Source organism: Scyliorhinus canicula, unplaced genomic scaffold (genome assembly GCF_902713615.1).
Source record: "Scyliorhinus canicula unplaced genomic scaffold, sScyCan1.1, whole genome shotgun sequence".
In the NCBI taxonomy this organism is placed as follows: domain Eukaryota; kingdom Metazoa; phylum Chordata; class Chondrichthyes; order Carcharhiniformes; family Scyliorhinidae; genus Scyliorhinus; species Scyliorhinus canicula.
In genome coordinates this window covers 3,827,406-3,898,252 of record NW_024055654.1, presented here as the reverse complement: position 1 = coordinate 3,898,252, position 70,847 = coordinate 3,827,406, and the positions used below count along the sequence as shown (strand labels likewise).

Sequence of the window (70,847 nt, the reverse complement as noted above, 5' to 3'; positions counted from 1 at the left end):
CCCTGGGCATGATTGACGGCGGTTCCCGACCAATAGAAAGTGGGGGCGGGACTGCAGGACCGAGTCGGAGAGGCTGCTCCTCCAACCAATCGGAGTGAATGAGAGGCGGGGCTGGAGAACCATGTGGGACAGGCCGGTCCTCCAGCCAATCGGAGACAATGAGGGGCGGGGCTGAGCTGTCTCGGGGCCGCGGTCGGTTCCGGGGGAGTTGGCGGTGCTCCGGGAGGACAGATCTGCCAGGTTGGTGGAGAGGCATCAAAACATCCTTTTCATGCTGAAACTATGAAAAATAACTTCCCAGTCCCAATATTTAAGCGGAAAAGAGCCACAACTTCTCGTGGTGGGCCTTGTTTGACGCCATCTTTCTGGTGGGGTGGAGATGCCGCCTCTGGGCTGGGGTGAGCACAGGGAGAAGTCTCACAAAACCAGGGTAAAGCCCAACAGGTTTATTGGAAATCACAAGCTTTCGGAGCGCTGCTCCTTCCTCAGGTGAAGTGGAGGCAGTTTCATAAACATAGTATATATAGGCAGAGACACAATTGCCATATAATTAAACAGGGCTGGTTTAACACACCGGGCTAAATCGCTGGCTTTTAAAGCAGACCAAGGCAGGCCAGCAGCACGGGTTCAATTCCCGTACCAGCCTCACTGAGTAGGCTCCGGAATGTGGCGACTAGGGGCTTTTCACAGTAACTTCATTGAAGCCTACTCGTGACAATAAGTGATTTTAATTCACTCATTACAGACTGGAATGACAGTCTCTATAGGAACAAACAGAGTGAGTGGAGTGAGGGATAATCACAGTAATCGAGGTGTGAATTGTCTCAAGCCAGGACAGTGAGTAGGATTCTGTAAACCCGGGCAGTATGGTCGGGGTTACATGTAATGTGATATGAACCCGAGATCCCGGTTCAGGCCAGGCTCATGCGAGCAGAGTTTGACGACCAGTTTCTGCTCGGCAATTTTGGGTTGCCTCTGTGTCTTTTTAAAAATAAATTTAGAGTATCCAATTTTTTTTTCCCAATTAAGGGGCAATTTAGCCTGGCCAATCCACCTAACCTGCACATCTTTGGGTTGTGGGCTGAAACCCACGTAAACACGGGGAGAATGTGCAAACTCCAGAAGGATAGTGACCCAGGGGCAGGATTTGAACCTGGGTCCTCAGCCCTGCAGTCCCAGTGCTAACCGCTTGTCATGCTGCCCTTGTTGTCCTGTGTCTTGAAGGTCGCCTTGGAGAATGTTTAGCCGACGACTGGAGCCTCAATCTTTCTGGTGGGCAAGATGCAGCAAGGCGCATGTCCGGCCGCCATCTGTGTAAGGGCAACATTTTGAATGACTGGGAGGAGGTTGTTCCCCATTGTTCAGAATGGAGAAAACCTGTCCATCAAACTGCATTAGTCTTTGATCTGGGGAATTTGACCGTCCATTTCCCTGATTTGCAGGGACCCAGATGATAAGTAGAGAAGTCAAGGAAAAGAAGTGAATTCTGCTCTCTGGATCTCTCTCTCCCTCCTGGGACATTGTGCCCCACGCCTCCAAAGATTTGTGGGTCTGTTATTTACTCTGGGCCTGAATCCATCTCCATCTGCTTTACCCCTGCTCTCCCGAATCACCTTCCACCATTGTTCTCTGTCTCCAGTAATGAATGAGTTTTAACATATTTTAAATATATTTAGCAAGGTTCCATTGATCAGAAACTGAACTGAACTAGCCACATTCACAATGTGGCTGCCAGGTCAAAGGCCAGAAATCCTGCGGCGAGTAATTCACCACCTGACTCCCCTCAAAGCCTGTCCATCATCTGTAAGGCACAAGTCAGGACTGTAATGGAATACTCTCCACTTGCCTGCATGAGTGCAGTTCTAACAACACTAAAGAAGCTCGACACCATCCAGGACAAAGCAGCCCGCTTGATTGCCCCCCTTCCACAAACATTGAAACCCTCCACCACCGACTAACAGTGGCAGCCGTGTGTACCATCTACAAGATGCACTGCAGTAACTCAACAAGGTTCCTTAGACAACACATTCCAAACCCACGGCCACTACCATCTAGAAGGACAAGAGCAGCAGATATCTGGGGACCCCACCACCTGGAGGCTTCCCTCGAAGTCACTCACCACCCTGAGCTGGGAATATATCGCCGTTCCTCCTGTCGCTGGGGCAACATCCCGGAACTCCCTCCCTCACAGCACAGTGCATGTACCTACACGCCCAGGACTGCAGCGGTTCAAGAAGGCAACTCAGCACCACCTTCTGAAGGGCATCTAAGGATGGAGAATAAATGCTGGCCTAACCAGCATCCTGTACATTAATTTTTTTAAATGTTATTGTACTTCCACCGACCATGTCTAAATGAGGTTTCCATCACTGCTCATCCCCCGACCATCTCACTGCACCTTTCAGAGTCAGGAATTGCTTTTCCTGTGGCATAATGCATTTCTCTTCAACTTCTGAGCTTATATTGACCATTTTTATTCCCTGCAGTTCATTCTGCACAAAGTGAAAATGTGAAATCTGTTTCCCTCCCCACAGATCCTGCTGAGTGTTTCCAGCATTTCCTCTTTTTATTTCAGCTTTCCAGCAACTGTAGTATTTTGATTTTTTTATTGCAAGCGTCGCTCATGGAAACACAGACAGACCAATTAAGAGCCAGTTTGTAGCAGGGTGGGTCCGGAGGTAGAATCTGGTCCATCGCCTCCAGTGTAAGTCTTTTTTCATTGAATCATTGAGTGATTACAATACAGACAGGGGCCGGGACCATTCAGCCTGTCTTGCCTGTGCTAGCTCTCTGAAAGAGCAAATTAGCTTCTTCCACTTTCCTGCCCTTTCACTAACAAGAGAAAGACGAGCAGGGGGGAGATAAGAGAGAGAGAGAGTGAGTCAAGGGCAGAGAGAAGATTACACAGCGAGAGAGAGACGAGCACTGAGGTGGAAATAAACGGTCTTGGTTATGATGTGGTTGGAAACCCATATTTAGGTGACACTGAGGTTGTGAACCGTCTGATTCAGACAGTTCCCAGGGAGAGGGATGGAGCCACTGGTGAGGGAGTGGAGTTTATAGCTGGGACTGAAGACAAGGCTTCAGTCTTGTCAATAATTAAATTGAGAGAGGAAATTTCTGCTTATCCAGTACTGGATATCTGATTAGTCAGGACGGTATGTTACTTGGAGGGGAAACACAAGATGACGATGTTCAATATGGAAGATTATTATTATTAATATATACTTGCTATCCCAGTCCTTTTGGGTGGTTCATGTTGATGGTTGGCAGACTTTTGTCGAGTTGTAGCTGTATAAACTTCATCCCCTTCAACCCTGCTGCTCCACGTCGCTCTCTCTCTTTGGGTTTATGTGGGGTCTCTTTCACTCCCTTTTTTCTGTTTTAAATCAGTTTCACAGGACATTGGAAAAGTCGCCAATTTATCATCACCTGAATATCATCAGATTTTGAACATGGAAGAGAAAAGCACCGTTCACAGTGAGGAGAAACCGTTCACGTGTTCTGTGTGTGGACGAGGATTCAGACAATCATCTGACCTGTTAAAACATCAGCGCAGTCACACTGGGGAGAGACCGTTCACCTGCTCTCAGTGTGGGAAAGGATTCATTCAGTCATCCAACCTGCTGAGACACCAGCGGATTCACACTGATGAGAGACCGTTCCAATGCCCAGAGTGCGGGAAGTGCTATAAAAGTTCTGGGGATCTCAAGTCCCATCAACGTGTTCACACTGACGAGAAACCGTTCAGATGCTCTCACTGCGAGACTGGGTTCAGGCGATCATTTAACCTCACTCAACACCAGCGAGTTCACACCGGGGAGAGACCATTCACCTGCTCTAACTGTATGAAAGGATTTATTACCCCATCCCAACTGCGGACACACCAATGCATTCACACTGGGGAGAAGCCATTCACTTGCTCCAAGTGTGGGAAGGGGTTCACTTGTGCATCAGCTATGCTGGTTCACCAGCGAATTCACACCAGAGAGAAGCCATTCACCTGCCCTCATTGTGGGAAAGGATTCACTCAGTCATCCAACCTGCTGAGACACCAGCGGATTCACACTGATGAGAGACCGTTAAATGCCTGGACTGTGAGAAGTACTGTCGAAGCTCCTGGGAACTGAAGTCCCATCAACGTATTCACACTGATGAATGACCATTCAGCTGCTCTCCCATTGGGACTGGTTTCAAACGATCATCTGACCTCACTGTACATCAGGGCACTCACACTGAGAGAGGCCGTTCACCTGCTCTGAGTGTGGGAAGGGATTCACTTGTTCATCACACTTACTGACACACCAGAAGGTTCACACTGATGAGACCTTTTAAATGTCCAGATTGCGGGAATTTTTAAATAATCCTTATTGTCACAAGTGGGCTTACATTAAAACTGCAATGAAGTTACTGTGAAAAGCCCGTAGTCGCTACATTCCAGCGCCTGTTTGGGTATAATGAGGGAGAATTCAGACTGTCCAAAGTACCTAATGGGACTTGTGGGAGGAAAGCGGAGCACCCGGAGGAAACCCACGCAGACATGGGGAGAACGTGCAGACTCCGCACAGACAGTGACCCAAGCTGGGAATCGAACCTGGGATCCTGGTGCTGTGAAGCCATAGTGGTAGCCATTATGCTACCGTGCTGCCCACTGGAGCCCTGATATCCCACCAACTTGTTCACACTGCTGAGAGATGGTTCAAGTGCTCTCACTGTGACAGTAGGTTTAGGCGTTCATCTGACCCCCACTGTACATCACAGTCACACTGCCGAGAGTCCATTCACCTGCTCTTAATGTGGGAAAGGATTCAGTATCGCATCCTGCCTTCAGACACCAGAGAATTCAGACTGGGCAGAGGCCATTCACCTGCTCTGAATGTGGGAAAGGATTCAGTATCGCATCCTGCCTTCAGACACCAGAGAATTCAGACTGGGCAGAGGCCATTCACCTGCTCTGAATGTGGGAAAGGATTCAGTATCGCATCCTGCCTTCAGACACCAGAGAATTCAGACTGGGCAGAGGCCATTCACCTGCTCTGAATGTGGGAACAGATTTAGTCAGTCATCCCAACTGCGGATACATCGGTGCATTCACACTGGGGAGAGGCCGTTCTCTTGCCCGGAGTGTGGGAAGGGATTTATTCAGTCGTTCCAACTGTGGATACACCAGCGAGTTCACACTGGGGAGAAACCAGGCAGTTGTTCTGTGTGAGGAAAACAATTCACTGGTTCATCCTACCTGCTGATCCACTAGCGACTTCACACTGGGGAGAGGCCATTCGCCTGTTCCAAGTGTAGGATGGGATTTGCTCACTTGTCCAACCTAGTGAGACATCAGGCAGTTCACACTGATGAGTGACCTATTAAATGCCCAGATTGCGGGAAGTGCTGTAAACTTTCCGAGGAACTTTATCTCCCATTGACGTGTTCCCCGATGTGAGTGAGTTCAGGTGCTCTCACTGTGGGACTGGATTCAGGCAAACATCTCGCATCACAGTTCACCATTGCACTCACACTGGGAAGAGGCCATCCCATGTTCCGAGTGTGGGAGGAGAGTCAATTAGACATACACCCTTCTGAGACAGCAGTGTATTCATACTGGGGAGAGGCGAACCATCTGCTCTATGTGTCTGTGTGTGTAGGGATTATCACAGTCACACAGTCTGCTGTTGGACAGTCATTCACTTGCCGTGTGTGTGTGTGTGTGTGTGCAGGGATTCACTGTCACAGTCTGCTGTTGGACAGTCATTCGCTTGCTGTGTGTATAGGGATTCACTCAGTCACACAGTCTGCTGTTGGACAGTCATTCACTTGCCCTGTGTGTGTGTGTGTCGGGATTCACTGTCACACAGTCTGCTGTTGGACAGTCATTCACTTGCCCTGTGTGTGTGTGTAGGGATTCACAGTCACACAGTCTGCTGTTCGACAGTCATTCACTTGCCCTGTGTGTGTGTGTAGGGATTCACACAGTCACACAGTCTGCTGTTCGACAGTCATTCACTTGCCCTGTGTGTGTGTGTAGGGATTCACACAGTCACACAGTTTGCTGTTGGACAGTCATTCACTTTCTCCATGTGTGGAAATGTTTCAACTGACCTGATGAAAGTTCACACTGGGCTGAGACTGTTCACTGCTCTGAGTGGGAAGGGATTCACTCAGTTATTTAAACCTTTGACTCCACTGTGAGTTCACACTGCACAGAGGGTGTCGGTGTGTGTGCTGTCTGGAAACACAGTTTCTGATAATGGAATTCATATTGATCAGAGATCCAGGATTTCATTTCAAATTGTTACAGTGTTGCTCCCTAAAAACTAAATATACCATGTGTTTTTACCGAATTATCCATAACACTTAATACGAGCTCGGAAAATAAGAAACAATGAGATATTTGTTCAATGTTTTTATTTCTATCACATAACCCATTCCAGACAGAGACCGTGAGATTACTGGATACTGACGGGAGGTCCCATCAGAAAGATCAGTGAGCATGTTATTCTAATCTGATCAATCTGCTCAAAGGTAGATCTGGTCAGGAACACCGAGTGTTTATATCGATCCTTTTGACTTTAGTAACGTGTTCTTAACTTGTCAACACACTCTGGTTATTTATTTATCAAAGTGGAACACATGAACCCATTAATTCACCTGGTAAATGATGTCATGCTCTTTAGTCAGTCTGTGTGATATTACCACTACTTTTCTCATGGTTTAGAACTGAATATCTCCTCTCTTAAAAACTTAAGAATGTCTTTGTATTTAGTCCATCTCCTGACCCTCAGGCTCAGTGTCGAGAATATACATTGTCTGTCCTTTCGGATTATTTATCTCTTCATGTCCAATCTTATCCTCAGTCTGACCTCTGAGAATCTGTTTCTATTGTAGGTCCTTTGTTTTAATGTGTGTAAGTGACATTACTGTTGAATAATGTTTATTAAAGTTATTCAGATATTCTCTGCGTTGCCTCCCTCTGTCTACATTCCCCATCACGAGAATCAATAAGGTTCTTACTTTTGTAGCCTTAGAGTTTTCTCTTGCTCAGTGCAAACATTTCTATTATATTCTTTCTCCTTGCAACTTGTTTCCTTGAATTTCTGTAACATTGTGGCCTTTACACACACTTCCCCGAGGGGAACTCCGGGATTTTCTATATGTAAACTGTGGTTGCCGAAACCCGAGTGCAGCTCGCCCTCAACCTGTGCTCCGACATGGCGCTGCTCATTAAATCTTCCCGCACCTACGTGAAAGAGGCAGGAGACACGGACGCGGCTGAGCAGTTCGAGCTGAAATCTTTCCTCGCCCGGCTCCAGAGGGAATGAAGGGGCCCGTGCTCCTCTTTTCCCTCCAAGCACTCAATAGATGGCAGTGCAGGTGGCAATTTACTGCTGACATGGAGGTGACTACAGCCAACCTCAACATTAACGGCAGCTGGGACACGCTCCATAGGTTCCAGAACTTCTCGGTCCTCTGTGACAGGAAGTATGCGGCGTACTTCCTGCAGGAAACCAACACCGCTCTGGGAGACAAAGCCACGTGGCTCCTGGAGAGGGGCGGGGCGGTCTACATGAGTCACCTATCCTCACGTTTAGGTGGGTTGGCTATCTTGTTGGTCCCACATTTTCAGACGGAGATCTTGAGGGTCAAGGAGCCAGTGCCAGGTCGGTCGCTGCACCTGACGGTCTGCGAGGGGGGTGAGGTACCTCACCTTGTGAATGTCTATGCCCCCTAGGCTGGCCAGCAGCAGGCGGCTTTCTTCGAGCAAGTATCCACTCTCCATGGCATCATCGCTGCAGGCAAGTGTATCATTCCGGCGGGGGGAGGGGTTTAATTTCAATTGCACATTCGGGACAAAGGACCGCCTCGGTACCCTGTGCAGCTCTCGTGTGGTGGTGAAGTTAAGGAACCTGGTTGGGTTCTTTGACTGGTGGATGTCTGGCAGACTCTCCATCCTGACTCCAGCGTCTTCACTTTTTTGAGGCCTGGGCTCGTAGTGTGCAGAATTGGCCGCCTCTACATTTCAAGGTCACAGCTGCCGCGTTTCCATTATTTTTCTTTTTTTTAATTTAGAGCATCCAATTCATTTTCTCCAATTAAGTGACAATTTAGCGTGGCCAATCCATCTACGCTGCACATCTTTTGGGTTGTGGGGGTGAAACCCATGCAAATACGGGGAGAATGTGCAAACTCCACACGGACAGTGACCCAGAGCCGGGTTCGAACCTGGGACCTCGGTGCCGTGAGGCAGCCGTGCTAACGACTTGTGCCACCGTGCTACCCTGCCCCATTTCCTGATGGCCTCTGTGCAGCAGGTGCCGTGATTGCACCACTGTCTGGTCTGGGTGGGTCTCACCCTCAGACGTGGTCTGCGTACTGGCACTTCAACAACCTGCTGCTGGAGGACGAGCGGTTCCTTTGGCTCGTTCATCGGATCTGGACCGGCTGGAGAAGGAAGCGGAGAGGCTTCCCCTCCCTGAGGTTATGATGGGACAAGACTCCCATGCCTACCTTCTGTCAGGTGTATGTGATGGGGTCGACAAGAAGTCCAAGGTTGAGGAGTTGGAAAAGGAGGTACGTGACCTGGAGTCATGTCTCAGTCAGCCCGATGAGGATCCGGCCCTGTGGCTGGTGTACTCGGAGAAGAAGTGCGCACTGCGGGATCTGCAACTTGTCAGGTCCCGTGGCATGTATCTGAGGTCATAGATCCAGATCGTCGTGGACCCCAGCTTTCCTACTTCAGGCAAAAATGCGCAGGGTCGGTCAGCAGTTCCTTACACTGCTGGCTGGCTGACGACAGGTCCCTCATCTCGGGTCAGGGCCCAAATTCAAAACATTTAGTGCCCATTTCTCCTGGATCTGTCCATCGAGTTTTGTGGTAGGACCTGCTGTAGATCAGCCCAGAAGGCGCTGGGAGATTTGATAACCCTCTCAGCCTGGGGGATCTGACCTGTGCCCACGCCAGCCTGTCCAGGGGCAAAACCCCCGGGCTGACCGTGCAGACTTTGAGTTTTCTGGAACTTCCTGGGGAACGACGATGCAGGGGTCCTGGCGGAAAGTCTGGCAACTGGGGAGATGCCACCATTCCCCTGCTGCCAGGGGGGGGGGGGGGGGGGGGGGGTATCTCCCCCACCTTAAAAACTGGTGACTGGTCTCCCTCCTCAGCACAGATTACAAAATCTTCGCCAACATTTATTACCCATCCCTAATTGTCCTTGAGAAGGTGGTGAGCTGCTTTCCTGAACTGCTGCAGTCGGTGTGGTGTTGGGACACCCACTGTGCGTTCCTGAGGGAATTCCAGGAGTTTGACCCAGCGACAGTAAAGAGTCAGTCGAAGGGGAAGCACGGGAGCACAGTGGTTAGCACTGTTGCCTCGCAGTGCCAGACCCAGGTTCGATTCCAGCCTTGGGTGACTCTCATCCTTTGCAGCCTCCTTAAATCTACTTCACATATTACTTCCCTACCTGTATGAGTCATTCATTCAATCCCATCATCCAACACTTTCATACAGATTGTAAATGGTTGGGAGCCCAGCACTGATCCTGGTGACATTCTACTTGTCACATCTTACCCACCCAGAAATGGCCCATTTATACCGACTGGCTGCTTCCTGTTAGCTAACCAATCCTCTATCCATGCTGATATGTTGCTCCTACACCATGAGCTCTTATTTTGTGGAATAACCTTTGATGTGGCACCTTGGGAAATACCTTCTGGAAATCTACATAAAGCACATCTACAGGTTTTCCTTTATTGACATCCCTTGTTACCTCCTCAAAGTACCTTGATAAATTAGTCACGATTGAGTCCCTGAACCTCATTTTCAAACTATATATCAAAAGAAAAATCAAATCTTCTCTACCCCAGGAAAGTCGAACAAATTAATGTATTTTCTGGTTGAAAGTTTATTGACGAAACTGAACATGGTTAAAAAAATCGAACAGAGAATTACTTGAGGATCAAAGACAACCCGAGTAAAAGGATGTTCACAATGTTCTGGTACCCCGTTCCTGTGACTCCCCGCTTTGGACACAGGGGCACCGAACCCTGGGGTCGCATCACCATCAGCCACTATCATCCTTGATTAGTTGGAGATCCATTTCTCAAGTCAGGCCTCCAGCACCTTCCCCTCTCTTTTGTGTACAGGCTCCTTTACTCTCTGCTAAATTCAGCCCTCAGCTCCATCACCTGGCTGTCATTGACACGAGCAGTACAGACAGAAAGGTGCACAAGGGAAGTCAGAATTTGTGGATTAGAACCTCCATAAAGGTCAGCAACTTCTTTAAAAAAAATTGAATTCCCAGTCAACAAATTGAAGAATCACACAACGGGACTTCACGTTTTATCACTTTTAATGCAACAAACAAACTAGATGCTACTGTAACCTACCCACAGAACTTTGGTATTTTAAAATAATAATAATCATTATTATTGTCACAAATAGGCCGACATTAACACTGCAATGAAATTACTGTGAAAATCTCCTAGTCGCCACAGTCCGGTGCCTGTTCGGGTGCCCACAGGGAGGATTCAGGATGCCAAATTCATCTAACAAGCACACCTTTTGGAACTTGTGGGAGGAAACCGGAGCATCTGGAGGAAACCCACGCAGACACGGGGAGAACGTGTAGACTCTGTACAACAGTGACCCAAGTGGGAGTTGAACCTGGGACTCTGGTGGTGAAGCACCAGTGCTAACCACTGTGCTACCGTACCAAAGTTACGCAATCTAAATTTGAACTGCACGATTATAGTTACTCTGCCCTGCAAGTAGAAACTGAATCTCAGAACCAGTCCAAAGTGATGATTCATTCCCCAGGATTTACTTCCGTTCTTTTCTTTTCAAGTCAGGCAGCCTTTAATCCCAGAATTGTCTTTCACAGTGAAAGATTAGCCAGCTGCCAGAAAACCGAGAGTAGGCACAAATAGGCCATTTTCTGGCTGGCAAGATGTAATGAGTGGTGTGTCACAGGGGTCAGTGCTGGAGCCTCAACGTTTTACAATGACTTTGATGATGGGACCAAAGGTATGCTCACTTAGTTTGCTGATGATGCAGGCAAAAAGGAAAAGGAGGTGGTGTTGCTCGGATAATAAGGGACGGCATCAGAATATTAGTAAGGGTGGATCTCAGATCAGGAATACAAAACGTGGAATATGTTTGGGTGGAGCCAAGAAACAGCATGGGGCAGGAAACATTGGTGAGAGGTGTTATAGGCCACCAAACAGTAGGGGTAGTGTGGGACATAGTATTAATCGGAGATTAGAGAATAGGTAAAACATTATAGCATGGGTAAAATATTAAGGAGTGACTTCAATCTGCATATAGACTGGGTTAACCTAATGGACACTGATGCTGTGGAGGGCAAGTTTCTGGAGTGTGTTCGGGACAGTTATCTACAGCAGTAAGTTGAGGAACCGACTACAGAACAGGTGCTTGTAGATCTAATATTATGCATTAAAAAAGGGCTAATCGATAATCGTGCTGAAAAATAACCTTTCAGGATGAGTGACCAGAATATTGAATATGAGGTATTCTAATCTGAAGCCAAGGTATTAAGTTTGAAGGAAATTATGACGGTAGAAGGGACAAATTAGCAGAGGTGGATTGGAACAGAAAGCATCTGACGTGCAGGCTTTTGACGGGGCTTGCAACCTGTACCAGGTGTTTATGAAATCTGGGCTCCCTCCCCACACCACCTTCCGGCTCCATTCCTCTCTCCGCCCCAGCGACCCTCACCTGCCGAAAAAAGCCTCTCCCGTACTCGCAGGACTCGGAGCAAAGTGAAACTGCGCATGCTCTAGATACAACATTGCGCCTGCGTACTGGGCTCCTGGGGAGTGATCAGGGCAGATTCACAAACGCTGGGTATGTTGGGTAATAACAGCACCATTGAAACTCCAAATAGGCAGTAGAAGATGTATTTTGTTACATCGTTGAGATAAAACACAAATTCGTGTAAATGGGTGTTGTGTTATGCTCTATATCCCAAAGTGATTTAAATGGCTGTTCTAAACAAAAGCAAATTGCTGTGGATGCTGGAATCTGAAACAAAGAGAAAATGTTGGAAAAGTTCAAAAGGTCTGGCAGCATTTGTAAGGAGAAAAAAGAGCCCAGATGCTATTGTGCTTTCTTGGCGATAGCATCGCCGTGAGTGGACCAGGACAGATTTTTGGTGATTTGCACCCCTAGGAATTTGAAACTGCTAACCATCTCCACCTCGGCCCAGTTGATGCTGACAGGGGGCACTTTGCTTCCTGAAGTCAATGACCAGCTCTTTACGTTTGCCGGCATTGTGGGAGAGATTGTTGTTGTTACACCACTCCACTAGGTTCTCTATCTCCCTCCTGTATTCCGACTCGTCGTTATTCGAGATCCAGCCCACTATGGTCGTATCGTCAGCGAACTTGTAGAAGGAGTTGGAACCAAGTTTTACTACACAGTCGTGTGTGTACAGGGAGTAGAATAGGGGGCTAAGTACGCAGCCTTGCGGGGCACCGGTATTGAGGACTATTGTGGAGGAGGTGTTGGTGTTCATTCTTACTGACTGTGGTCTGTTGGTCAGAAAGTCAAGGATCCAGTTGCAGAATGGAGAGCCAAGTCCTAGGTTTTGGAGCTTTGATATGAGCTTGACTGGGATTATGGTGTTGAAGGCGGAGCTGTCGTCAATAAATAGGAGTCTGATGTAGGAGTCCTTGTTTTCGAGATGTTCTAGGGATGAGTGCAGGGCCAGGGAAATGGCATCTGATGTGGACCCGTTGCAGCGGTATGCGAACTGAAGTGGATCAAGGTGTTCGGGGCGTATGGAGGTGATGCGCTTCATGATCAGCCTCTCGAAGCACTTAATTACGACTGAAGTCAGGGCCACCTGGCGGTAGTCATTCAGGCACTTTGCCTGGTTCTTCTTTGGTACCGGTCTTCTTGAAGCAGGTGGGGACCTCGGAGTGGAGTAGGGACAGGTTAAAGATGTCTGTGAATACCTCTGCCAGCTGGTATGCGCAGGCTCAGAGTGCACGACCAGGGATCCCATCCGGGCCCGTCACCTTCCATGGTTTCACTTTCAGGAAGGCCGATTGGACTTCGAAAGCTGTGATGGTGGGTATGGATGAATTATGGGCTGCTGGAACACTCTACAGCAGAATGTTGGTTACATGCTTGAACCGAGCATAAAATGCATTAAGTTCATCGGGGAGGGGTGCGCTGCTGCCAGAGATACTGCTTGGCTTCACTTTGTAGCCCGTTATGTTGTTTAGTCCTTGCCACAAACACTGAGAGTCTGTCTGTGACTCTAGCTTAGTTTGATATTCTCTCTTGGCATCTCAGATGGGTTTGCGGAGGTCGTACCTGGATTTCTTGTATAGGTCAGGGTCGTCTGCCTTGAACGCCTCAGATCTGTCCTTCAGTAGGGAGTCAATCTCGTGGTTGAGCCATGGTTTCTGGTTGGGGAACGTACGTACTGCCTTCTTTGGCACGCAGTCGTCCACACATTTGCCGATGAAGTCTGTGACGGTGGTGGCATACTCTTTAAGTCGCTGAGTTCTTAAATATGGACCAGTCCACTGTCTCTAAGCAGTCACGTAAGAGCTCTTCTGTCTCCTCGGACCAGCACTGCCAACCTTCTTAGCTGGATTCTCCCACTTGAGTTTCTGCTTGTAAGCCGGGAGAAGGAGCACTGTCTTATGGTCTGATTTCCCAAAGTGCGGTCGGGGGATGGGACGGTAGGCGTCCTTGATTTTTGAGTAGCAGTGGTCAAGAGTGCTGTCGCCCCTGGTGGGACAGGAGATGTGCTGGTGGAATTTTGGCAGTACGCTCTTGGGTTGGCTTTGTTGAAGTCTCCGGCCACGATGAACAATGCTTCCGGGTGTTCTGTTTCGTCATTGTTTACAACTGTGTATGGTTCATCCAGCGTCTTCCTCACTTCTGCCTGGGGTGGGATGTAGACCGCTGAGATAATGGCTGAAGTGAACTCACATGGAAGATAGTATGAGCGGCACTTCACGGTCAGGTATTCCAGGTCTGGGGAGCAGTAGGTCACCAGGGTCACCACATCCAAGCACCAGGAGGAGTTGATGAGGAGGCAAACCCCTCCACCCTTCGCTTTGCCTGAAGATGCCAAGCCGTCCGCCTGGTGAATAGAGAAGCCTTCAGGTTGTATGGCGCAGTCCAGTGAGGCGGGGGTGAGCCATGTCTCTGTGAAACAGAGCACACAGCAGTCTCTTACTTCCCTCTGAGATTCACCTGAGGAAGGAGCTGCGCTCCGAAAGCTCGTGTTTGAATCAAACCTGTTGGACTTTAACCTGGTGTTGTAAGACTTCTTACTGTGCTCACCCCAGTCCAAAGCCGGCATCTCCACATCATGGCTTCCCTCTGAGAGGTAAGTCTGGCGTTAAGTTCATCCAGCTTGTTTTCAATCGCTTCGACGTTTGCCAGGAGTATGCTGGGGAGAGGGGTCTTGAAACCGCGTTGCTTCAGTCTAACCTGCAGACCACCGCGTTTCCCTCGCTTCCTCGGTCAAGTTGTTGAGCAATAGAACGAGTTCAGCCAGGCAGACTAGAGCGGTGGTGAATGGGAATTGTCCAGGCCTCTTTTATTCAAGTATTGTATAATTTTTTGTTTAAGTATTTATTTCAAGTATTCCATATTTTTTTTAACCACCCTGTAAACCTGTCCACCAATGGACATGCACTTCCTCGGGTCCTACCATTGATGATTTATTCCCTTGCCTTGTTTGTAGATTCTTTACCCAGCGTGAAACCACAGGCTGACCGTGTGCTGTGTAAAACCTGACATTCCACAGGCCCCATTTTCCTGGAACAAAATGAAGAAGCTGCTGCTTTCCAGATCCTTTCATTTCCTCTCATCTGTTTAAAGCCACAAACAGAAAGGTCCAGTTTTCTCCTGGAGTTTGAGACAAATCAGCTTCAAAATGATGCAGAGTTTCAGCCAATGAGGTCCGGGCTCAGCTCCACCCCTCATTCACTCTGATTGGTTGGAGGATCAGCTGCTCCCGCTAGTCCACCAGTCCCGCCCCCTTTGTCTATTGGTCCGGAGCTGCTGTCAATCACTCCCCGGGGCATGGTGAGCAGGAGCATGCGCAGTATTGAGAGTAACTCCGGTTCAGGCGATCGTTTGGAAATTCTCAGTCGATCTGATACCGCCGGGTAAGCCGGGAGGGAGTCGGCGGGTGGGTCGGACGGCTTCATGAACACACCGTGCAGGCCGTAAGCCCCGAATGCTCGGATACGACATTTGACGGCAAAAATTGCGCGGGCTTTTATCCCAGACAGGCCCAAATTAACCGTCCACTGAAGCTCTTTCCCGCCTCCCATTCACTCTGATTGGCTGGAGGACTACCTGCTCTCGTTCGGTCCTCCAGCCGTGCCACCTTTTCTATTGGTCCGAACCCGCCGTCAATCAGTCCCCGGGCATTGTGAGCTGGAGCAAACTCGTCACAATCATTGTCAGCTCCCTGGTTTGTCGTCCCAGGTTAACGGGCACCATCCTTCTTCCCACACTGGAGGGTGGTTCACAACACAGGGTGGGGGTGGGGGTGGGGGTGGGGGGATAATAAATAAGAGTTCAGACTTTGCACTCAAATCAATGACGACACTGATCTCTGGCAAGGAAGGAAACCCTGTCAGGTGGGCGGGGAGGATTCACCAACATCCGCTGAAGGCCCCAAACCAATTGATTTTATTGTCAGTCTGCAAACAGGAGCTGAAGAACTGAACCCAGACAGAGGGGAGGCAGGGAGGAAAGAGATGGGTTTGGATTTCAGCCCAGGGAGGAGGGAGAGTGTGTGGGACGGGGATTTACAGTTTTGGGGGAACAAGAGAGAAAAAAATGTTCCAGAGAAACTAGAATTGCCTGTTCAGAATTTCTATCCTGGACTGATAGTGGTGGCTTTTGTAAACTCCTTTTCCAGGGAGTTAGAAGTAGGGAATTTACACAAAAAACTAAACCCAACAGAAAGATTTGTCTCTTTGCAAATTCTATCCTGCATTTACTTTTGTAAAATGAGAGATTACAGTGATCAGGAAATATTATATGGAGTGGGGCATTATGGAGTGGAGTGGGAGAGGGGCTGGTTTAGCTCACTGGGCTAAATCGCTGGCTTTTAAAGCAGGCCAGCAGTACGGTTCGATTCCCGTACCAGCCTCCCCGGACAGGCGCCTGAATGTGGTGAATAGCGGCTTTTCACAGTAACTTAATTGAAGCCTACTCGTGACAATAAGCGATTTTCATTTCATCCATTTCATTTTTCTCTATTGAAAACAAGGAAGTAAGCAGTGACCTGATAGAAATCTTGTAAATTATCAGTAGTTTGGAGAGGGGTGATGGGAGAGAGTCTAAAACCGGGTACGATCAATAAACGACGAGTCATAAATCCAAGATAGTTACAAATAAATCAAAGGGGGCAATACGGACAAATTTATTTACTTACAGGTTTAGAATGTGCAACTCATTACCATGGAAAGATGAGATAGGTGGGACAGTAGGAAATTTGTGCCAAGTATGGACAGCAGCAGAATCTGTGACAGAATGGCCTGTTTGTGTCTTAATATATTCACAGTAATTCAATGCAATGACCTTTTGCAGAATATTTGCAGATGCAAACATCATGTCAAGATCTCACAGAGACCCTTGATTCATCAGGACCGGCCTTTCGACATGGAAGGAGAAATGTTTGTTTTGTCTTTGGGGAAAAATGATAAAAATCACTTTGATTGGAAAAGCACCAAGACACATACATCTCAGTAATTTTCCACAGTTAGCTGGAACTGAGCTTTAACCAATCACACAGCATGAAATGAAATTGCAGCATTTACATCAGAGAGACACCGTACTCAGACTTCAACTGATGATGCAAGTTGGAGAGACATAAGGACATTCGCACGACAGCAATCAAGAAGCAGCAATTGGACATTCAGCCCCGTGAGCCTGTTCCACCATTTAATAACATCACTGCTGATCTGATAGTGACCTCAAATCTGCATCCCACCTACACCTGATAACTTGTCGATAACCATGGAGAAACCATGGAAATGTGGGGACTGTGGAAAAGGATTCAAATCCCCGTCTGAATTGGAAACTCATCGACGTATTCACACTGGGGAAAGGCCGTTCACCTGCTCCGTTTGTGGGAAGGGATCCACTACATTATCCAACCTCATCACACACCAGCATGTTCATACTGACCAGAGACCGTTTAAATGTGCTGACTGTGAGAAGAGCTTTAAAAGCAGAAAGGATTTATTGTTCCACCAACGCAGTCACACTGGGGAGAGGCCGTTCACCTGCTCCATGTGTGGGAGGGGATTCACTCAGACATCGAACCTCCGGACACACCAACGTGTTCACACTGACAAGAGATCTTTTAAATGTTCTGACTGTGAGAAGAGCTTTAAAAGTAAAAAATGTTTAATGATACATCAACGCACTCACACTGGGGAGAGGCCGTTCACCTGCTCTGTGTGTGGGAAGGGATTCACTTGTTCATCCCAGCTTCTGACTCATCAATCTGTTCACACTGATCAGAGACCTTTTAATTGTTCTGACTGTGAGAAAACATTTAAAAGCAAAAGGGATCTTCTGAAACACCAACGCGTTCACACTGGGGAGAGGCCATTCACCTGCTCCAAATGTGGGAAGGGATTCACTCGGTCAGCCCACCTTCTGAGACACAATCGAGTTCACACTGGGGAGAGACCGTTCAGCTGCCCTATGTGTCGGCAGGAATTCAATGATTCATCCAACCTGCTGCAACACCAGCGAGTCCACACTGGACAGAGACCGTACTCTTGCCCCGTGTGTGACAAGAAATTCACTCAGTCATCCCACCTGACTACACACCAACTTGTTCACACTGATCAGAAACCTTTTAAATGTTGTGAGTGTGAAAAGACATTTAAAAGTAAACCGAATCTGCTGAAACACCAGCGACTTCACACTGAAACAGAATAATAGAATTTGCAATGCAGAAGGAGCCACTCGGTCCATTGAGTCTGCACCGGCCCTTGGAAAGTGCACCCTACTTGAGCCCACACCTCCACCATAACTCCGTAACCCCACCTAACATTTTTGGACACTAAGGGCAATTTAGCCTGGAAAATCCACCTAACCTGCACATCTTTTGACTGGGAGGAAACCAGACCACCCGATGGAAACCCACGCAGGCACAGGGAGAACGTGCAGACAGTGACCAAAGCCGGGAACTGAACCTGGGACCTTGGAGCTGTGAAGCAACAGTGCTATCCATTGAGCTACCATGCTGCCCACACATGGAAACGTTACTGGGGAGTCACTGGTAGAGGCTGTTCAACTGCTCCGCGTGTGGAAGGAGATTCACTCAGTCAAACAACCTGCTCAGACATCAGCAAGTTCACAGGCAACAGCAGTGTTTGGATTCAGCTGTTGTTGCTGCTGTTAGTCACATCCAGGACTGAATGATGCCTGGACGTCTGTTTCCGGTGGGGCTCCACAGTTTTCTGGTATATATCAATGATTTAGACTGAAATGAATGCACCAGGATTATACAAAAGTTGCTGATGTGTTTTAGACAATAAAGGAGAAAGCCATGGACTGGGTCAGATGGAGATAAAAGTGGGAAATGGAAATTTAGATAATGAGAGGTTAATAATGTTAATAATTAAATAAATAAAGACAGGGCAGGACATCCCAGCCCAGCGGATTACACATCCAGTTCCGTTTGGGAAAACCAGGGCACTTCCATTGCGCTGGAAATGTCATCAGCTGGAGCAGCAGGAAGCAAAGGTGATTGGTTCAGAGGTATTTTTGTGATCGAAAGACTTTCCAGCGGAGTTCTGGATTGTTCAGGACAAGATTCCAAGTTTTGTGTGGTATATATGAATGATTTAGACTTTCACAAAGGGACATGGTTGAGACATTTGCAGTGTGTGATTGACAGTGAGGAATAAAGTTGGAGACTACAGGAAGATATCGGTAGACTGATCAGCTGGGCAGTAAAGAAGCAAATGGAGATCAATCTGGAGGAGTGTGAGGGAATAAATACACTTGTGGTCCGTGTACAAGGACACACACAACTTTCTCTACTGTGGTATTCTGCAGTCTCTCTATTTAAATTATTATTATTCCCAACATGGGTCAACTTCACTTTTTCCCCAAATTGTACTTTGGGCGGGATTCTCCCAGCCCCTGGCCGGAGAATCCCCGCAACCGCACCACACCGCCCCGACGCCGGCACGTGATTCTGCGCTCCGCGGAGAATTGGCGCTGTGCATTTGATGCGGTGCTGGTTGCAGGCTGCTGTACGCGGCCGGGCCAACGATTCATCGGCTCGAATGGGCCGAGCGGCCGCTCTGAAAAGGCAGTCCCGCAGGCGCCATCCACACCTGCTGGCAGCTGGTGGGGACTCTCCACTCAGGGTCGGGGGCGGCCTGTGGGCGAGGGGGCTCCGACCCGGGGGGGGGGGGGGGGCCTCCGATGGGGCCTGGCCCGTGATCGGGGCCCGCCGATTTGCGGGTCAGCCTCTCGCTCCCCGGGCCTATTTGTCACGCGCCGGCCCCTGAACTCCAGCGCCATGTTGCATCGGGGCCGGCATGTTGAGGGAGGCCACCGTGTATGCGCGGGTTAGCGCGGCGCACAGTTCGGAGGGCTCCAGTTGGGAGGCTGGAGCAGCATGAACCGCTCCAGTGCCGTACTGGCCCAGAATTGGTACTCCCCGAGGGCCGTTCACGCTGTCGTTAAACGCGACAGCATTCCCGACGCCGTGGACACTCTGCCGCCGAATGGGAGGATCCCACCTGAGATCTGCCAAATATTTCACACTGACTTACTCTATGTATGATCGTTCTGCAGGCTGTGTAACTGGGTGAAGCTCTTTTCACAGTCAGTTCACTGGAACACTCACTTGAGCGTATGTGTATCGGCACGTTTCCAGTTACAATAATATTTGAAATCTTTTCCATGGGCAGAATAGACTTAACATTGCTCCTTCCACATTCAAAGGCCTGTAACATTCTGATCCTATTGAATCGAATAACTGTTAACCGTGAACATGGCACGGTAGCACAGTGGGTAGCTGTGTTGCTTCACAGCGCCAGGGTTCCGTCTTTGATTCCTGCTTGGGTCACCGTCTGTGCGGAGTCTGCACGTTCGCCCCGTGTTTGCGAGGGTTTCCTCCCACAAGTCCCGAAAGATGTGCTTGTTAGGTGGATTGGCATTCTGAATTCTCCCTCAGTTTACCCGGACAGGCACCAGAGTGTACCGACTAGGGCCTTTTCACAGTAACTTCATTGCAGTGTTAATGTAAGCCTACTTGTCATAAAGATTATTATTTTTTTTAAATAAATTTTATAGTACCCAATTCATATTTTTTTCCAATTAAGGGGCAATTTACCGTGGCCACTCCACCTAGCTTGCACATAGAACATAGAACAGTACAGCACAGAACAGGCCCTTCGGCCCTCAATGTTGTGCCGAGCCATGATCACTCTACTCAAACCCACCCTATACCCGTAACCCAACAACCCCCCCCCCCCTTAACCTTACTTTTATTAGGACACTACGGGCAATTTATCATGGCCAATCCACCTAACCTGCACATCTTTGAACTGTGGGAGGAAACCGGAGCACCCAGAGGAAACCCACGCACACAGGGGGAGGACGTGCAGACTCGACACAGACAGTGACCCAGCCGGGAATCGAACCTGGGACCCTGGAGCTGTGAAGCATTTATGCTAACCACCATGCTACCCTGCTGCCCTGTGCTACCCTGCTGCCCTCATCTTTTGGGTTGTGGGGGCAAAACCCACGCAAACACGGCGAGAATATGCAAACTCCACACGGACAGTGACCCAGAACCGGGATTGAACCTGGGACCTCGGCACCGTGAGGCCACAGTGCTAACCCATTGCATCACCGTGCTGCCCTGTAAAGATTATTATCAACTCATTGTCCCATCTCCACCATTCCTTTCCTCCACTCCCAGTTTTCCTCCATCGTCTACTCTGGCTCGGTTCAGTTCTAACCAGTGTGCAGACTGAGAGTGAAGTTAACGACTCAATAATTTTCTCTCCCAGTCGCTGAGACCCTGAAGCCCCACCCACTCCCTGTTCCCTCACAACTCTGCTCCTCCCTGAACCAAGATGGCAGCCATTAGCCTGTGACTGTTCCCGGGGAAAAAGCCCCAGACCAGCAAATTTGGGACCAGCAGGTTTTTATTCTCAGCTTGTGGCCATCAGCAGGTTTTATCTGGAGACTCAATTTTCTGCGCATTTGTAACCGTCACAATGCCCGGGTGATTGACGGCAGCTCCCGCCCAATAGGAGGATGAGGGGCGGGCTTGGAGGACCAACAGAGCGGCTGGTCCTCCAACCAATCGGGGTGAATGAGGGGCGTGGCCCGCTGTGATTGAAGTGTGCGTAATGGCGACAGAGGGTGGCTTCTTCAACTCCGTAATTGGTAAGTACGGACGGCGCGAGGAATCACGTGACTCTACGGAAACGCTGCCTAAATATGTTGTGTTAGCCACAAACCTCTGAAAAGAGCTTACTGGACCACCCAGTTTGTACCGAGCGGGACTGCAGATCCTCCCGTTCAGCCCGTGTTATCGGCCGCCATATTTAATAGACGGCATGTGCATCAGGGCGCATGCGTGATCGCCATCATTGTGGGGGGCAAATGTCCAATGACCCGGAGGAGTATTAAAAAAAATATATCCCAGGTTCCATTCCCCCGAGGTCACTGTTTGTTGCGGAGTCTGCACCTTCTCCCCGTGTCTGCATGGGTTTCCTCTGGGACCTCTGGTTTCCTCCCACAGTCCAAAGATGTGCAGGTTAAGTGGATTGGCCATGATAAATTGCCCCTTAGTGTCCAAAAAGGTCAGGAGGGGTTATTGGGTTACAGGGTGGAAGTGAGGTGCAGGCTCGATGGACCGATTGGCCTCCTTCTATGTATCTCAGCCAATCTATCATTGAGTCCCAATGTCTCACTGATGAGGCAGAGTAGCGGCAGAGAAGAAAGAACGGGGTGGCACAGTTGATTTCACCACTGCCTCACAGTGCAAGGACCTGGGTTCGAATCCGACCTTGGGTGACTGTGTGGAGTTTGCACATTCTCCCCAGTCTTTGTGGGTTTCCCTCCGGGTGCGCCGGTTTCCTCCCACAGACCCTTTCACTCTCTCTCTACTCCAGTAGAGGTGAACCAGTTGGGTTTCTATGCCAATCCAGTAGTTTTCAAGGTCACTTTTTCCCTTTGCCGGCCCCACAAATTACCAGATCGATTCACATCAATTTCACAACCTGCCTTTGTGTTTTTGTGGGTTCTCTCTCACTCCCATTTTTCTGTTTTAAATCAATTTCACAGGGTATTACAAGGGGAGGCTTTGCAATTGGGGAACTGACATCGAACATGATATCAGAATCTGATGGAGACAGCCAATTTATTGTAACCTGAACATCATTGGATTTGGAACATGGAAGGAAAAAGCACCGACTACAGTGGGGGGAAGCTGTGCCCTGTGTGTGGACAAGATTTCAACCAATCATCTGGATTTTTGGAACATAATTGCAGTCACGACAGGGCGATGCCTTGGAAATGTGGTGACTGTGAAAAGGGATTCAATTTCCTATGCCAGCTGGAAACTCATCGATGCAGCCACACTGGGGAGAAGCCATTCACCTGCTCCCAGTGTGGGAAGGGATTTGGTCACACATTCACTCTACTGAGACACCAGCAAATTCACACTCAGGAGAGGACATTCATGTGCACTGTGTGTGGGTTGGGATTCAATTGGTCAACCAACCTGGCATTACACCAGCGAGTTCACAGTGGGGAGAAGCCGTTCACCTGCTCCCATTTTGGGAAGACATTTGCTCACTCATATACCCTGCGGACACACGAGCGAGTTCACACTGGGGAGAGGCCATTCATCTGCTCCCAATGTGGGAAGGGATTCACACAATCATCCCACCTACTTGCACATCGATACATTCACACCGGGGAGAGGCCATTCACCTGCTCAGTGTGTGGGATGGGATTCAGTCAGTCATCCAACCTGCTGAAACACCAACAAATTCACAAGTAACTGTTATGATTGGATTATGCTGTTAATCATATTCAGGATTGAACTATCTTCATTTGAGTCTGTTTCTGCTGAATTGAAAAATACCTCCAGCTCAGTTATAGCTGTTAATATAGTTGGTCTTGGAAAGGGAGGATTTGCAGTTAGGAAACACAAACTAAACATCGTATCAGCATCTAACACCCACCGAATTTATCGTAAATTGAATACCTTTGGATTTTGAACGTGGAAGGAAAAAGCACCTTTCACAGTGGGGAGAAACCGTACATGTGTTCTGTGTGTGGATGAAGCTTCAGTCCATCATCTGGCCTTTCGAAACATAAATGCAGTCACACTGGGGAGAAACCGTGGGAATGTGGGGACTATGGAAAGGGATTTGATTAGCCATCCCAGCCAGTAGTTCATCAGTGCACTCACGCTGGTGAGTCGCTTTTCACCTGCTCTGAGCATGGAAAGGGATTCACACACTCATACCACTTGCACGCACACTGACATGTTCACGCTGGGGAGAGGCTGTTCACCTGCTCCCAGTGTAGGAAGGGATTTGCTCATTCCTCCAATCTGCTGAGACACCAGTGAGTTCACACTGGGAGAGACCATTTAAATGCCCAGACTGTGAAGAGTGTTATAAAGATTCTGGGGAACTGATGTCCCATTAACATGTTCACACTGAAGAGAGACCATTCAGATGCTCTCACTGTATCATAGAATTTATAGTTCAGAAAGAGGCCATTTGGCACATCGAGTCTGCACCGGCCCTTAGAAGGTGCACCCGACTTAAGCCTATACCTCCACCCTAACCCCGTAAACCAGTAACCCCACCTAAACCTTTTGGACACTAAGGGCAATTCAACATGGCCAATCCACCTAACCTGCACATCTTTGGACTATGGGAGGAAATGGGAGCACCCGGAGGAAACACAAACAGATACAGCGACAATGTGCAGACTCCGTACAGACAGTGACCCAAGCCGGAAATCGAACCTGGGACCCTGGAGCTGTGAAGCAACAGTGCTAACCACTGTGCTACTGTGCCACCCAATCAGCAGCTTACCACTCAAAGGACTGGGTTCAGACAATCATCTCACCTCACTGTACAGCAGCGTCTTCACACAGGGGAAAGGCCATTCACCTGCTGCCAGTGTGGGAGGGGATTCACTCAGATTCCAACCTACTGATGCACCAGCAAGTTCACAAGCAACTTCAGTGATTGGATTGTTTTGGGAATCGCAGCCTGGACTGAACCATATTCATTGGGGTATGTTCCTCCCACAAGTCCCGAAAGACATGCTTGTTAGGTGAATTGGACATTCTGAATTCTCCCTCTGTATAGTAGGTGGATTGGCCATGATAAATTGCCCTTAGTGTCCAAAATTGCCCTTCGTGTTGGGTGGGGTTACTGGGTTTTGGGGATAGGGTGGAGGTGTTGACCGTGGGTAGGGTGCTCTTTCCAAGAGCCGGTGCAGACTCGATGGGCCGAATGGCCTCCTTCTGCACTGTAAATTCTATCTATGCCCAAACAGGGGCTGAAATGTGGCGACTAGGAGATTTTCACAGTATCTTAATTGCAGTATTCCTATAAGCCTACTTGTGACAATAATAAAGATTATTATTATTATGATGTTCATAAACTCCAACCCTGTTGTAAGAAATTAAATTCTGAATAAAAATCAAGTCAAATCAGTTTGTGTTAATCATAGTTAATCAATGGGCGGCACATTAGCACAGAGTTAGCACTGTGGCTTCACAGCGCCAGGGATTCGGGTTTAATTCCTGGTTTGGGTCACTGTGTGGAGTCTGCACAACCTCCCCGTGCCTTTGTGGGTTTGCTCCAGGTGCTCCGGTTTCCTCCTACAAGTCCCGAAAGACGTGCTTGTTAGGTGAATTGGACATTCTGAATTCTCCCTCAGTGTACCCAAACAGGTGCCGGAATGTGGTGATAGGGGATTTTCACAGTAACTTCATTGCAATGTTTAAGTCTACTTTGACAATAATAAAAATTATCATTATTATGACTGTGGAATTAATTGGATGAATCTTCCAAAGAGCCAGCACTGGTATAATGGGCCAAATAGTTTCCATCTGTGCTGTATCATTCCATAGAATAATTAATATTCAACAGGAACAGTAGTAGGCCATTCAGCCTTTCAAGTCTGGTCCTCCATTTCATAAGAAAATGGCTGATCCAACACTAAGTCCACTTCCCTCCCTTCTCTCTATAACCCAGATTTCCTTAAATTATTAAAAACCTATTGATCTCAGCCCTGAAAATGTTCAAGGACACAGCCTCCAAAGCTTCCCAGGGGAAATAATTCTTTGGAAGAATAAATTCTTCCTCAAATGCTTTTATTCTGCAACTATGTCCTCTGGTCCTACATTCTACCATGAGTGGAAACATCCACCCAATATTTATCCTGTCTAACCCTCTACAAATCTTGTATGTTTCAATCATATCATTTCTCATACTTCTGCACTCCTCGGAGTACAGACCCAACATGTTTAATCTTTACTCATATTGAAATGTCTCCATACCTGGGATCATTGGTGTAAATCTCTTCTATACTGCCTCAGATATATATTATATCTTTCCTTAAATGAGGGGACCAGATCTTCCTTGAAATAAACAGCAGCATTACATTTGCCTTCCCTATTACCTTCTGCTCCTGTATGCTAATTTCTGAGTTTCATGAACTAGAACCCCAAGTCCCTTTCTGCTGCAGCTATCTGCAGTCTCACCATTTAAACAAGAATCCGCCTTCTCATTCATTCTTCCAAAATGAACAATCTCACATTTTCCCTCATTGAATTGCAGTTCAGCATCAGTAAATAGAGGAGAGGAACCAGTGACTGTGAGATTGACGCAGACAGACTTAGCACCCTGAGAGAAGGAGTTAGGGAAAAGTTGGAAAAAGTTTTAAAAACTCATCGTGTACTGATAGGAAAATAGAGGTATTTTAGAAATTGAATATAGCAGCGCAGATATTCACAAGAATTTATGTGTTGTATTTCTTAATTCGCTTCAATTGCTGAACAAAATTAGTTTTCTTCTGTTTGGATGCTTCAATGGCGCTGCCGTTACCCAGCATTCCACGCGCTTGTGAACGTGCCCTATTCACTCTGCGGGAGGTCAGTGCGCAGGCTCAGTGCTGAGCTCTCCGGAACATGCGCAGTGTCACCTTGCCCAGAGGCGGGTGAGTGCGGGAGAGGTTTTTGTTAATGGGAGAGAGCGGGCGGGGCGGAGGGAGGAATGGAGCCGGGAGGTGAGGGTGGGGAGGGAACGGAGGCTTCATAAACACCCGGGATAGGCCCTAAGCCCAAATATCACCTCGCAGGTCCGGAGTTTGTAGGTCGGAGGCTTTTTCCTGAGAATAGGCCCAGGTTTAAAAACCATCTTGTTTCAGCCATGATGTGGAGATGCCGGCGTTGGACTGGGGTGAGCACAGTAAGAAGTCTTACAACACCAGGTTAAAGTCCAACAGGTTTGTTTCAAACACGAGCTTTCGGAGCACGGCTCCTTCTTCAGGTGAATGGAAAGGCTTGTTCCAGAAATGTTTATATAGACACAGTCAGAGATGCCCCGGAATGCGAGCACCTGCAGGCAATCAAATCATCAAAGATGCAGAGAGAGAGGTAACTCCAGGTTAAAGAGGTGTGAATTGTCCCAAGCCAGTTCAGTCGGTAGGCCTCTGCAAGTCCAGGCTTGTTGGTGGGGGCCGAATGTAATGCGACATGAATCCCAGATCCCGGTTGAGTCCGCATTCATGCGTGCGGAACTTAGCTATAAGTTTTTGCTCAGCAATTTTGCGTTGTCGCGTCTCCTGAAGGCCTCCTTGTAGAATGCTGACCCGGAGATCAGAGGCTGAATGTCCTTGACTGCTGAAGTGTTCCCCAACTGGAAGGGAACAGTCCTGCCTGTTGATAGTCGCACGATGCCCGTTTATTCGTTGTCGTTCAGCAGGAGCAGTGCGCATGCGGGACTTTTTGGACACGTAGCTGGAGTGGGCGGGGCTTCGGGATCCCAGTGACCAGGAGAGAAAATCTTTGACTCGTTGATCTTCATATCAATCTGCTAATGGGTGGGAAATGCCTCAAGTGGTAAATAACGGCTGATTATAAGGGGGGGGGGGTATTGAGGAGGCCGAATGGATGTGGAGGCTCCATAAACACACTGTGGAGATGCCAGGATAAGATTAAGAATCTAATGTTCAATCCTGCGGGGCAACATCCGGGAGACTGGACCCATTTGTTTGGGGAGGGGACAGTGCGCCTGCGCAGTGCACCCTGTCCTGACAGCAGGAGGAGAGAACGTTGCGAATTTCTCTCCTGGACTGACAGTGTTGGATTCTGGAAACTCCTTTTACAGGAGGGTTAGAAAGGGAGGATTTACACACAGTAAACTCAAACCAAGAAAAATATTTTTCTCTTCTGAATTTTTAATCCTTCACTGACAGTGATGACTTTTTACAGGACATTAGAAGAGCAGAATTTTAAGGTGGAAAACTCACCCAAGATTCACTTCAAAAACTGAGAGTCACTTAGTTCATCAGTACCCAAATGTAAGTGTTTCTGTTTTACAGAAGGTTAAAGATTTAAACATTCGTGCAGCTGGAAATAGGGTGGAGCAAGATTTGCAAACCAGGATGTTACTTAACCGGGGCCAGTAGGTCAGTGAGAACAGGGGTGATGAGTGAGTGGGACACAGTTCAGAGGACATGGTAGCAGATATTTGGATGAACTCAAGTTTGGCAGGTTCCCTACCCTGAACAACATCACTGAACCAGTTTGGTTTTTACAACAATCCAGCAGTTTTTATGGTCACTTATTCCTCGTGCCGGCCCCACAAGTGACCAGATTCATTCGGCTCAGTTTTACAACCTGCCCTTGTCTGTTTGTAGGTTTGCTCTTACACCATTTTCTATTTTTAATCAATTTCACAGGGTATTAGAAAGGGACAATTTGCAGTTTGGAAACTGAAACCAAATATTACATCAGGATCTGATTGAGTCGTTCAATTTATCGTAACCTGAATATCTTTGGATTTTGAATATGGACGGAGAAAGCACCATTCGCAGTTGGGAGAAACTGAACACGTGCTCTATGTGTGGACGAGACTTCAGCCAATTATCTGACCTCTGGAACCACAAGTGCAGACACAACGGGGAGAAAGCATGGACATGTGCAGACTGTGGGAAGGGATTCAATTATCCAGTTGAGCTGGAAACTCATCGGCGCAGTCACACTGGGGAGAGACCGTTCACCTGCTCCACATGTGGGAAGGGATTCAGTCTGTCTTGCAATCTGTTGGCTCACCAGCGAGTTCACTCTGATGAGAGACCTTCTAAATGCCCAGACTGCGGGAATTGCTATAAAAGTTCTGGGGAAGTGATGCGCCATCAACGTATTCACAGTGACGAGAGGCCTTTCAGGTGTTCTGACTGTGGGACTGGGTTCAGGCAATTATCTGACCTCACTGTACACCAGCGAATTCACACTGGAGAGAGCCCGTTTACCTGCAACGAGTGTGGGAAGGGATTCAGTCGGTCGTCACGCCTGATGACACACCAGCGAATTCACACTGGAGAGAGACCATTCTCCTGCGCTGTTTGTGGGAAGGAATTCACTAATTCTTCAGCACTGCTGAAACACCAGCGAGTTCACACTGGGGAAAGGCCATTTACCTGTTCTGTGTGTGGGAAGGGATTCACTGGGTCAACCGACCTGCTGGAACACCAGGGTATTCACAGCGGGGAGAGACCATTTGGCTGCTCCACGTGTGGGAAGAGATTCACTCAGTCATCAACCCTGCAGACACACCAGCGAGTTCACACTGGGGAGAAGCCATTCATCTGCTCCATATGTCAGAAGGGATTTGCTCATTCATCCACCCTGCTGAGACACCAGCGAGCTCACAAATAACTTTTGATTGGATTTTGCTGTTTATCCATTTGTCCTTTAGGGTTTGTTTCGGAGTTTAAGAAAGTCCAGCCCTGTTATAGGAATGAATATTCTGGTTAACAGTCAAATCAGTTTTGTGCGAAGCACAAAGTGTGTTAGGTCTTTTTAATATCTCCAACACAAGCTAGTTCCTTTTGAAGGGATCTCCCTCTCCCTTCTATTCCCTATCCTCCCCTTCAGAAAGACAGAGGAGCCTTGAGTTCTTTGAGGATATAATAAGCAGGGTGGATAAAGGGAACCAGTCAATGTTGTGTGTTTGGATTTCCAAAGGGTTTCAGTAAGGTACCACATACAAGGTTACTGCAGAAGATAAGAGCTCATGGTGTTGGGGGTGATATTTTCGCATAGATCGAGATTTGGATAACTAACAGCAAAGAATGAGTTGGGATAAATGTGTCATTTTCAAATTGGCGCACTGTAACTAATGGACTGCCCCTGGGATAAGTGATGGGGCCACAACTATCCAAATTTATGCTCATGACTTAGAACCATAGAAGTTCTACAGTGCAGAAGGAGGTCATTAAGTCCATTGAGACTGCACCAACTCTCTGAAAGAGCATCCTACCTAGGCCAATCCCCCACCCTATCCCCATAACCTGCACATCTTTGGACACTAAGGGACAATTTAACATGGCCAATCCACCTAACCTGCCCATCTTTGGATAATGGGACAAATTGTATTGTAGCTAAATTTGCTAATGGACATGGCAGTGCTTGTTGAGAGAGTAGTTAATAAAACAGAAAGTACTGTCGGCTTTATTAATAGGGGCATTGAGTACACAGTAAGGAGGTCATAGACATAGAACATACAGTGCAGAAGGAGGCCATTCGGCCCATCGGGTCTGCACCGACCCACTTAAGCCCTCACTTCCACCCTATCCATGTAACCCAATAACCCCATCTAACAGTTTTGGACACTAGGGGAAATTTAGCATGTCCAATCCACCTAACCTGCACGCCTTTGGACTGTGGGAGGAAACCGGAGCACCTGGAGGAAACCCACGCAGACACAGAGAGAAAGTGAAGACTCCGCACGAACAGTGACCCAGCGGGGAATCGAACCTGGGACCGTGGCGCTGTGAAGCCACAGTGCTGACCAGTGTCTTACCGTGCTGCCCTACATTTGTCCGGATTAAACTCCATCTGCCATCTCTGTGACCAATCGCCAACCAATCTATATTCTGCTGCATCGTCTGACAGTCCTCATCGCTATCCGCAATTCCACCAACCTTTGTGTCATCCGAAAACTTACTCATCAGACCAGTTACATTGTCCTCCAAATCATTTATATATACTACAAACAGCAAAGGTCCCAACATTCATTCCTGCAAAACACCACGAGTCACAGCCCACCAATCAGAAAAGCCACCCTTCCCTGCTACTCTCTGTCTTCCATGACCTAGCCAGTTCTCTATCCATCTTGCCAGCTCACCTCTGATCCTGTGTGATTTCACCTTCTGTACCAGAGTGCCAAGAGGGACCTTGTCAAATACCTTACTGAGGTCCATGTAGACAACATCCACTGCCCTACCCTCATCAATCAGCTTCGTCACTTCTTCGAAAAAGTCAATCAGTTAGTGAGATATGACCTCCCGTTCACAAAACCATGCTGCCTCTCGCTAACAAGTCCACTTGCTTCCAAATGGAAGTAAATCCTGTCTCGAAGAATCCTCTCCAATAATTTCCCTGGCACTGTTGTAAGGCTCATCGGCCTGTAATATCCTGGATTATCCTTGCTACCCTTCTTGAACAAAGGAACATCATTAGGTATGCTCCAGTCCCCTGGGATCTCACCTGTAGCCGGGGATGATACAACTATTTCTGTCAAGGCCCTAGCAGTTTCCTCCATTGCCTCCCTCAGTATTCTGGAGTAGATCCCAAGAGGCCCTTGGGACTTATCGAGCTGGATGGTTGCCTTTTTGATCTCAATGTGACCCAGAATATCTACACGCCCTTCCCCAGATTCATCATCCACCCAGTCATTCTCTTTGATAAATAATGATGCAAAGTACTAATTTATTCTATTCTATTCTAGAAATAGAGATGGACCAATTAAACATTGAATTGTATTGGGGGGCGTATTGTGTATGCAGGTTGGTCCCTGGCATCCGGGATAGATTACTGTGGGTAGGCAAAATGTCCAGTTGTAGTTATTCTCCGATCAGCCATGATGTTATTGAATGGCAGAGCAGGCTAGAGGGGCCGAATGACCCACTTATCCTAATTTGTATGTTATGCTGCAATAGAATGATTACAATACAGAAGGAGGCCATTTATCCCATTGTGCCCCTGCTGGTTCTCTGCAAGAGCAAATCAGAAAGTCCGATTTCCCCAAACCTTCCCTAGTAGCCCAGCACTTCTATTCTCTTCAGATGCCTGTCCAATTCCCTTGTGAAAGCCTTTGTTGTTTCAATTTGAGCTGGAGTGGAGATGGTGTAGATTGTGGTTGGAAGCTTATCTCAGGGTCTCAGTATTATACTGGCGTTGTGATCTGTCTGGTTCAGTTTCCAGGGAGATGGATGGAGTCAGTGGGAAGGGAGTGGAGTTGGCGGAAGGGATTGAAGACATTTGCTTTGATCGTCTCAATATTTAATTTAAGGAAATGTCTGCTCATTCTATTCTGGATGCCAGACAGGTCGGCGAATGTGATTGTGGGAAACTTAGAGCTGATGGTTTTCACATACACCTGTTCTGAGCGGTAAGGTGGAACAGTGGTTAGCGCTGCTGCCTCACGGCGCCAAGGAGCCAGATTCAATCCCCGCTCACTCTCCATGTGGAGTTTGCACTTTCTCCATGTGTAAGTGTGGCTCTTACCCCCACAACCGACAGATGTACAGGGCAGGTGGATTGGCCACGCTAAATTGCCCATTTTTTTGGAAAAAAAAGAATTGGGTACCTAAATTTAAAAAAAAACTGTTGTCCTGGTTTTTATGGGTGGAGGTTCCAGGTTTGGGCGATTCTATCAAAGTTCTGATGGAGTTGTAATTGAATATAAAATACTGCCCCCCCCCCCCCCCCCCCCCCCCCCCCCCCCCCCCCCCCCCCCCCGGCCCCCATTCCTCTGCCTCATCCCCTCTCTCTATCTGACATGAGGTTAGTGATGTCTGTAGATCCAGACCGGGTGGCAGGTTCCCTTCCCTGAAGGACATCAGTGAACCAGTTGGGTTTTTATGACAATCCAGCAGTTTTCATGGTCACTTTATCCCAGTGTTGGCCCCACAAATGACCAGATTCATTCAGCTCAATTTCGCAACCTGCCTTTGTGTTTTTGTGGGTTCTCTCTCACTCCCTATTTTCTGTTTTAAATCAATTTCACAGGGTATCAGAAGGGGAGGATTTACAGTCAGGAAGCGCCAACCAAACATCACATCAGGATCTGATGAAGTGGTTCAGTTTATCATACTCCGAATATTATCAGAGTTTGAACATGGAAGGGAAAAGCACCGTTCGCAATGGGGAGAAAGCGTACACGTGTTGTGTGTGTGGACGAGGTTTCAGCCATTCATCTGGCCTGTCAAGACACAAGCGCAGTCACACAGGAAAGCAACCCTGGAAATGTGGGGACTGTGGGAGGGGATTCAATTACCCATCAGAGCTGGAAGCACATCAACGCGCTCACACTGGGGAGAGGCCATTTACCTGCCCCGTGTGTGGGAAACGATTTATAAAGTCAAACAACCTTCTAAAACACCAGCGGATTCACACTGGGGAGAGACCTTTTACTTGCTCAGACTGTGAGAAGTCCTTTAAAAGCTCCAGTGAACTGAAGTCCCATCAACGTGTTCACAGTGACAAGAGACCATTCAGGTGCTCTCACTGTGGGACTGGGTTCAGATGGTCATCTCAACTTACCGTACACCAGCGAGTTCACACTGGGGAGAGACCATTCACCTGCTCCGAGTGTGGGAAGGGATTCATTCATTCATCCCACCTGCTGACACACCAGCGAGTTCACACTGGGCAGAAACCATTCACCTGCTCCACATGTGGAAATGGATTCACTACCTTATCAAACCAGCTGGTACACCAGCGCACTCACACTGGGGAGAGGCCATTCACCTGTACCACGTGTGGAAAGGGATTCATTCAGTCATCCGCCCTGCTGATACACCAGCGCACTCACACAATGCTGGGCCCATTCATCCGCTCCAAGTGTGGGAAGAGAGTCGCTACCTTATCCAGTCTGCGGAAACACCAGCGAGTTCACACGGGGGAGAGGCCATTCACCTGCTTTGTGTGTGAGAAGAGATTCACTCACTCATCCGCCCTACTGAGACACCAGCGACTTCACGAGTAACGACAGTGATTGAGCTTTGCTGTTAATCACATCCAGGACTGAACCATGTTCATTGGGGCTTGTTTCTGCTGTTGTTAATAAACCCCAGCACAGTTATAGTGGTTAATATTGTGAATCAAAGTGAAATAAATTGTTTTTTTGTGAAACACAGTGGTGTTGAATCATTTTAATATCTCTATTAAATTTATGGTACCCAATTATTTTTTTTGTTCCAATTAAGGGGCAATTTAGCGTGGCCAATCCACCTACCCGACACATCTTTGGGGTGTGGGGGTGAAATCCACCCAGCCACGTGGAAACTCCATGACCCAGGGCCGGGATCGAACCCGGGTCCACAGCGCCGGACCTCGAACACCAGTTAATTCCTTTTGAAGTTCTCTGCCTTTCCCCTATCTCTTCCATCCTCACCTCCAACGAGTGTGAGGAGCTTGTGGAGTTTCTTTATAATGAAGATTGAGGCAATCCGATAGCTACCTCTGCTGCTTCCTTACCTTCCCCTAACTCTCCTGGACAAATTTTCTCCTTGTCCATCTCCTTCTCCATTCAGCCCCCCCCGCCCCCCAGACCCCATTGAGTTGATACTGCAGAGAGAGGGTTTAAATGCTGACGCTGTGACAGGAGCTGTAAAACCCACATTCACTGATGGTTCACCAGTGCAGTCACTCTGGTTCCACTCCATTCATCTGCTCTCAGTGCAGGAAGAGGTTCAGCCGTTGGTCCATCCTGCAGCAACACCAGTGAGTTCACACCAGGGAGAGGTCATTCACCTGCTCCATGTGTGGGGAGGGATTCACTGATTCATTCAACGTGTTAACACACCAGTGAGTTCACACCGCGCAGAGGTCATTCACCTGCTCCATGTGTTGGGAGGGATCACTGAGTCATTCAACCTATCAAAACACTAGTAAATTCATACTGACGGAAGATCTTTAAAATGTCTGGATTGTGGGAAGGATGACGTTTCTGTGGATCTAATATGTTCACACTGACTGGAGACTGTTCAGGATCTCACTGTGGGACTTGGCTCAGGGTCTTTCTGAGGGACGGACTGGGTTCAGGATCTCTCTGAGGGACTGGGTTCAGGATCTCTGATGGACTGGGTTCAGGATCTCACTGTGGGACTGGGTTCAGGATCACTGTGGGACTGGGTTCAGGATCCTCACGGTAGCATGGTGGTTAGCATCAATGCTTCACAGCTCCAGGGTCCCAGGTTCGATTCCCGGCTGGGTCACTGTCTGTGTGGAGTCTGCACGTTCTCCCCGTGTGTGCGTGGGTTTCCTCCGGGTGCTCCGGTTTCCTCCCACAGTCCAAAGATGTGCGGGTTAGGTGGATTGGCCATGCTAAATTGCCTGTAGTGTAAGGTTAATGGGGGGATTGTTGGGTTACGGGTATACGGGTTATGTGGGTTTAAGTAGGGTGATCATTGCTCGGCACAACATCGAGGGCCGAAGGGCCTGTTCTGTGCTGTACTGTTCTATGTTCTATGTTCTATCTCTCTCTGGGACTGGGTTCAGGATCACTGGGACTGGGTTCAGGATCTCTCTGTGGGACTGGGTTCAGGATCTCTCTGTGGGACTGGGTTCAGGATCTCTGTGGGACTGGGTTCAGGATCTCTCTGTGGGACTGGGTTCAGGATCTCTCTGTGGGACTGGGTTCAGGATATCTCTGTGGGACTGGGTTCAGGATCTCTGTGGGACTGGGTTCAGGATTTCTGTGGGACTGGGTTCAGGATCTCTCTGTGGGACTGGGTTCAGGATTTCTGTGGGACTGGGTTCAGGATCTCTCTGTGGGACTGGATTCAGGATCTCTCTGTGGGACTGGGTTCAGGATCTCTGTGGGACTGGGTTCAGGATCTCTCTGTGGGACTGGGTTCAGGATCTCACTGTGGGACTGGGTTCAGGGTCTCTCTGTGGGACTGGGTTCAGGATCTCTCTGTGGGACTGGGTTCAGGATCTCTGTGGGACTGGGTTCAGGATCTCTGTGGGACTGGGTTCAGGATCTCTGTGGGACTGGGTTCAGGGTCTCTCTGTGGGACTGGGTTCAGGATCTCTCTGTGGGACTGGGTTCAGGATCTCACTGTGGGACTGGGTTCAGGGTCTCTGTGGGACTGGGTTCAGGATCTCACTGTGGGACTGGGTTCAGGATCTCACTGTGGGACTGGGTTCAGGGTCTCTCTGTGGGACTAGGTTCAGGATCTCTCTGTGGGACTGGGTTCAGGATCTCTCTGTGGGACTGGGTTCAGGATCTCTCTGTGGGACTGGGTTCAGGATCTCTCTGTGGGACTGGGTTCAGGATCTCTCTCTGGGACTGGGTTCAGGATCTCTCTGTGGGACTGGGTTCAGGATCTCTCTCTGGGACTGCGTTCAGGATCTCTCTGTGGGACTGGGTTCAGGATCTCTCTGTGGGACTGGGTTCAGGATCTCTCTGTGGGACTGGGTTCAGGATCTCACTGTGGGACTGGGTTCAGGGTCTCTCTGTGGGACTAGGTTCAGGATCTCTCTGTGGGACTGGGTTCAGGATCTCTCTGTGGGACTGGGTTCAGGATCTCTCTGTGGGACTGGGTTCAGGATCTCCCTGTGGGGCTGGGTTCAGGATCTCTCTGTGGGACTGGGTTCAGGATCTCTGTGGGGCTGGGTTCAGGATCTCTCTGTGGGACTGGGTTCAGGGTCTCTCTTTGGGACTGGGTTCAGGATCTCTCTGTGGGACTGGGTTCAGGATCTCTCTGTGGGACTGGGTTCAGGATCTCTCTGTGGGACTGGGTTCAGGATCTCTGTGGGACTGGGTTCAGGATCTCTCTGTGGGACTGGGTTCAGGATCTCTCTGTGGGACTGGGTTCAGGATGTCTGTGTGGGACTGGGTTCAGGATCTCTCTGTGGGACTGGGTTCAGGATCTCACTGTGCGACTGGGTTCAGGGTCTCTCTGTGGGACTGGGTTCAGGATCTCTCTGTGGGACTGGGTTCAGGATCTCTGTGGGACTGGGTTCAGGATCTCTGTGGGACTGGGTTCAGGATGTCTCTGTGGGACTGGGTTCAGGATCTCTCTGTGGGACTGGGTTCAGGAACTCTCTGTGGGACTGGGTTCAGGATCTCTGTGGGACTGGGTTCAGGATCTCTCTGTGGGACTGGGTTCAGGATCTCTCTGTGGGACTGGGTTCAGGATCTCTCTGTGGGACTGGGTTCAGGATCTCTGTGGGACTGGGTTCAGGATTTCTGTGGGACTGGGTTCAGGATCTCTCTGTGGGACTGGGTTCAGGATTTCTGTGGGACTGGGTTCAGGATCTCTCTGTGGGACTGGGTTCAGGATCTCTCTGTGGGACTGGGTTCAGGATCTCTGTGGGACTGGGTTCAGGATCTCTCTGTGGGACTGGGTTCAGGATCTCACTGTGGGACTGGGTTCAGGGTCTCTCTGTGGGACTGGGTTCAGGATCTCTCTGTGGGACTGGGTTCAGGATCTCTGTGGGACTGGGTTCAGGATCTCTGTGGGACTGGGTTCAGGATCTCTGTGGGACTGGGTTCAGGATCTCTGTGGGACTGGGTTCAGGGTGTCTCTGTGGGACTGGGTTCAGGATCTCTCTGTGGGACTGGGTTCAGGATCTCACTGTGGGACTGGGTTCAGGGTCTCTCTGTGGGACTGGGTTCAGGATCTCTGTGGGACTGGGTTCAGGATCTCACTGTGGGACTGGGTTCAGGGTCTCTCTGTGGGACTGGGTTCAGGATTTCTCTGTGGTGCTGGGTTCAGGATATCTCTGTGGGACTGGGTTCAGGATCTCTCTGTGGGACTGGGTTCAGGATCTCTGTGGGGCTGGTTTCAGGATCTCTCTGTGGGACTGGGTTCAGGATCTCTCTGTGGGACTGGGTTCAGGATCTCTCTGTGGGCCTGGGTTCAGGATCTCTCTGTGGGACTGGGTTCAGGATCTCTCTGTGGGACTGGGTTCAGGATCTCTGTGGGACTGGGTTCAGGGTCTCTCTGTGGGACTGGGTTCAGGATCTCTCTGTGGGACTGGGTTCAGGATCACTCTGTGGGACTGGGTTCAGGATCTCTGGGACTGGGTTCAGGATCTCTCTGTGGGACTGGGTTCAGGATCTCTCTGTGTGACTGGGTTCAGGATCTCTGTGGGACTGGGTTCAGGATCTCTCTGTGGGACTGGGTTCAGGATTTCTGTGGGACTGGGTTCAGGATCTCTCTGTGGGACTGGGTTCAGGATCTCTGTGGGACTGGGTTCAGGATCTCTGTGGGACTGGGTTCAGGATCTCTGTGGGACTGGGTTCAGGATGTCTCTGTGGGACTGGGTTCAGGATCTCTCTGTGGGACTGGGTTCAGGATCTCACTGTGGGACTGGGTTCAGGATCTCTGTGGGACTGGGTTCAGGATCTCTCTGTGGGACTGGGTTCAGGATCTCTGTGGGACTGGGTTCAGGATCTCTGTGGGACTGGGTTCAGGATGTCTCTGTGGGACTGGGTTCAGGGTCTCTGTGGGACTGGGTTCAGGATCTCTCTGTGGGACTGGGTTCAGGATCTCTGTGGGACTGGGTTCAGGATCTCTGTGGGACTGGGTTCAGGATCTCTCTGTGGGACTGGGTTCATGATCTCTCTGTGGGACTGGGTTCAGGATCTCTCTGTGGGACTGGGTTCAGGATCTCTGTGGGACTGGGTTCAGGATCTCTCTGTGGGACTGGGTTCAGGATCACTCTGTGGGACTGGGTTCAGGATCTCTGGGACTGGGTTCAGGATCTCTGTGGGACTGGGTTCAGGATCTCTCTGTGGGACTGGGTTCAGGATCTCTGTGGGACTGGGTTCAGGATCTCTCTGTGGGACTGGGTTCAGGATCTCTGTGGGACTGGGTTCAGGATCTCTCTGTGGGACTGGGTTCAGGATCTCTCTGTGGGACTGTGTTCAGGATCTCTCTGTGGGACTGCGTTCAGGATCTCTCTGTGGGACTGGGTTCAGGATCTCTCTGTGGGACTGGGTTCAGGATCTCTCTGTGGGACTGGGTTCAGGATCTCTCTGTGGGACTGGGTTCAGGATCTCTGGGACTGGGTTCAGGATCTCTGTGGGACTGGGTTCAGGATCTCTCTGTTGGACTGGGTTCAGGATCTCTCTGTTGGACTGGGTTTAGGATCTCTCTGTGGGACTGGGTTCAGGATCTCTCTGTTGGACTGGGTTTAGGATCTCTCTGTGGGACTGGGTTCAGGATCTCTCTGTGGGACTGGGTTCAGGACCTCTCTGTGGGACTGAGTTCAGGATCTCTCTGTGGGACTGGGTTCAGGATCTCTGTGGGACTGGGTTCAGGATCTATCTGTGGGACTGGGCTCATGGTTTCTGTGGGACTGGGTTCAGGATCTCTCTGTGGGACTGGGTTCAGGATCTCTGTGGGACTGGGTTCAGGATCTCTGTGGGACTGGGTTCAGGTGAACTCCATGTCCAGCAGTTCACTCACTCTGGGGAGAGACCATTCACCTGTTCCACGTGCGGGAAGGGATTTGTTCAGTAATCCCACCTCAATACACATCAACTTAGTCATACCTTTCAAAATTCTGAGCGTGAGCAGGGGTTTAAAAGCAAAACGTACCTACTGACACACAACATTCACACCGTTGAAAGGCTGTTCACCTGCTCCATGTGTGGGAAGGGATTCACTGAGTCTTTTCACCTAGTGACACGCTAGCGAATTCCCAGTGATTACAGAGGTTGTATTCTCTGTTATTGCTGCTGTTATGGAGGCGCTGTGGTTAGCACTACTGCCTCACGGCGCCCCGGACCCAGGTTCGATCCCGGCCCTGGATCACTGTCGATGTGGAGTATGCACGTTCTCCCCAGGCTGGCGTAGGTCTCACCCCCACAACCCAAAGATGTGCAGAGTAGATGGATTGGCCACGCTAAATTGCCCCTTAATTCGAAAAACTTTTTTAAAAAGAAAAAATATTGCTGCTGTTAACCACACCCAGGAATGAACCATGGTCATTCTGACAGTTGCTGTTTGATTTTGCGAATGTTAATAATCCCTGAAACTTGGCTGGAATTTAATATTCTGGATAAATGTCAAATAAATCAGCTTTGTTTTAAACACATTGTTGTAGATTTTTATCTTTCCCACCTGAGTGTTGAACATCACCTGTCTGGAGCTCAGAAAGGACAATCTGGGGGAGGATCACACGGCAGGAACAGAACTTCAGCCTGGACACAGTCCTTCAGGGTCACACTGAGAGGGACAAATGACACTTTGGTCTTTCTCATCTCTCTTCACCGACAGCAAAGTCCCCGTGTGGGTTAATCCTGAGGGGTGTAAGAAATGTGTCCCATGTGTCTTCCATGGTTCAGAGCTACTAGACACGGAACAGAAGCACCTTTACAACTGTGTTCAGAGTCAGGAAGAACAATGGTGAATGCTGGAAACGTGCTGTCAAATCTGAGATTGGTGTAAAACTGGGATCTGTCCCTGACTGAGAGTGAAACGGCAGCTTTAAGTTTCCAGATTTAAAATGACTATGGTAGTTATATTATGTGTCATTTTATGATAGGTGCTAACTCATTTAAATTATGATGTGGAGATGCCGGCGTTTAAATTAAACATTTAAATTAAACAGGTTATCCACTTTGGTAGCAGAAAACAGGAAAGCAGATTATTATCTCAATGGCTATAAATTGAGAGAAGAGAATGAGCAACGAGACCTGGGTGTCCTCAAACACCAGTCGCTGAAGGTAAGCCTGCGGGTGTAGCTGACAGTAAAGAAGGCAAATTGTATGTTGGCCTTCATAGCGAGAGGATTTGTGTCCAGGAGCAGAGATGTCTTGCTGTAGTTCTACATGACCCAGGTGAGGCCACATCTGGAATGCTGTGTGCAATTTTGGTCTCCTTATCTGAGGAAGGATGTTCTTGCTCTGATGTGATTTTAAGGGGGTCTTGAGGAAAATCTTTTTTATTCAGAGGGTGGTGATGGTCTGAAATGTACTACCTGGGAGAGTGGTAGAGGCGGGTTGCCTCGCATCCTTTATAAAGTGCCTGGATGGGCACTTGGCCCGTCATAACATTCAAGACTATGGGCCAAGTGCTGGCAAATGGAATTAGGTAGACAGGTCAGGTGTTTGCACGTATTGGGGCAGTCTCGATGGGCCAAAGGCCTCTTCTCTGCTACATTATTCTGTGATTCTTTGAAGGGAGTGCAGCAAAGATTTACTAGACTTATTCCTGGGATGGTGGGACTGACAATGAGGAGAGATTGAGTTGGCTAGGATTGAATTTTGAAGAATGAGGTGGGATGTCACAGAAATTTATATAATTCTAACAGAACTAGACTAGGTAATCGCAGGAAGAATGTTCGTGATGGCCGGGGTGTCCAGAACCAGAGGTCGTAGTCTAAGAATACAGGGTAAACCATTTTGGACTGAAATGAGGAGACATTTCGAAATTTCTTCACCCATAGAGTGGTAAGCATGTAGAATTCCCTACCACAGGAAGCAGTTGAGGTCAGAACATTGTATGTTTTAAAAAAAAAAAAATTTTTATTCAAATTTTTGCAGAATATCAACAACAAAAAGACAGAAAATAAAAATTTACAAAGAACAGAAAGAACAGTCCCCCCCCCCCCCCTCCCCCAGTGCATACACAGCGGAAGAGGTAAACTAACACCCATCATTCCCCCAAAACATCTGCCCGTCCCTTCAATAGACAGGACAGAACCCCCCCCCCCCCCCCCCCCCAGCGTATACACTGAAGAGGAAATGTATTAATGCCCGACATTGGCACAAAACAACTATGCCTGTCCCTTTAGTACAAAACAACAAAACATCCCCCCCCCCCCCAGAACATTGTATGTTTTCAAGAAGGAATTAGATATAGCTCCCGTGGCTAAAGGGATCAAAGGATACAGGAACAAAGCGACTGAGTTAGATGTTTGGCCATCATCATATTGAATGGTGGAGCAGGCTCGATGGACCAAATGGATTTCTCCTGCTCCTATTTTCTCTGTTTCGATGTGCATGATAGATAGAATGGATAGATAGTATGCGCATGTCTGAGTGGAGCTGCTGCTTCTCATCAGCAATAACACAAATCTTCCTCTCTCAAAGTTAGGCACAGTAGCACAGTAGTTAGCACTGCTGATTCACAGCGCCAGGGACCCAGGTTTGATTCCCAACTTGGGTCACTGTCTGTGTGAAGTCTGCACATTCTCCCAGTGTCTGGGTGGGTTTCTTCCGGGTGCTAAGGTTTTGTCCCACAAGTCCCAAAATACGTGCTGTTATGTGAATTGGACGTTCTGAATTCTCCCTCAGTGTACCCGAACAGGCGCCGGAGTGTGACCAGGGGATTTTCACAGTAACTTCATTGCAGTGTTAATGTAAGCCTACTTTGACAATAATAAAAATTATTATTAGTTCTTTGATTCTCCAATCAAGTGATTTGAATGGAACCATTCAGAGATTTTCCATCCAGGGTGAAACAACAGGCTATGTAACCATGTGCTCTGTAAAACCTGACATCTACACAGCAAGATCCCACTTCTCTTGGAACAACATAAAGTGGCTGCTGCTTTCCCTTCCTCCTCACTATTATCCTTAGATCACAAATTCCATGTGTGCATAATCCCATTTTTGGCCTACATTTTGGTCTTACCAAGAGATAGCAATGGGATACCAGCTATCACAGGGATCAGTTCTGAAATCATTTAACTCCAGGTTTTTCCATCTGCAATGGCAGGATTTGAACCTGGAACCGCAGAGCCATCTAGTAAACCAGGTCTCTGACAGGGACATATTTTATCTCGAGTTGCAGGAATCTGTCTTTCTGGTTTACCAGTCCAGTGATAATACCACTGAGCCACTGTCGCCGTGCCAGTTTATTTATTGAAACCAGGGGCTCTCCCTGTGACATGTGCTGTCTACCCAGTTAATTCTTCAACTCAGCCTTCAATTGTTTGTGAGTTGCTTCAGATTTCCACGTTTCAGTGACAAATGTTGAAATGTTTGCTCCAGACCCACAGGGTTTCATCTGTTTAAAGCCACAAACAGGAAGGTCCAGTTTTCTCCTGGAGTTTGAGACAAATCAGCTTCAAAATGAAGCAGAGTTTCAGCCAATGAGGGAGATCCGGGCTCAGCCCCGCCCCTCATTCAGTCTGATTGGCTGGAGGACCAGCCCCTCCCGCTCGGTCCTCCACACTCTTTCTATTGGTCGCGACCTTCCTTCAATCAGCTGGGTATGGTGATGCAGAGCATGCGCAGTGTGGTTACTGAAGGTGGCTGTTGGGTTGGAATCAGCAGTGATTTCAATTGAGAAATCACCCGGTAAGGAGGGAGCGGTGGAATTGGCGCCTGGGTTGGAAGGCTTTATAAACACTGAATAGAGGCGCCGAACGCCGAATATGAAACTCCCGGTACCCCGTTTGCACCGATCGGGTCGCATTCGTGGTTCCGATGAAAGGCCCGAATCGATGGCCGCCATTTTGAAACGGGGCGCTATACAACAGGGCGCATGCGCGGGCGCCATCTTTATTGTGGGCACCATGAAGGAGGGCGCATGTGCGGGCGCCATCTTTATTGAGGGCGTATGCAGAGGGAGCAACCCCCGGAGATCCAGGTTGCCCCACGCCGCCAGAAAGGGACATATTGCAGGAATTTGCCTCAGTGACATTGATTGCACATGTGGTTAGCACTGCTGCCTCACAGCGCCGGGGATGGGGATTCAATTCCGGCTGGAGTGACTGTGCGGAGTCTGCACGTTCTCGCCGTGTCTGCGCGGGTTTCCTCCGGGTGCTTTGGTTTCCTCCCACAGTCCAAAGATGTGCAAGTTAGGTGGATTGGTCATGCTTAGTTGCTTTTGGTGTTCAAATGGTGGATGGGGGTAGGGCGGGGGAAGTGGGCCTCTTTCAGAGGGAAGGTTCACAGTTTAAATTTGTTCACCTAAATGTAGAGTCCAGAAGGCTGGAATGCGCCGAACCGGAAGATGAAGTGTTGTTCCTCCAGTTGGTATTGGGCACAGCTGAAGCATTGCAGCAGGCCAAAGGCACAGGAGCAAGGTGGTGAGTTAAATGGCAACTGACAGGAAGGCTGTGGACTGAGCAAAGGTGTTCCACAAACCTGTCAACCAGTCAGCATTTAGTCTCCCCAGTGTAGAGGAGACCACATTGGGGAGCAGCACATGCAGTAGATTAAATTGAAGGAGCTGCAATGAAACGCTGCTTCAGCTGAAAGGAGAAACTTGGACAGGGAGGAAGTCATGGGATGGGTACTGCACCTTCTGCGAATGCATTGAAGGAAATGCAGTAAGGAGTTGAGGGAGATGGAGGAGTGAACCAGGGTGTCACAGAGGTAGCGGTCCCTGCAGAATGCTGACTGGGGTGGTGAGTAGATCTGTTTCATGGTGGCATCGTGCTGGATTTGGCAGAAATTGCAGATAATTATCCTTTGAATGCGGAGGCTGGTGGGGTGAAAAGGGACGACAAAGGGGCAAACTTGTCACTCATATTCCTATTAATGGCAAAGCAGTCCTGATGGAGCGAGTGGCCTACTTCTGCTCCTCTTTCCTGTGATCTCTGAGTCCAGGACAGGAGGTAGTCAGCATGGATCTGTCCATCAGCTTGAATCAGCACCTTCAGGAGAATTGCGAGTGTATATATTGCAGGGGGGAAGCGAGGGAAACCGTATGGTCTGGAGATTTGCAGATTTTGAAGATTGAGGGAGGAAAGATGTTCCACAGAAAATAGAATTGTTCTGCATTTCTATCCTGTTCTCACGAATGAATTTTGTAAATTCCTTTCACAGGATATTAGAAGTGAGGATTTGCAGACAGAAATCTCAAACCAAACATCCTGACAAGATCTGACAGTTACTCGATTCATCAGGACATGAATATCATCGGCTGTTGCATCTAGAATGAAAAATGTTTGTCTGTTCTGTCTGCTTCAAAGGGTTTCAAACATCAGTGTGACTGGAAAAGCACCGAGATACACCCACAGCCGAGTGAGTGTTCCAATGTACTGACTGGAAAAAGCTTCAACCAGTTACACAGCCTCAAAATCATCACACCATTCACAGCGGGGAGAGACCTCATACGTGACGAGGCTTCGACCGATGGTCCAACCTGGAGACACAGCCACCGATATGGAGAAACCGTGGAAATGTGGGGACTGTGGGAAGGGATTCCGTGCTCCCTGTGAGCTGGAAACCCATCGGCGCAGTCACAGCGGAGAGAGGCCGTTCTCCTGTTCAGTGTGTGGGAAAGGATTAATTGATTCATCAACCCTGCAGAGGCACCAACGACTTCACACTGGGGAGAGGCCATTCTCCTGCCCTGAGTGTGGGAAGGGATTCAGTGATTCATACAACCTGCTGACACACCAGCGGGTTCACACTGGGGAGAGGCCGTTCTCCTGCCCTGAGTGTGGGAAGGGATTTGCACGGTCATCCGCCTTGCGGAATCACCAGAGATTCCACACAGGTCAGGGGTTGTTCACCTGCTCCGAGTGCGGGAAGGAGTTCATTCACTCATCCCTCCTGGTGAAACACCAACACATTCACACCGGGGAGAGACCATTCACCTGCTCGGAGTGTGGGAAGGGATTCACTCAGTTATCGAGCCTGGTGAGACACCGTCACATTCACACTGGGGAGAAACCATTCACCTGCTCCATGTGTGGAAAGCGATTCACTCAGTCATCTGGTCTGTTGCAACAACAAGGCACCCAAAGCAATGAGACACATTTTAAATGCTCTGACTGTGGGAGCTGTTTTCTAAGCCCTGCACTGATGGACCATCAGGTAGACATTCACACTGAGGAGAGACCGTTCAGCTGCTGTCACTGCACAAAGAGATTTAGAATGTCGTACGATCTACTGAGACATCAGAGAATTCACACCGGGGAGAAGCCATTCACCTGCTCAGTATGTGGGAAAGGATTTGGTGATTCATCCAACCTACAGAGACACCAGCGAGTTCACACTGGGGAGAAGCCATTCACCTGCACTGAGTGTGGGAAAGGATTCACTCAGTCATCCCACTTACAGACACACAAGCGCATTCACAATGGGGAGAGGCCATTCATCTGCTGCATGTGTGGGAAGGGATTCAGCGATTTATCCAACTTGCTGAGACATCAGCGAGTTCACAATGGAGAGATTAATTCACCTGCTCTGTGTGTGCGAAAGGATTCACTTGTTCATCCAGCCTGCTGAGACACCAAGGCAGTCACACCGGTTATAGAGACTTTTTCGATGGTTTTGCCAATGTACCACGCCTCGGGACATCCTTTCCTGCAGCGTATGAGGTAGGTAACGTTGGCCAAGTCGCACAAGAATGTACCGTGTACCTGGTGGGTGGTGTTCGCACGTGTAATGGTGGTATCCATGTCGATGATCTGACACGTCGTGCAGAGGTTGTGACCATGCAGGTGCTGTGACAGCAGATGAACGGACATTGCGCGACAATCACCAGGCAGGAATGTTCCCTTCCAGTCGGGGAACACTTCAGCAGTCAAGGGCATTCAGCCTCTGATCTCCGGGTAAGTGTTCTCCAAGGCAGCCTTCAGGATGTGCGACAACGCAGAATCGCTGATCAGAAAGTAATAGCCAATTTCCGCACACGGGTACGGCCTCAACTGGGACCCTGGATTCATGTTGCATTACATTCACCTCCCGCCATCTGGCCTGGGCTTGCAAAATTCTACCAACTGTCCTGGCTTGAGACAATTCACACCTCTTTAACCTGTGATTATCCTTCTCTCCAGTTGCACCGTCTGGACCTATAAAGACTTAATTACCTGCAAAGTCTCTAATTCAAAGTATCACTTTGCATCATTGACTTTGTCTATATATGTGGTTGTGGAATTCACCTCTTCTTTCACGTGAGGAAGGAGCAGTGCTCCGAAAGCTAGTGATTGGAAACAAATCTGTTGGACTTTAACCTGGTGTTGTAAGACTTTTTACTGTGCTCACCCCAGTCCAACGTCGGCATCTCCACATCTTGTTTTAAGAGGAAGCTCTAAGAAATATGTCCACTAATTTTGAACTTCCCCAGATATTTACCCTATTGAGTATTATTATTTATTTTTCCAATTGGGTGTCAGACACCCAGTGTGAGGATTTTGGAGTCAGTGGAGAGGGTCAAGAGAAGTGATGTTGAGGGAGAGCTGGGTGTTAAACCCACTTCACTGATCCAGATTCTGCTCTTCCCTCCTCCTTTGGCTTGGTAAACATTTTGTTTTGTCTAATATTGCCCACCTGTGATGTCCCTCGGGAGTTTTTCTTTCTATCTTTAAGTTTGTTTCTGAGGGTTTGATGGTGGTGGCTCCTGTGTGGGAGGGGTGGAATTTATTGTTCCCGACCACAGAAATCTCGTCAGAACCAGGAAGTGAAAGTGAGGAGCTAAAGATTCCTGCCTGCTCTAATAGAGTGTCGTTCGTTCAAACGTTTAAATCATTGGTGAGAACTCTGACTTTACTGCAGCATTTTACTGCAATACAGGTATGGAGTAGGAGAAGCAGAGATAGTGGAAGAGACCGGGATAGAGAGATACAGAGAGCTGGAGAGACAGACAGGAAAGAGAGAGAAGCACAGCGAGGGAGGTATGGAGGGCGGCATGGTGGTTAGCACTGCTGCCGTACAGCTACAGGGCCTCGGGTGACTGTCTGTGTGGAGTTAGCAGTTTCTCCCCGTGTGTGCGTGGGTTTCCTCCGGGTGCTCCAGTTTCCTCCCACAGTCCAAAGATGTGCAGGTTAGGTGATTGGCCATGATAAATTGATCCTTAGAGTCCAAAGGGTTAGGTTGGGTTACAGGGATAGGGTGGCAGCCTGGGCTGAAGTACGGTGTTCTTTCCAAGGGCCGGTACAGACTCAGTGGGCCGAATGGCCTTCTGCACTGTAGGAGAGATTGACGCCTCTTCTTCAGTGAGTCTGGATTTTTATTTGAAACATTCCCATGAATCTGTGCTGCACCTTCCAAGGCCAATATATATTCTTCCTGTGTTGTGATGCCTGGGACTGAGCACAGCCTCCAGATGGGTAGAACCAGATCTCTATCACTGAAACACAAGGTCAACCTATTTGTAATCCAGTTCCCTCCAGGTAAAGGCCAACAATCCATTATCTTGTGACATTATTTTTCTATCTGTTGAGCAGATTTGGATGCTTAACTTTTTCTGCTTATCCGCGCCTCGTTTCCCAGCATTCAGATTGGAATTCCGTCCACTAAAGATTGGTCCATTCCCTTAACCTGCAACAATGCCCCTTTGTAACTTTCTCCCAGCTTCTGATTCCATCTACATTCTGTTTTTAAATTTATCTAATTCTTTTTGTCCAATTAAGGGGAAATTTAGCGTGGCCAATCCACCTGCCCTGCACATCTTTGGGTTGTAGGGGTGAGACCCACGCAGACATGGGGAGAATGGGGAAACTGCACACGGACAGTGACCCAGGGTCGGGATCGAACCCCGGTCCTCACTGCCGTAAGCAGCAGTGCTAACACTGCGCCACCATGCGGCCGCTTCTTATCCTATCTCCATTACTTATTTTTACGCCCTCGTAGTCTGATCAGCAAACTTAGAAATATGGTCTTTAGTCTTTCATCCAGGGTAGCACGGTGGCACAGCGGTTAGCACTGCTGCCTCATGGCACCAAGGACCTGGATTCAGTCACGGCCCCGGGTCACTGTCTGTGTAAAGCTTGCCCATTCTTCCCGTGTCTGCGTGGATCTCACCCCCGTAACCCAAAAATGATGTGCAAGGTAGATGATTTGGATATGCTAAAGTGCCCCTTAATTGGAAAAAAAAAGAATTGGGTATTCTAAATTTATATTAAAAATAGTCTTTTACCCAACTTGTTCATAAATGTGGTGAGTGTCTGAGACCCCAGTACAGATCCCTGGCTGAAGGCTGGGGTGAGGGTGTCTGAGACCCCAGTCCAGATCCCTGGCTGGGGTGAGTGTGTCTGAGACCCCAGTACAGATCCCTGGCTGAAGACTGGGGTGAGGGTGTCTGAGACCCCAGTACAGATCCCTGGCTGAAGGCTGGGGTGAGGGTGTCTGAGACCCCTGTACAGATCCCTGGCTGAAGGCTGGGGTGAGGGTGTCTGAGACCCCAGTACAGATCCCTGGCTGAAGGCTGGGGTGAGGGTGTCTGAGACCCCAGTACAGATCCCTGGCTGAAGGCTGGGGTGAGGGTGTCTGAGACCCCAGTACAGATCCCTGGCTGAAGGCTGGGGTGAGGGTGTCTGAGACCCCAGTACAGATCCCTGGCTGAAGGCTGGGGTGAGGGTGTCTGAGACCCCAGTACAGATCCCTGGCTGAAGGCTGGGGTGAGGGTGTCTGAGACCCCAGTACAGATCCCTGGCTGAAGGCTGGGGTGAGAGTGTCTGAGACCCCAGTACAGATCCCTGGCTGAAGGCTGGGGTGAGGGTGTCCGAGACCCCAGTACAGATCCCTGGCTGAAGGCTGGGGTGAGGGTGTCTGAGACCCCAGTACAGATCCCTGGCTGAAGGCCGGGGTGAGGGTGTCTGTGACCCCAGTACAGATCCCTGGCTGAAGGCTGGGGTGAGGGTGTCTGAGACCCCAGTACAGATCCCTGGCTGAAGGCTGGGGTGAGGGTGTCTGAGACCCCAGTACAGATCCCTGGCTGAAGGCTGGGGTGAGGGTGTCTGAGACCCCAGTACAGATCCCTGGCTGAAGGCTGGGGTGAGAGTGTCTGAGACCCCAGTACAGATCCCTGGCTGAAGGCTGGGGTGAGGGTGTCCGAGACCCCAGTACAGATCCCTGGCTGAAGGCTGGGGTGAGGGTGTCTGAGACCCCAGTACAGATCCCTGGCTGAAGGCTGGGGTGAGGGTGTCTGAGACCCCAGTACAGATCCCTGGCTGAAGGCTGGGGTGAGGAGGCTCCGTTAGTCACATTCTGCTCTCCATTGGTTCCCATTATCCCTGCTCACTGTCTCCTTGCTCCTGGTTAGTTAGGGCTGAACTTCACTGACAGATGATGGATGTCACTGGGCCATTGGAGAGTCTCGATCACCAGACCAGCTTTGTTAATACCCTCTCTGCCCTGTTCAACAAGGAGGATTTCAGCGACACCAAACTGATTGTGAACAAAAAGCTCACACTGAACGCCCACAAGTTCATCCTGGTCGTGCGCAGCGACGTCTTCAGGACCTTGTTGGACACTGAGCGTTGGTTGGATGCTAAAGACCAGACTGTCCACCTCACTGAGGAAGAGGACTGCCTGGATCACTTCCAGGATTTCCTGAGGTATCTCTACAACAGGAGTGTCACCCTCAGCACCGTGAATGTGCTTCCCCTTCACCTTCTGTCAGAAAAGTACAACGTCCAGGAGCTGAGAGAAAGCTGCCAGCAGTTCATGTTGGCCAATGTGGCTGCCCTGGGCTCCTCCAACCGCGCCATCACATGGCAGAGATATGCCAAGCTGACTGGCCTGACCCAACTGGAAGAGAAATGCCTCCGGTTTATAGCCTGGAACATTGGCACCATCATAAAGTCCCCAGGCTGGACATCGATGGAACCCCACCAACTCTCTGCTCTCCTCCAAAGTTCTGACCTGGTTGTGGAAGATGAAGTGGTCCTTTTCCAAGCCCTGGTGAGTTGGCTGTCCCTTCATCCTGCCCATACTGTAGAAATGCTGCAGCACATTCGCTACCCTATGATGCCCCCAGAGAAACTGTATGATCTCCAAGCCAGAGGAAGCCTGCCCGATGCAATCTCTACCTATCTGCACCGGGAGAGCTTGCTGGTCTACCAAGTGCACCTTTTACCTACGGATGCCATCAGCCAACACCATGATATTACCACCATCCCATTTACCATGAGGCTGTATACGTCAGAAAGTTTCAGCCACGCCTGGGACATCAAAGGATATGACAATATGGGTAAAACATCTATTCCGGCATCATTATCGAGCAGCAATTTCAAACTGAAGACTCAGTGGTCTGTTACCTTTTCCCCAAAAGGTCAAAGGACCTTAATCAAGCGGCTAAATGTCAATTGCATGAATTTTGATAATGTTTGGCAGGACGATGACTTTTCCACTCTCTCTGCCTTGGTGAGCAATTGTGACCCAGCTGGTAAGACACATTCTCACAAGCTGAGCATTCTGCTTTACCGATGTGTCAATGGCGTGTGGTTTGTGAATGACACGAAGAGCCTAGAGGTTCCGCACTCCAGGAACGCCCAGATCAAGGATCTGATCCCCTTGTCGGAGCGGGAGAAATACGTCAGCAATGACACAATGAAGCTGCATCTTATTGGACAAACCATCTGGGAGAAATGTCAGTAGATCCAGGCGAGATTGAATTGAGGTCTTTCGCTCATGAAGGGTTTTGATGGAGCGGATGGGGAGAAATTTCCAACCAGCCAGAACCAGAGGATGTACAGATTTCAGATCATCTGCAAAGGAGCAAGAGGCCGGATGAGGAGGTGTTTATTTCAGGCAGCAGTTTTGATCTGGTTGGTGTGCACTGCCTGACTGGGTCACTACTTTCAATAATTACTTCCAAAAAGCAATTGGATACATACTCACAGTGGCAAAATTAGAGGTATAGGAAAAGTGCCCTGGAGTGGGATGAACTGGAGAACTATTTCAAAGAGACAACACAGATATGATGGGTCAAATGGTCTTGTTTTGTGTTAAATGATTCTACAAATCTCTCATCTCTCCACATAACTGAACCCTTGTCTCCTGGTACTTTTCAAATAAAACTAATATCTCCGATTGTGCACAAACCCATTATTGTTTACTAATTATTTTCACAATTTATTTTTCAGCATTTAAAACTTAATTCTAACTGTAATTGCAGATCATTAAAAAAAATAATTCTGACATTATTACATGACACAGATTTAGTTTACCAGGCCCTGTCTTTGTTATTACTACTGAAGACCATGTTTCCATTTTATTACACAGGGCTCCGTCTTAGTTATTATGATACTAGACTCTGCATTGTTTTATATTACAATTCCTCAGGTTAATACTTCAATAGAACACATCTGGACCGGATGGACTACACCCCAGGGTTCTGAAAGAGATAGCCGAGGAGATTGTCAAGGCATTGGTGGTGATCTTTCAGGAATCACTGGAGGCAGGGAGGGTCCCAGAGGACTGGAAAATGGCTAATGTAACACCGCTGTTTAAGAAGGGAGGGAGGCAGAAGACTGTCTATGTGACGTTTAGATATTCTCCCCGTGCCTGCATGGGTTTTCTCCGGGTGCTCCGGTTTCCTCCCATAGTCCAAAGGTGTGCAGGTTTGGTGGATTGGCCATGCTAAATTTCCCTTAAGTGTCCAAAAGATTAGGTGGGGTTACGGGGACTGGGCGGGAGAGTGGGCCTAGGTAGGGCTCTTCCCAAGTGTCAGTGCAGACTCAATGGGCCGAATGGCCTCCTGCACTGTAGAGATTCTATGATTCAATTACCTGACCGTTACACACAAACTAAAACTAATTATTAAACATGGCTTTGCCGACAGCTCCACAGTCCAGTCAGTAACAAGCTGACATGGTCATACTCAGTGAATCACACCTTATTGCTGATGTTTCATTCACACAAGGAGCAGGTACAGACCATTCGGCCCCTCGAGTCGGCTCTGCCATTTAATCAGATTGTGGCTGATCTCATAATAACCTCAAACCTGCATCCTGCCTACCTCCCTGCCGCCCCCCCCCCCCCCCCCCCCCCCCCCCAGCCCCCGATAACCTATCACCACCTTACTGACCAAGAATCCAAAAATCTGCCTGAGAAATATTCGCAGACTCGGCTTCCACAGCCCTTTGAGGAAGAGACGCACGATCCTCAGAGCGAAAAAATCTTCTCATCTCCGTTTTAAATGAGCGACAGGTTATGTTTTAACTGTGATCCCTAGTTCTGGATTCTCCAACAACATGACATATCCTCTCCACATCCACCCTGTCAATACCCCTCAGGATCTTATATGTTTCAATCAAGTCGCCTCTCAAGGAGACTCTTCTAAACCCCAGGGGGTACAATCCTAATCTGCCCAACCTTTCCTGAGAATATAACCCATCCAGTCCTAGTATTAGTCTAGTAAACCTTCTCTGAACCGCATCCAACACATTTACATCCTTAAATAAGGAGACCAATACTATACTCAGTATTCGAGATGTGGTTTCACAAGGAGGCCGATACTGTACTCAGTATTGGAGATGTAGTTTCACAAGGAGACCAATACTTTTTTTAAAATTTAGATTACCCAATTATATTTTCCAATTAAGGGGCAATTTAGCGTGGCCAATCCACCTACTCTGCACATTTTTGGGTTGTGGGGGCGAAACCCACGCAGACACGGGGAGAATGTGCAAACTCCACACGGACAGTGACCCAGAGCCGGGATCGTACCTGGGACCTCAGTGCCGTGAGGCGGTTGTGCTAACCACTAGGCCACCGTGCTGCCCTTAGGAGACCAATACTGTACTCAGTATTGGAGATGTGGTCTCACAAGGAGGCCGATACTGTACTCAGTATTGGAGATGTAGTTTCACAAGGAGGCCGATACTGTACTCCGTATTGGAGATGTAGTTTCACAAGGAGATCAATACTGTACTCAGTATTGGAGATGTAGTTTCACAAGGAGATCAATACTGTACTCAGTATTGGAGATGTAGTTTCACAAGGAGGCCGATACTGTACTCAGTATTGGAGATGTAGTTTCACAAGGAGATCAATACTGTACTCAGTATTGGAGATGTGGTCTCACAAGGAGGCCGATACTGTACTCAGTATTGGAGATGTAGTTTCACAAGGAGGCCGATACTGTACTCAGTATTGGAGATGTAGTTTCACAAGGAGGCCGATACTGTACTCAGTATTGGAGATGTAGTTTCACAAGGTGATCAATACTATACTCAGTATTGGAGATGTAGTTTCACAAGGAGATCAATACTGTACTCAGTATTGGAGATGTAGTTTCACAAGGAGACCAATACTGTACTCAGTATTGGAGATGTAGTTTCACAAGGAGATCAATACTGTACTCAGTATTGGAGATGTGGTCTCACAAGGTGGCCGATACTGTACTCGGTATTGGAGATGTAGTTTCACAAGGAGGCTGATACTGTACTCAGTATTGGAGATGTAGTTTCACAAGGAGGCCGATACTGTACTCAGTATTGGAGATGTAGTTTCACAAGGAGATCAATACTATACTCAGTATTGGAGATGTAGTTTCACAAGGAGGCCGATACTGTACTCAGTATTGGAGATGTAGTTTCACAAGGAGGCCGATACTGTACTCAGTATTGGAGATATAGTTTCACAAGGAGATCAATACTATACTCAGTATTGGAGATGTAGTTTCACAAGGAGGCCGATACTGTACTCAGTTTTCGAGATGTGGTCTCACAAGGAGACCAATACTGTACTCCGTTTTCGAGATGTGGTTTCACTCGTGCTCTGGGTAACTGAAGCACAACCTCCCTATTTATGTAATCAATTCCCCCATCACAATAAAGGGCAATATTCTGTTAGCTTTCCCAATTACCTGCTGTGTCTGCTTATCTATATCAACGATTTGGATGAGAATGTACAAGGCATGATCAGTAAGTTTGCAGATGACACTAAAATAGGTGGTATTGTCGACAGTGAGGAAGGTTATTAGAAATTGTAGCAGGATCTTGGTCAGCTGGGGAAGTAGGCCGAGAAATGGCAAATGCAGTTCAATACAGATCAGTGTGAGGAGTTGCATTTCAGAAAGTCAAATCAAGGTAGGAATTTCACAGTGAATGGTAGGGCATTCCGGTGTATCATGGAACAGAGGGATCTTGGAGTTCAGGCGCACGGTTCTCTAAAGGTGGAGTCACAGGTAGATAGGGCAGTGAAGAAGGCTTTTGGCATGCTGGCCTTCATCAGTCAGGGCACTGAGTATACAAGTTGGGAAGTTATGTTGCAATTGTACAGGACGTTGGTGAGGTCGCACCTGGAGTGTGGTGTTCAGTTCTGGTCGCCTTGCTGTAGGAAAGATGTTATTAAACTGGAGAGAGTGCAGAAGAGATTTACAAGGATGTTGCCAGGACTCAAGGGACTGAGTTATAGATGGACAGGCCAGGACCTTTTTCTTTGGAGTGTAGGAGACTGAGCGATGATCTTAGAGGTGTATAAGATCATGAGAGGCATGGATAAGGTGAATGCACTCAGCCTTTTCTCAGGGTTGGGGAATTGAGAACTAGAGGGCACAGGTTTAAGTTAATAGTGGAAAGAATTAATGGGAATCTGAGGAGCAACTTTTTTATACAGAGTGGTACGTATGTGGAATGAGCTACCGGAGAAAGTGGTTGAGGCAGGGACATTGACAACATTGAAAAGGCATATACGTGGATCGGGACGATTAAGAGAGATATGGGCCAAATGCAGGCAAAGGGGTGAGCTTAGATGGGCTTGCATGGACCAGTTTGGGCCGAAGGGCCTGTCTCCGTGCCATAGATTCTATGATACCCAGATTTCTCTGCAACTCGAGATCTGCACTCTCTCACCATTTAGATAATGTGCTTCTCTTTTATTCTTCGTGTCAAAATGTCCGGTCCCACCAGCAGGTCAGACCAGAGTAGAGATAGCAGCACGGAAGTATACAGTGTGAGAGATGGTCCTGGGTGTCCTCATTTTCAGTAAGGCGTTTGATAAGGTTCCCCACGGTAGGCTATTGCAGAAAATAAGGAAGTATGGAATTGAAGGTGATTTAGCGGTTTGGATCAGTAATTGGCTAGCTGAAAGAAGACAGAGGGTGGTGGTGGTTGATGGCAAATGTTCATCCTGGAGTTCAGTTACTAGTGGTGTACCGCAAGGATCTGTTTTGGGGCCACTGCTGTTTGTCATTTTTATAAATGACCTGGAAGAGGGTGTAGAAGGATGGGTTAGTAAATTTGCAGATGACACGAAGGTCGGTGGAGTTGTGGATAGTGCTGAAGGATGTTATAGGATACAGAGGGACATAGATAGGCTGCAGAGCTGGGCTGAGAGGTGGCAGATGGAGTTTAATGCGGAAAAGTGTGAGGTGGTTCACTTTGGAAGGAGTAACAGGAATGCAGAGTACTGGGCTAATGGCAAGATTCTTGGTAGTGTAGATGAACAGAGAGATCTCGGCATCCAGGTACATAAATCCCTGAAAGTTGCCACCCAGGTTAATAGGGCTGTTAAGAAGGCATATGGTGTGCTAGCCTTTATAAGCAGGGGGATTGAGTTTCGGAACCACAAGGTCATGCTGAAGCTGTACATAACTCTGGTGCGGCCACACCTGGAGTACTGCGTGCAGTTCTGGTCACCACATTATAGGAAGGATGTGGAAGCTTTGGAAAGGGTTCAGAGGAGATTTACTAGGATGTTGCCTGGTATGGAGGGAAGGTCTTACGAGGAAAGGCTCAGGGAATTGAGGTTGTTTTCGTTAGAGAGGAGAAGGCTGAGAGGTGACTTAATAGAGACATATAGTCAGAGGGTTAGATAGGGTGGACAGTGAGAGTCTTTTTCCTCGGATGGTGATGACCAACACGAGGGGACATAGCTTTAAATTGAGGGGTGAGAGATATAGGACAGATGTCAGAGGCAGTTTCTTTACTCAGAGAGTAGTAGGGGTGTCCGCCCTGCCTGCAATAGTAGTAGACTCGCCAACTTTAAGGGCATTTAAGTGGTCACTGGATAGACATATGGATGAAAATGGAATAGTGTAGGTCAGATAGGCTTCAGATGGTTTCACAGGTCGGCGCAACATCGAGGGCCGAAGGGCCCGTACTGCGCTGTAGTGTTCTATGTTCTATGTTCAACATTGATGCTGAGCCCCATGAAATCAAATGGTGTCGGGTCAAACATGGGCAAGGAAATCTCATGCTGATTACTGCCCTCCTTCAGCCACCGAATCAATACTCCTCCATGTTGAACATTACTTGGAATAAGCACTGAGGGGATGGGCGAGGGAGGGGGTGGGCATTCAAGGTACTGTGGGTGCGGGAATGCCCATCACCAAGACTCGCTTGGTACCACCATTGAGCTGTCTGTCCTGAAGGAGGTCTCGCTGCTGGACTGGGTGTGCAGCAGGTAGTGAGGGAACCAAGCAGGATAAATACACTTGACCTCATCCTCACCAACCTACCGGTCACAGATTCACCTGTGCATATTATATTGGGACCACTGTGCGGTCCGTGTCTATTTTCAGGTCAGCAAACTGTAACTATTGGAGTGTTGCAGGGATCAGTGCCGGGGCCAAAACCATTTCCAACCAATATCAATGATGTGGATGAAGGAACCAACTGTGTTTGCGCCAAACTTCTTGTTGATACAGAGATTGGTAGGAGGGCAAGTTGGTTAAGGAGGATACAAAGAGTCTGAAAAGGGTCAGATATGTTCAAGTGACTGGACGTTAACTTTAGCAGATGGAGTAAATGTGGGAAAATGTGAGGATGTCCATTTGGCAGCAAGAATAGAAAAAACAGAACATTATTTAAATGGAGAGAGAGTGCATAATGATGCTGGACGGAGTGGACTGGGTGTCCCAAAATAATCCCAGAAAGGTAACATGCAGGAACGGCGAGTAATTAGGAAGGTTTTTCTGTCAGGGGGCTGGAATATAAAATATAGCCTCCATAGTCCTGCCTATCACTGTGCTAAATGGGATAGATTCAGGACAGATCTAAATGAAACTGGGCATCCATGAGGTGCTGTGAGCCATCAGCAGCACAATATTCAAACACAATCTGTAACCTCACAGGCTGGCATATCCCTCACTCTACCATTGTCATCAAGCCAAGGGACTAACCCTGATTCACCATAGAGGGGAGGAGAACATGTCAGGAGCAGCACCAGGTTTCCCTAAAACACATTCCAATCTGCTGACCTGACAACAGGAGACTATAAGCTTGCTAAACAGCGGAAGCAGCATGCTCTAGGCAGGGCTAAGCGATCTCACACACAGAGGTTCAGATCAAAGCTGCAGTCCTGCTACATCTATATGGTGGTGAATAATTAAACAAATCACAGAAGGAGGAGGCCCCACAAACATCACCATCCTCGGTGATTGGGGAGACAAGTACATCAGTATAAATGACTGGGTTTGTGTTTAGTAATCCTGGGTTTGTTACCAATACCTCCCCTGGATGACAAAGCTAAGACAGACACACTGGAAGCGATGGAGAGCTGGGACATGGCTGTGAGAGTAACTGACGGTGTGAGAACTGAAATAGTCTGGAGTTAGAAAGGAGGAAAAGCCACAAAAATGCAGCAGTCAGTAACAGGACATCAATTCATCTCCTCTTATCCTGGAGAAATTAAGGTCTCGATTGTGTGTCTGAAACAATATTAGTTCATTTGACATTGATCCAGAGGAATAAACTCCAGCCCAGTTATTGGGATTAACATCAGTAAAAGCAAACTCCAACTGTCAGAATAAACAAGGTTCAGTCCTGGATGTGACTAACAGCAGCAATAACAGCAGAATCACAGCCCTGCAGACACTTGTCAACCTGTTGCTGTGTCAGATGAACTTCTCATCCTCAAAGAAGGTGAACCATCTCACCCCGGTGTGAGTGTGCTGGTGCGTCAGCAGGTGGGATGAGCGAGTGAATCCCTTCCCACAGTCCGAGCAGGTGAACGGTCTCTCCCCAGTGTGAACCCGCTGATGTCTGAGCAGAACACTTGTGGTTTTAAAGCTCTTTTCACATTCAGAACATTTGAAAGGTTTCTTATCCGAGTGAACAAGTTTATGTGATCTGAGGCTAGTTAAATAAATGGATCCTTTTCCACATAAGGAGCAGGTGAATGACCTCTCCCCAGTGTGAAATCGCTGGTGTTTCTGGAGGCCAGATAACTGAGTAAATCCTTTCCCACACACTGTACATCTGAACGGCCTCTCCTCATTGTGAACTCGCTGGTGTATCAGCAGATCACTTGTGGTTTTATAACTCTTCTCACATTCAGTACATTTGAAAGGTCTGTTATCACTGTGAACCAGTCTGTGAGTAGCGAGGTGGGGATGATCGTGTGAATCCTTTCCCACACACGGAGCAGGTGACTGGTCTCTCCCCAGTGTGAGTGCGTTCGTGTTCAATGAGATTCTGTGATCGTTTGACTAGCTTCCCACAGTGAGAGCAGCTGAACTGTCTCTCAGTGCGAACAACCTGCTGCGTGACCAGGTCCTCGGAGCTTTTAGAGTTGTTATCACAGTCTGACTGGTTAAACAGCCTCTCATCAATGTGAACTTGCTGGTGGGTCCGCAGGTGGGATGACTGAATGAATCCCTTCTCACACACGGAGCAGGTGAACGGCCTCTCTCCAGTGTGACTGCGTCGATGCATTTCCAGCAGGGATGGGTAATTGAATCCCTTCCCACAGTCCCCACATTTCCACGGTTTCTCCGTGGTGTCAGTATTGTTGTGTCTGTCCAGTTTGGATGATCAGTGGAAACCTCGTCCACACACAGAACACGTGTTTCTCCTGGCAGTGAATGGTGTGATTTATTTTCAGGCTGTGTAACTGGTTAAAGCTCTTTCCACAGTCAGTTCACTGAAACTCTCACTCGGGTGTGTGTGTGTCTCGGTGCTTTTCCAGTCACACTGATGTTTGAACTCTTTTCCCACGGACAGAACAGACAAACATTTCTCCTTCCACATTCAAAGACCATGGTATTCAGGTGCTCATGAATTGAGTGACTCTGTCAGATCTCGATATGATGTTTGGTTTGAGTTTCCCATCTGCAAATCATCGTCCTCTTGTACCTTGTAAAAGACATCGACAGTGTCAGTATTACCGTTAGTACAGGATAGAAATTTAGAACTGACAATTCCAGTTTCTATGATTTTTTTCTCTCTCTTGTTTCCCCAAACTTAGAACATAGAACAGGGGGGGGGGGGGGGGGGCCTCACGGTAGCATGGTGGTTAGCATCAATGCTTCACAGCTCCAGGGTCCCAGGTTCGATTCCCGGCTGGGTCACTGTCTGTGTGGAGTCTGCACGTCCTCCCCGTGTGTGCGTGGGTTTCCTCCGGGTGCTCCGGTTTCCTCCCACAGTCCAAAGATGTGCGGGTTAGGTGGATTGGCCATGCTAAATTGCCCATAGTGTAAGGTTAATGGGGAGATTGTTGGGTTACGGGTATACAGGTTACGTGGGTTTAAGTAGGGTGATCATTGCTCGGCACAACATCGAGGGCCGAAGGGCCTGTTCTGTGCTGTACTGTTCTATGTTCTAGTACAGCACAGAACAGGCCCTTCGGCCCTCAATGTTGTGCCGAGCCATGATCACCCTACTCAAACCCACATATCCACCCTATACCCGTAACCCAACAACCCCCCCTTAACCTTACTTTTATTAGGACACTACGGGCAATTTAGCATGGCCAATCCACCTAACCCGCACATCTTTGGACTGTGGGAGGAAACCGGAGCACCCGGAGGAAACCCACGCACACACGGGAGGACGTGCAGACTCCACACAGACAGTGACCCAGCCAGGAATCGAACCTGGGACCCTGGAGCTGTGAAGCATTTATGCTAACCACCATGCTACCCTGCTGCCCATCATTGTGGTCCAATCAAACGTCCTTCTCAACTAAACCAGAATGTTGTTTCCAGTGTCTATGAGACATTCTGTACCCTGAGCTGTCCACCAGTGTGGAAGGTCTCAAGTGTTCCAGTAGACACCGCACGCCCCCTCTCCCGGACCACCCAGGGATTGACAAGACCACAGAAGAGGAACCGACAGCCAGAGCTACCCCTTGCCACTCTGTAAATTGCTGTTTTAATCAGGCCCAAGAGCAGGTCCAGGAGCAGATCCTGTGACTTATTCAGTCCCTCCACACTGGGCAGGCACTGATTCGGAGTGTGGGGTTGAAGTGTAAACCAAATGGAGAAGCAGTTCCTTCAGGTAACTATACAGGGGCTATATAGCTGATTTAGCTCAGTGGGCTAGATAGCTAGTTTGTGATGCAGAATAAGGCCAACAGCATGGGTTCAATTCTCGTACCAGCTTACCCAAACAGACGCCGGAATGTGGCAACTAGGGCTAGGGGCTTTTCATAGAAACTTCATACTTGTGACAATAAAAGGTTATTATTATTAGGGGCTGTAACCTTTGACTGAAAATAAATATGAGGCCCAAATTGAGAAGCATTGCTGTCTCACGGTGCCAAAGACCCGGCCCCGGGTCACTGTCCGTGTGACGTTTACAAATATTCCCCATGTCTGCGTATGTCTCCCCCCACAACCCAAAAGGGGAGCTGAATTCGCCACGGTATATTGCCCCTTAATTGGAATAAAAGAACTGATGCTTTAAATTCATTTTTTTTAAATAAAATTATATGACCCAAATACCCGTCTAGGCCGCGAACATCATGCCCAACCCGAAAGTGGGAAATATGTTTTAAAACGTGCTGTCCTGGATTTTTTCAGACCCGGACACTAGGACCCGGTGAGAACAGAAACCTGAAGCTCCGCCTACTGCGTCTTAAGGCCACAGCGCATGCGCTCCGCGCTGAACCAGAATGGCGACCGTTATCCATAAGCTGTGCCTGGGGGGAAAAGCCCAGAACTGGAAACGCGGGACTTGCAGAGTCTCATTCGGGGTTTGAGGCCCTCACCAGGTGTTTAGAAACCCTCCCTATCCAGATCCGTCCCCATCGCTCCCTCAGAGTTTCCGCATCCTTCCCGCTGCAGAGACGACAAAAGAGCGACTCTGCCCATCGCCATTACTTACACTGCGCATGCTCCCATACTGGGCGATACTGCGCCTGCGCGGTACATTGCTCTGGTGTGAATAGGGGACAGTCACTACCGCGGGGAATGCTGGGTACAAACTCGCCATCGAAAATACTAAAACCAACGTGAAAGTGCTGGAAAATCAGCAGGTCTGGCAGCATGTGGAGAGGAAAGAGCTGTGATGTGGATATTGGGGGAAAATGGGAAATTTATAAAATTAGGAACCAAGTAATACATAAACCCATGTGTACAGACCCTTCATTATCCATCAGAAAGATGGAGTGATGATGTGGAGATGCCGGTGTGGGACTGGGGTGAGCATAGTAAGAAGTCTGACAACACCAGGTTAAAGTCCAACAGGTTTCAAACACTAGCTTTCGGAGTACTGCTCCTTCCTCAGGTGTTTATACAGGGGCTTATATAGCTGGTTCAGCTCAGTGTGCTAGATAGCTGGTTTGTGGTGCAAAATAAGGCCAACAGCGTGGGTTCAATTCCCGTAAGATGGAGTGGTAATTGATGGAGAATTTCAAATTCCCCAAAGTATTCCAAAGCAGCAGCAATGACAGAGTCCAATGCAAACGCAGAAGGTGGGGTGACTTGAGTGAAGCATTTCGGTGGTGCAATGGTTAGCACTATTGCACAACCCAAAGATGTGCAGGCTAGGTGGATTGGCCACGCTAAATTGCCCCTTAATTGGAAAAACTGAATTGGGTACTCTAAATTTATTTTTTTTAAATTTAAATTTAAAAATGTGGTGTAGGAGCACTCACGGTGCTGTTAGGGAGAATTCCAGGAATTTCCTGGAGGAATGGCAATATATCTCCTTGCCTTGTCAGGGTGGTGAGTGGCTTGGAGGGAAGTTTCCAGGTGGTGTTTTTCCCCAAGTGTCTGCTGCCCTTATCCTTCTCGGTGGCAGTGGTCATGGATTTTATTTTATTGCAGGTTTGATATAGATTTTTTTTTTAAATCTTTGGAAGGACGTTAGTGAACATTTGGAACAATTCCAGCAACTTGCTTACCACTTCACCTTAGTTCCAACCCCACAATTTACCAGATGTGTTCAGCTGAATTTCACAACTTGTTTTTGTGGCTTGTTTCTCATGTTTTCCTCTTTCTGTTTTCAATTAATTTTTCAGGGTATTAGAAGATGAGAAATTTCAGACAATCATAAATCAAAGACCACGTCAAGATCTGACCCAGTCACTTGATTCTTCAGGATGAAAAAAATGAAATGAAAATAGCTTATTGTCACAAGTAGGCTTCAAATGAAGTTACTGTGAAAAGCCCCTAGTCGCCACATTCCGGCGCATGTTCGGGGAGGCTGGTACGGGAATTGAACCGTGCTGCTGGCCTGCCTTGGTCTTCTTTAAAAGCCAGCTATTTAGCCCAGTGTGCTAAACAAGCCCCTAAACAACACTAAAGGGCACCTCCGGGATTTGAACACGGGACCTCTCGCAAGCTTCAACACTGAAAAGCCCGAAGCGGGAATCATATCCCTAAACCAACAAGCCACTTTCTGAATATCTGAATATCATCAGCTTTTGAACATGGAAGGAAAAAGCACTGTTCACAGTGGGGTAAAACTGCATCTGTGTTGTGTGTGTGGACAAGGTTTCAACCGTTCATCTGGCCCGATGAGACACAAGCGCAGTCACAACGGGGAAAGACCGTATAAATGTGGAGACTGTGGAAGAGGATTCAATTACCCAGTTGGCCTGGAAAGTCACCGACACACTCACACTGGAGAGAGACCTTTCACCTGCTCAGTGTGTGGGAAGGGATTCACTCAGTTGGCTGGCCTGTTGATACACCAGCGCATTCACAGCAGGGAGAGGCAGTTCACCTGCTCCTAATGTGGAAAGGGATTTACTCAGTCATCGGCCCTGCTGATACATTGGCACATTCACACAGGGGAGAGGCCGGTCACCTGCTCTGTGTGTGGGAAGGGAAGCACTGATTTCTCTGCTCTGCAGAAACACCAGCAAGTTCACACCAACAAGAGAGAGTTTAATTGATTACACTGATTGTGGAAAGAGTTTTAAAAGACCACGCATACTGAGGGAGCACCAGTACATTCACACCAGTTCCACACCGTTCAGCTGCTCTCACTGCCGGAAGGGGTTCAGGACATCTTTCCACCTTGTGGCACATGAGCACATTCACACTGGAGACAGGCCATTCACCTGCTCTGAATGTGGGAAGGGATTTAATCGATCATCCAACCTGCAGAAACACCAACGTGCTCACAGTGATGAGAGACCGTTTAAATGCCCAGACTGCAGGAAGTGTTATAAAAGTTCTTTTTTTTTAAATTTAGTGTACCCAATTATTTTTTCCAATTAAGGGGCAATTTAGCGTGGCCAATCCACCTTCTCTGCACATCTTTTGGGTTGTGGGGGCGAAACCCATGCAGACGGGGAGAATGTGCAAACTCCACACGGACAGTGACCCAGAGCCGGGATTGAACCTGGGACGTCAGCGCCGTGAGGCGGTTGTGCTAACCACTAGGCCACCGTGCTGCTCCGTTATAAAAGTTCTGAGGAATTGCGGCGGCATCAACGTGTTCACTGACGAGAGAACGTTCACGTGTTCTCACTGCGGGACTGGGTTCAGGAGAAAAGGCGACCTCACTGTACACCAGCGAATCCATACTGGGGAGAGACTGTTCACCTGCCATGTGTGTGGGAAAGGATTCACTTGATTATCCCATCTCGCTGCACACCAACATGTTCACATGACTGAGAGACTGTTTAAATGTTCTGACTGTGAGAAGAGCTTTAAAAGCAGAAAACTTCTGCTCACACACCAGCGTAATCACTCTGGAGAGAGACTATTCACCTGCACTGAGTGTGGGAAAGGATTCATCCAGTCATCCACTTTGCTGAGGCACCAGCAGGTTCACAGCGAAGAGAAGCCATTCACTTGTTCCACGTGCCGGAAGGGATTTACCCAGTCATACAACCTGCTGAGACACCAGCAAGTTCACCAGTGATTACAGGGGTGTGATTCTGCTGTTATTGCTACTGTTAATCACATTCAGGACTGTTTATTCTGATAGTTGGAGTTTATTTCTGATGTAAAGCAGCATTATACGACTTGGTGTGTGCCCCACAGCATCTCTCATTCATGTGTGAATAGATCATCATCTCTGCAAACCTTGGTTTAAATTTGCATTGAACTGAACATGAAAAATAAACAGATCACAGTCCAATCTTGCAGCTGTATATTGACAGGGGAAAGCCTGTTCTGTAACTCGAGGATAAAGCTGTATAAGCTCTGAATGTTTGTAATCATCAGGTTCGAGCTATTTGATAGACATCTGTTCAAAGCTGTTAACTTGCAAGATATTGAAGGAATTACTCTGAAAGTAAACTCACCGATTTCTAACCTCAGACTCTGGTCCTGCTGTAATGAACACTCAGCATCCATCAGTGCTGATTTACAGTGAATTACTGGATGTTACTTGTTTTGTGAAATATCTCTCCCCATTAGTGCTGAACTGCTGGATAACTCGGATTGCACTTGGACATGATTTGGATTTAGTTTAAAGATGTGCAGGTTAGCTGGATTGGCTATGCTAAATTGTCCCTTAGTGTCCAAAGAGGTGGTTAGCTGGATTGGCTATGCTAAATTATCCCTTAGTGTCCAAAGATGTGTAGGTTAGCTGGATTGGCTATGCTAAATTATCCCTTAGTGTCCAAAGAGGTGCAGGTTAGCTGGATTGGCTATGCTAAATTATCCCTTAGTGTCCAAAGAGGTGCAGGTTAGCTGGATTGGCTATGCTAAATTATCCCTTAGTATCCAAAGATGTGCAGGTTAGCTGGATTGGCTATGCTAAATTATCCCTTAGTGTCCAAAGAGGTGCAGGTTAGCTGGATTGGCTATGCTAAATTATCCCTTAGTGTCCAAAGATGTGTAGGTTAGCTGGATTGGCTATGCTAAATTATCCCTTAGTGTCCAAAGAGGTGCAGGTTAGCTGGATTGGCTATGCTAAATTATCCCTTAGTGTCCAAAGATGTGTAGGTTAGCTGGATTGGCTATGCTAAATTGTCCCTTAGTGTCCAAAGACGTGAAGGTTGGGTGGGATTACAGGGATAAGGCAGGGTAGTCATCCCAGGTAAGGTGCTCTTTTGGAGGGTCGGTACAGACTGATGGGCTGAATGGCCTCCTTCTGATTCTGTGTCAATAAAGGGTCTGTGTGCCTAGATAAATTGGTAATTTGTAGGTGATAAACAATGTTTATGTCCTGACTTGTAGTCTGGCGTCTTCATGATTTGTGAGGAAAGATTTAATTCACTCACTTAGCAGTTTCAGGGGAATCAGACTGAGGTTTAATGAACATAATGAGCAGGAATAGGCCATTCGGTCCTTCGAGCCTGTCCTGCTATTCTTGTTTTATTTGTCCAGGGGATGTGTCTATCACTGGCTGATCCAGCATTTATTGTCCATTACTAAATTGTCCTTGAACTGATTTGCCATTTCAGAGGTCATTTCTGTGGGTCTGGAGTCACATGTAGGCCAGACCAGATAAGGGTGGCATATTTACTTCCCTGAAGGGCATTAGATAGGTTTTAACAACAATTGATAATTGTTTTCATGGTCATCATAAGATTTTTAATTTAAGATTTTTATTGAATTCAAATTTGACCATCTGCCATAGTGTGATTCAAACCCAGATCCCAGGAGCAGTCCCCTGGGTCTCTGGATTACTGACCCTGTGACAATACCACTACACCACCACCTCCTCGATCGTCACTGATTGTCTACTCCAATTCCATCTCCCTGTACTCTCCCCATAGCTCTCAATTTCCTTTATACACAAAAATATATCAATTTGTCTTAACTACACTCACTGACTGAGCATCCATTGCTCTCTGGGAGAGAGAATTCCAGAAATCACAACCTTGGTGAAGAAATTGCTCATCACAATCTGAAATGGGCAACCCTTTATTCTGAGACTGAGAGTCAGTGTCCCAGATTCCCCAGTCAGGAAAATAAAACATCTTCACAGCGTCTAACCTCTCCATACCTTTATGAATCATATGTTCTAATGGGATCACCTCTCATTTTTCTAACCACCACAAAATTTAGGCCTAGTCTGATTTTATCAGCACCCAGTCACCAAGTCCCGATTAATAAGGATAGATTCTAGCATTTCGCCTACACTTGATGTTTGGCTAACTGGACGGTAGGTTCCCATTTTATCTCTCTCTACTTTCTGGAATAGTGAGTGTAGGATTCGTATGTTTTCTACTTTTCAGTCCTTGGAAAGTAAGGAAGTAGGGTGTCTGGACCAGAGGATGTAGTCACCATTTAGTCCCATTAATTTCTCCACTCTCTATTGTTATGGGCCAGGGTTTAGAGAACCCCAAAGCGTATCATAGAATTCACCTGACCTACAACCTTTAATAGATTGTGGTATGGGGAGCACACGGCCCACTCTACAGGTACAGCAGAAATGGAAAAGTATTTTTTTAAAGCAAAACAATGTTTATTCTATGAACTCAAGTTAACCTTTTTGAAACATAGTGAACATCTTAGCAACCATTAATTCAAATACAACCCCCAAAGAATACAACACCAAGTAATGCTTGCGCTGTCCTTTTAACATCTAGAAGACTTACAAAAAACAACCTTTTAAAAGAAGATCAGGTTAAAGTCACTACTGAAAACATTTATAATTCTGAATTCACCAAATGATCAAGAGATAGTGTTTTGATGGCAGAGAGAACAGCAGAACGCCTACTTGGTCTGGCTTTAGCTCCAACACTGAAAACAAAACTAAAACACACCCTGCAGCCTGCTCAAAAACGAAAGTGAAAAGCAGACAGACAGCCTAGCTCCACCCACTCTCTGACATCACTGGAGTAGTTATCACCCATTTCTTAAAGGTAGTCTCACATGACACTATTTCTATAGGTTCCTCATTCGGACTGGATAAGGGAATCTGTAACCTGCATCTGCAAAGCTGTCTGCAGCTCAGTCAGGATTCATGCAGCTTCCACTCTTCATCAATCAAACACATTTTCAATGGAAATTAAATGGACTTTTTCATTTTTTAAACTTTTATTCACATTATAAATGTCAGAAAGCATCATTCAATCAACAACTTTTCTGTAAAATTCTATAAAATGATGTTGAAACGTGTGTCTGACTGTTTTTTCATTATTACTGGCATTTGATTAACATATTTGTATTGTTGACCAATTTTTTAAAAGTTGACTCTTCCTTGTATTAATGTTGCCGTCCGCCCCCTGCACTGAACCCTTAGTTCCCCCTTGTAATTAGAACGTTTTGTTTCCTACGATGATGACAGATAAAAAGTATTTGTTTTGTTTCTGTTATTTCCTTATTTCAATTATAATTTCCCCTTTATCTGTCTCTCATTGGGGCATGTTTACTTTCACTCATCGCTTCCTATCTACACACCTACAGAAATATCTGCTTTGTAAACTCCACGAGTCCAGACTCAAATTCCCATTTACATTTAATTCAGGCTGTTGTTTCTCAAGTCGATGATCCCGACCACTGTGATCCAACTCCTTTTTTTAAATTGTTTTCTTTTTATTACTTTATCAGAGTTACAATGCCAGATCTCAGAGTGTGAACAGGGGCAAACCCCTAATCCAGCTCCTTGCCTGCTCCAAAAACCAATTCAAATTGAGTCCAATTCATGGTCCCCACGAGAGCGACATCCCAGATCCAGGCACTAGAAGGATGATGGGGGATCTTATTGTAACTTACATGATACTGTGAGGTCTGGATAGAGAGGACGCGGAGAGGATGTTTCCACTTGTAGGAAAACTAGAAGCAGAGGACACCATCTCAGGCTAAAGGACGATCCTTTAAAACAGAGATGAGGAGGAATTTCTTCAGCCAGAGGGTGGTTAATCTGTAGAACTCATTGCTGTAAAGGCTGTGGAGGCTAAATTACGGAGTGTCTTTAAGACAGAGATACATAGGTTCTTGATTAATAAGGGGATCAGGGGTTATGGGGAGAAGGCAGGAGAATGGGGATGAGAAAAATATCAGCCATGATTGAATGGTGGAGCAGACTCAATGGGCCGAGTGGCCTAATTCTGCTCCTATGTCTTGTGGGCTTATTACACCTGACCTCACGCTGACCTTAGCCAAAAGGCCGAGAGGCGATGTGATTCCACTCTTAACACCACTTGAAAGATTCAGAGTGAGGAATCATTACCCGAAAAGAGGATTGAGCTCAGGAGTGATTTTAAAACAGTTTATTGGGAAGCAACAAACTGGAGTTAAATGGACAGAAATAGTGAACACTTTTTTAGGTCATGATGTGGAGATGCCGGCGTTGGACTGGGGTGAGCACAGTAAGAAGTCTCACAACACCAGGTTAAAGTCCAACAGGTTTGTTTCAAACACGAGCTTTCGGAGCACGGCTCCTTCTTCAGGTGAATCACTTTTTTAGGTGAGGATGGTTTCTGGCTCCTGGAGGACAAACAGAAGGATTGTGCCGAGTGAGTGTTGGTGTCCATGGCTGGTGGCTGCAGTGTGAAATGAAATGAAAATTTCTTATTGTCACGAGTCGGCTTCAAATGAAGTTACTGTGAAAAGCCCCCAGTCGCCACATTCCGGCGCCTGTTCGGGGAGGCTGTGTCCTCTTAACGATTCATTGGTGTTGGTGTCCATGGCTGGTGGCTGCCGTCTCCTCTGAACGGTTCACTGGTGTCAGTGTCAATGGCTGGTAGCTGCCGCCTCTGAACGGTTCACTGGTGTTGGTGTCCATGGCTGGTGGCTGCAGTGCCCTCTGAACGGTTCACTGGTGTGAGCCAGATTTCGATGTTTGGATGAAGCCAATCACTTTGAAATCTCCTTGTTCTTGAGAGCCATTGTTAATTGTTGCACACAGTTGGGTTACGACTGGCTCATAATGTCCAATTGTATAAGTGTTAAAAATGTCTTCTTTCAGGGGCTATGCTCAAGACATTGTCCTTGGCTGAGATAACAGGTCTGTCCTGTGTTTGTCAGTCAGCAAGTTGACATAGAAGCTTTCTTCAGAATACAGAGGGAGAGCTATTTCTGGAATATGCCATAAATTTCTGATGATTTTACATAAGTCGATTAAACTGTGATTTCTTACAATCTATTACTTGGATTGAACTTGTCTCCATTCCTGGTCTGAGGGGATTTCTGGACAAGATGGGAGATGGGAAGGATAACATTCTGAACTCTCAATTCTCCACCAATTCCCATTCCCTTTCTGGGCGATAACAGAGGCTTCACTGTGTGTAATGTACAAATCAGTGAGAATTGGCAGCAAGGGCTGATCAGCACTTTCTAATCGGAAATGTTAATCAGTGGAACAAATCAGACACTGAATTGTAGATTTTGTACCAAAGGTCATTTTGTGATTGAAGGAAAAGTCCAGAACATTGTTGTGAACTAATTTCCAATGAGAGTTTCTGAATTATGGGGAAAGATCACAGACAGCGTTTCCAGAATTCTGCAGCCCCGAGAACACAATCAGCTATAGATCCAGAATAATTAATTCCAGCTCAGCTAAACAGTGGATTAACATTAGCAGAAACAAACCCCATCTGTCAGAACGAATGTTATTCGGGCCTAGTTGTCAGTAACAGCGGCAATAACAGCAGAATCCAATCCCTGAGTCACTTGTGACGTCGCTGGTGTTTCAGCAATTGGGATGAATCAATGAACCCCTTCCCACACTCGGGGCAGGTGAACGGCCTCTCCCCAGTGTGAACCCGTTCATGTCTCAGCAGTTGGGATGAATCAGTGAATCCCTTCCCACATTCGGAGCAGGTGAATGGCCTTTCCCCAGTGTGAACTTGTTCATGTCTCAGCAACTGGCATGAATCAGTGAATCCCTTCCCACACTCGGAGCAGGTGAACGGCCTCTCCCCACTGTGAACCCGCTGGTGTAATGCTAGGTTAGATGACTGAGTGAATCCCCTCCCACACAAAGAGCAGGTGAATGGTCGCTCCCCTCTGTGAATTCGTTGGTGTACGATGAAGCTGCTAGAATGCCTGAAGCTCTCTCCACAGTCAGTGCAGCTGAATGGTTTCTCCCCAGTGTGAACTCGCTGGTGTTTCTGCAGGGTGGATGAAAGCCTAAAGCTCATTCCACAGTCAGTGCAGCTGAATGGTTTCTCCCCAGTGTGAATTCGCTGGTGTGACACTAGGTTGGATGAGTTAATGAATCCCTTCCCACACACAGAGCAGGTGAATGGCCTCTCCCCAGTGTGAACCCGCTTGTGTAATGCTAAGTGTGTTGACCGAGCGAATCCCTTCCCACATACAGAGCAGGTGAATGGCCTCTCCCCAGTATGAACCCGCTGGTGTATTGCTAAGTTTGACGACCGAGTGAATCCCTTCCCACACACGGAGCAGGTGAACGGCCTTTCCCCACTGTGAGTGCGTCGATGAGTTACCAGCTGGGAGGGGAAAGTGAATACCTCCCCACATTTCCACAGTTTCTCCATGGTGCCAGTGTCCTTGTGTCTCTCCACACAGAACAAGTGTACAGCTTCTTCCCAGAGCAATTAAGTTATATTTTTTCAAGCTGTGTAAGTGCTACAGTCAGTTTTCAGGAACACACATTCGGGTGTTAGTGTTTCTCGGTGTTCTTCCAGTCACACTGATATTTTAAATCTTTTTCCAAATGAGAACCTTCTTCTTTCCACATTCAGAAGCTGATGATATTCAGGTCCTGAAGAATAGAGTTATTCTGTTGAATGTTGATCTGATGTTTTGTTTGAGATTTCCGATGGCAAATTCTCCTCACCTTCTAATATCCTGTAAAAGGTGTTACAAAAGTCATCACTGTCAGTCCAGGATAGAAATTCTAAACAGACAATTTTAATTTCTCTGGTATATTTTTCCCTCTCTTGTT

The 70,847-nt window shown here is 47.9% G+C and overlaps 5 protein-coding genes across 12 annotated transcripts in view; 4 read left to right on the top strand and 1 right to left on the bottom strand.

Moving 5' to 3' along the window:
* Window positions 1-15,051: 15,051 nt before the first annotated feature.
* LOC119960557 (zinc finger protein 239-like) lies at window positions 15,052-29,878 on the top strand. 4 transcript variants are annotated; one of them, XR_005459451.1, is made up of 2 exons: window positions 15,052-15,150; window positions 16,589-17,301. XR_005459451.1 is itself a non-coding variant. In XM_038788212.1 (2 exons), exon 2 carries the CDS (start codon window positions 28,101-28,103, stop codon window positions 28,968-28,970), a length of 870 nt encoding a protein of 289 aa, XP_038644140.1. In that variant the 5' UTR covers window positions 15,070-15,150; window positions 27,992-28,100; the 3' UTR covers window positions 28,971-29,878. The 4 variants fall into 4 exon arrangements, 1 of the variants encoding a protein (XP_038644140.1); XR_005459450.1 differs by lacking the exon at window positions 16,589-17,301 and adding an exon at window positions 22,337-23,805 and having other exon boundaries at window positions 15,061-15,150; XM_038788212.1 differs by lacking the exon at window positions 16,589-17,301 and adding an exon at window positions 27,992-29,878 and having other exon boundaries at window positions 15,070-15,150.
* On the top strand, window positions 26,232-33,452 carry LOC119960556 (oocyte zinc finger protein XlCOF19-like). Its single transcript, XM_038788211.1, has 2 exons — window positions 26,232-26,245; window positions 32,328-33,452. The coding sequence occupies exon 2, from the start codon at window positions 32,389-32,391 to the stop codon at window positions 33,304-33,306; it is 918 nt and encodes a 305-aa protein (XP_038644139.1). The 5' UTR covers window positions 26,232-26,245; window positions 32,328-32,388; the 3' UTR covers window positions 33,307-33,452.
* A 9,056-nt stretch (window positions 33,453-42,508) lies between these two features.
* On the top strand, window positions 42,509-63,256 carry LOC119960555 (BTB/POZ domain-containing protein 17-like). Of its 4 annotated transcripts, none has more exons than XR_005459449.1 (3): window positions 42,509-42,585; window positions 44,062-45,563; window positions 62,101-63,256. XR_005459449.1 is itself a non-coding variant. In XM_038788210.1 (3 exons), exon 3 carries the CDS (start codon window positions 49,252-49,254, stop codon window positions 50,563-50,565), a length of 1,314 nt encoding a protein of 437 aa, XP_038644138.1. In that variant the 5' UTR covers window positions 42,509-42,585; window positions 44,062-45,563; window positions 49,229-49,251; the 3' UTR covers window positions 50,566-51,012. The 4 variants fall into 4 exon arrangements, 2 of the variants coding, with proteins under 2 accessions (XP_038644138.1, XP_038644137.1); XR_005459448.1 differs by having other exon boundaries at window positions 44,062-45,797; XM_038788210.1 differs by lacking the exon at window positions 62,101-63,256 and adding an exon at window positions 49,229-51,012.
* Window positions 63,257-68,157: 4,901 nt separating this feature from the next.
* Window positions 68,158-70,847, bottom strand: part of LOC119960558 (zinc finger protein 79-like) — an 8,501-nt gene continuing 5,811 nt past the window's right edge. For both annotated transcript variants that reach the window (XM_038788213.1, XM_038788214.1), the window contains one exon: window positions 68,158-70,750. In XM_038788213.1, the coding sequence (XP_038644141.1) occupies window positions 69,604-70,437 (834 nt within the window). In that variant the 5' untranslated portion in view covers window positions 70,438-70,750 and the 3' untranslated portion in view covers window positions 68,158-69,603. The remainder of the gene's footprint in view (window positions 70,751-70,847) is intronic.
* Window positions 68,278-70,847, top strand: part of LOC119960553 (zinc finger protein 239-like) — a 47,198-nt gene continuing 44,628 nt past the window's right edge. Inside the window, exon 1 of the mRNA XM_038788204.1 lies at window positions 68,278-68,295. The gene's annotated coding sequence lies outside the window, so the exon portion shown is untranslated. The remainder of the gene's footprint in view (window positions 68,296-70,847) is intronic.

Coding starts and splice junctions, on each gene's coding strand:
- LOC119960557 (XM_038788212.1), top strand. CDS start 28,101: ATGGACGGAGAAAGCACCATTCGCAGTTGGGAGAAACTGAACACGTGC.
- LOC119960556 (XM_038788211.1), top strand. CDS start 32,389: ATGAAGTGGTTCAGTTTATCATACTCCGAATATTATCAGAGTTTGAAC.
- LOC119960555 (XM_038788210.1), top strand. CDS start 49,252: ATGATGGATGTCACTGGGCCATTGGAGAGTCTCGATCACCAGACCAGC.